Source organism: Macaca fascicularis, chromosome 20 (genome assembly GCF_037993035.2).
Source record: "Macaca fascicularis isolate 582-1 chromosome 20, T2T-MFA8v1.1".
In the NCBI taxonomy this organism is placed as follows: domain Eukaryota; kingdom Metazoa; phylum Chordata; class Mammalia; order Primates; family Cercopithecidae; genus Macaca; species Macaca fascicularis.
The window spans coordinates 14,603,413-14,675,501 of record NC_088394.1 but is presented as its reverse complement, the minus strand read 5'-3'; the positions used below and the strand labels follow the sequence as shown (position 1 = coordinate 14,675,501).

Below are 72,089 nucleotides of genomic sequence, written 5' to 3'. Positions count from 1 at the left end.
AGGACACAGTAATAGACAGACATCTATCCAACAAACTATTGAAATTCATTACGACATGATAGGGGCCAGGCACAGTGGCTCATGCCTGTAACCCCAGCACATTGGGAGGCCGAGGTGGGTGGATCACCTGAGGTCAGGAGTTTGAGACCAGCCTGGCCAACAGGGTGAGACCCTGTCTCTACTAAAAATACAAAAATTAGCCAGGCGTGGTGGCTGGTGCCTGTAACCCCAGCTACTCACTTGGGAGGCTGAGGCAGGAAAATCACTTGAACCCAGGAGGGGGAGGTTGCAGTGAGCTGAGATCGTGCCACTGCACTCTAGCCTCCAGACAGAGTGAGACTCTGCCTCAAAAACAAACAAACAAACAAACAAACAAAAAAAGATAGGAACAGAATGAAAAGCACAGAAACATATCTAAATGTAACATAAAATACAGTATAAGACAGAGGTGCGAATTAAAATCAGAAGGTAAATAAAATACTTTTCAACAAATGGTGCTAGATAACTAGCTCACCATTTTGAAAAAGGTTAGATACATACCACACATCACATATTGATATGAGTTTTCAGTGGAATAGAGATTTAAATGCAAAAAACAAAACAAGAATAAGAATACCAGAAGAAAATGTGGGTGTATTTTATATATTCTCAAATACACTCCATCTGATTTTTTAAATACCAAAAGATTTAACAACATATACATTTTTTAAAATCTGAAAGGCAAAAGCATAGAAAAAAAGACAATTAGAAAAAGGTTTACAACATTTATGTTGCAATTTACTACTCTCAGTGGATATAATTCTCAAAAATAAATGAGTGGCCAGGTGCAGTGGCTCATGCCTGTAATCCCAGCACTTTGAGAGTCCAAGACGGGTGGTTCATTTGAGGTCAGGAGTATGAGACCAGCCTGGCCAACATGGTGAAACCCTGTCCTACTAAAAATACAAAGATTAGCTGGGCGTGGTGGCGCACGCCTGTAGTCCCAGCTACTCAGGAGGCGGAGGCATGACAATCTCTTCCCGGGAGGCGGAGATTGCAGTGAGCCAAGATTGGGACACTGCACTCCAGCCTGAGCAACAGAGCGAGATTAAGTCTCAAAAAACAAAAAATAAAAATAAAAAAATAAATGAGAGGAAGAACATTTGATAAAAGGAGCAATTTACACACACATACCCTTCCCCTCCAACACACAAACAAATGGCCAAGCAACATATGAAAAATCTAATCTCAATAGTAATTGAAGAAATACAGGCAAGAGCGGTGGCTCATGCCTGTAATCCCAGCACTTTGGGAGGCCAAGGCGGAAGGATGGCTTGAGGCCAGGAGCTTGAGACCATTCTGGGCAACATAGTGGGACCCCATCTGTACAAAAAATGTAAAAAATAGCCGGGCGTGGTGGCACGCACCTGTAGCCCAGCTACTCGGGGGGCTGAGATGGGAGGATCGCTTGAGCTCAGGAGGTTGAGGCTGCAGTGAGCTATGATCACGTCACTTCACTCCAGCCTGGGTGACAGAACAAGACCTTGCCTCCAAAATAATTAATAACAATTTTAAAAAGAATGACAAATCAAAATAGTGAAATGGCACTTGCATTTAGCATATTGATGATAAAAGGCACAGTGACACTTTCCAAGTGAAGGTGTAGAAAAGTGGGGTCTCATATCCTGCTAAGGTGAACCCAAGTTGATAAAACCTTTCCAAAGAGCAATTTGGCTGCATATACCAAAAACTTAAAACATGGTCTCATCTTTAGGAATTCCCACTTGTTAAAATTTACCCTGAGAAAATGATCATGGACGTGCACAAAGTGTGAAAGATGACCATTTCATCATTGCTTCTATTGAGGAACAATCAGAAACACCATACGGGTCAGAAATGTAGCGATGGTTTCATACAATCCACAGCCGGTATGAGTGTATGGGAGCACTGGCCAGCATCCACTCTGATTGGTGGCTGTGATGCACATTTGACACAGACTTTAGACATCACTCACACAGTGAAATACTCTGTACCACTCAAAAATGATGATGCAGAACATTTATGACATTGACAAATTGTGTACAATGCTAGGCAAAAAACTTATACGTGGCATATATATAAGAATATTCCATTTTAAATAAAATATAATATCCATGCAGGTAAAGACAGAAAAATATCTAGGAGGCCAGGCGTGGTGGTTCATGCCTGTAATCCCATCACTTTGGGAGGCCTAGGCAAGACAGATTGCTTGAGGCCAGGAGTTTGAGACCAGCCTGGGCAACATGGTGAAACTCCCGTCTCTACTAAAAATACAAAAATTAGCCGGGTGTGGTGGCACAGGCCTGTAATCCCAGCTACTTGGGAGGCTGAGGTACAAGAATCGTTTGAACCTGAAAGGCAGAGATTGCAGTGAGCTGAGATTGCACCTCTGCACTCCAGTCTGGATGACAGAGTGAGATTCTGTCTTGAAAGAAAGAAAGAGAGAGAGGGAGGGAGGGAGAGAGAGAGAGAGAGAGAAAGAAAGAGAGAAAGAGAAAGAAAGAAAGAAAGAAAGAGAAAGAAAGAAAGAAAGAGAAAGAAAGAAAGAAAGAAAGAAAGAAAGAAACAAACAAACAAACAAAGAAAGAAAAGAAAGAAAGGAAGGAAGGAAGGAAGGAAGGGAAAAAAAAGGAAAGGAAAGGAAAAAAGTCTGGGATACACATTGAAGTGCTAGAAATAGCTCTAGCTGATAAAATTATCTATATATATTTTTTGCCTACCCAGATTTTTAAATAATTGCACAAAATTCAAACTTTACAAACTATAATTTCTTTTTTATTTTTTTTGAGATGGAGTCTCACTCTGTTGCCCAGGCTGGAGTGCAGTGGTGCGATCTTCAAGCTTTGCCCCTGGGTTCATGCCATTCTCCTGCCTCAGCCTCCCGAGTAGCTGGGAATACAGGCGCCCGCCACCACACCCAGCTAATTTTTTGTATTTTTAGTAGAGACGGGGTTTCACCATGTTAGCCAGGATGGTCTCGATATCCTGACCTCATGTTCTGCCCACCTTGGCCTCCCAAAGTGCTGGGATTACAGGTGTGAGCCACTGCACTCAGCCCAAACTATAATTTTTTTAACAGAAGTTCTTTTTTTTTTTTTTTAGGGTAATGGTCAGCACTGGGAAATGGTATTCCTGGATCAAGAAAGGTAGTGTCTGAATCATCTCCATGTCTAGGGTCAGGGACATTGGATAGTCACAGGCTACTGGTGGTCATATAGTTGGTTACAGGTTTTCTGGAGAATCAGTAATGTCTGAAGATTCTGGCATATTAATATGTACAGAAAAAAGTCTGAGTGATGAGATTACGGTTTTTCTTTTCTTTTCTATGTTCTTCTCCATAGTCCAAATTTGATGAGTTCGTGTTATGTTTATAATCAGGAAAAAACTCACAATACAACTAATCAGTGTGCGTGTGTACGTGTGTGTGTGTGTGATATGTGTGTGTGTATGTGAATATATTTATTTATTTATTTATTTTGAGATGGAGTCTCACTCTGTCACCCAGGCTGGAGTGCAGTGGCGCAATCTCGGCTCACTGCAACCTCCGTCTCCTGGGTTCAAGCGATTCTCCTGCCTCAGCCTCCTGAGTAGCTGGGATTAGAGGTGTCCACTACCACACCTGGCTAACTTCTGCATTTTTAGTAGAGATGTGGTTTCACTGCGTTGCCCAGGCTGATCTCAAACTACTAGGCTCAAGCGATCCACCCACCTCGGCCTCCGAAAGCGCTGGGATTACAGGAGTGAGCCACTGCCCTTGGCCCTAATCAGTATTATAAAAGCCTGCTATGGCTATAATTCCCACCAGGACCTGGGTCCTGCCGAACCTCTGTATTCTCTTTCCTCTCTGGGTTGTTTGGCCCCATTCCTGGGATTCTGTTGCTTCCTCCTTCCCACGTCTACTTTCACAGTTCCTTCTGCCAGCAGAGGATTCTTTTCTTTGAGCTCTGTATTAATCTGACACAAATTAATCTGTTGAAAGCCAATTTATTGAATTAGTTTTCCAGAATGAATCATTGGCCAAAATGTATCCAGTTTGCCTATTCTCTAAAGCCAAATGTTTTAATAGCTTTCACTAGAAAGTTTAACAACTTTACAGGAAATGTTGAGTTTTGGTTATTGGTCATAAGAATATATTTTTAGCCTTTCTCATAGAAAATTTTTGATTTACATTAACTTTTTTTCCTCCGACATATTTACAATTTTTAGACATACTGAAAAATTATACAGCAAATGCCCGCATACTCATTACCTACATTGTAAAACGGTTCACATTGATTTTTAAAAATAATTGCCAATTTTTGTTTTTGTTTTTTTTCTTTGAGACAGAGTCTCACTCTGTCACTCACGCTGGAGTGCAGTGGCACGATCTCGGCTCGCTGCAACCTCCACCCCCCAGGTTCAAGCGATTTTCTCATGCCTCAGCCTCCCGAGTAACTGGGATTTCAGGCACGTGCCACCACGCCCAGCTAATTTTCTTGTGTTTTTAGTAGAGACAGGATTTTGCCATGTTGGCCAGGCTGGTCTCGATCTCCTGGTCTCAAGGAATCCACCTGCCTCGGCCTCCAAAGTGCTGGGATTACAGGCGTGAGCCACCCCTCCCAGATAGTAATTGCTAATTTAATGTTCTGATCATGATCTTTGTTCACTCTTTTGGTGTTTATGCAATTTAAGAGGTCTTTAAGTTGATTTTATTGATTGCTTCTTTTAAAATTCCTATTTATGGTTAATGCATGTCAGATATAAAGTACTAATAATATGATTCATTATAATAATTCATTCTGGTGAAATTAATTTTCTCTCACTCATGTATTCCAAATTATCCTTGTTAGAAACCAGAATTTCAGCATTTTTCAGGAAAGGATTATTTCAGTTAGTCCTGATATTTTTAGTATGGTTTTAAATTTACAATTTTGGATTTCTTTGGGACATTTTGCATTAAAATTTAACATGTTTAACACTGAATTCCAACTAAATTCAATTTTAAATTTGATGCATTTAAATTTAAGCCTGATATGTCATTAAAGGAATTGGCAAAAGATTATTATAAATGTTTATAGTTTGAAGGATAGAAAAAGACATTCAAAAGTATCAAAAAAGAATTTAGAAGAAACTGAAGAAAATCTGACACGAAAGGCTAAAATTTTGCTTGGTAAATACAGCACTTCATATGAAAAAAAACCCTTCATTTTAGGTTTATTCCTACTTTGTCACATTTTTAAAAGGATCATTTTATAAGATCCTTTTGCCAGGTGGCATTATCAATCGTATTTAGTTAGTAGCTACGGAAGTATATCACAATCAGAAACCAACTTGAATATCACAGTGAAAGCTACTCAGTAACTTTGGCAAATTTAGTCTATGGGTCATTTGGCAAACTAGATTTCTGCATATTGATTTTCTGTGAGTTGATCAGGTGATGAATCCACCAAGAACTAAGTAAGTGCTCTACACAGATTATTTTATTTTGTTTTCCTAATAAACGTAGGTTCTCTGTCCTACTATCCCCATTTTACAAATGAGAACACACATGCTTTGGTTGGGTGGGGAATTTAAGATATGAACTGGGCTGGGTGTGGGGGCTCATGCCTGTAATCCCAGCACTTCGGGAGGCTGAGGCATGCAGATCACGAGGTCACGAGTTGGAGACCAGCCTGGCCAACATGGTGAAACCCTGTCCCTACTAAAACTACAAACATTTGCCGGGAGTGGTGGTGCGTGTCTGTAATCCCAGCTACTCGGGAGGCTGAGGCAGGATAATTGCTTGCAACCGGAAGGTGGAGGTTGCAGTGAGCCGAGATCGCACTACTGTACTCCAGCCTGGACGAAAGAGTGAAACTCCGTCTCAAAAAACAAAAAGACACTAACTTTTTGTTTAGGCTGTGTGAGCCCAGAGCTTGTACTCTTAACCTCAGAGCTAACTTGCTAGCTCCCCACCAGCAATATGGCTCTCTGCTGTTGATGGCAGTATAAACTGTTACATCAGGCATCGCTTCCTCCAGGGAGCCTCCCCTGACTTCCAAGACTAGGTTAGATAGTCCCCTCTCTGTTCTCAGTGAACTCTGATAATGATGTGTCCATGTTGCTTTGAAAGCATCAGTATGTTCCCCATAGTACTGAGGGCAGGACCATTAAATGTGTCATCTTGGGTAGCCCTGGCACCTAGCATAAGATTCTGGTGCAGAGGAGTTCTGATCAGTGAGGTTGTGCCAGACGCCACGGGATCACAGAGCTTATGCACTCTCGCATACTCAGACAGAGAACATCAGCCCTTTTCCCTCATGTTCCCGTAGCTTTGGTGTGGGGTCTGGACTGCTGGCTTTGGCAGACATACCCAGACAGTGATTTAACCAGTTGTGTGAGGCGTCTGTTCCCTGTGCCCCCGCCACCCCCAACTTGGTTTCTCAAAATGGAAGGGTAGACTGGTTGTAGGCTGCTGTATCACTTTCAGGAAGGCAAACAAGAATAAAAGAGGCCCGAGGAAAATGGCTTTCTCAGTTTTTCTTTCTCTTTTTCACCATCCTATTTCTTCACTGTACTTAAAACAATCTGTAATCTTATTTGTCTCCTTGTTCTCTCCCCTGATGAGAAGGTAACTCTAGGAAAGCAGAGATCTTGTCTGACTTATTCTGTACCATATTGTTAGGGTCTAACACAATACCTGGCACAAAGTTGGTTCTTGGTTAATATTCGTTGAATGAATAGGCTTTGGGTTCCTCAATGTTACCTCTAAAGCTTCTTCTAGCTCTAATATTGTGTAACCCTGGGAACTAACCCAACCATTCTGGTAACCTAACCCAAAGCATCTTATTAAGCTGCCCTACATATTAGGGAGAAAGTTATGAGGAGCAAATAAAAGTTGATTTAGTATCATTTGTTTGACATTACTACTGTGATTGTAACTGCTTATATTTTTAAATTATGTATACTTTATAAATATTTTCAGAATATTTTCTAATTTATTTAAATTTAAATAAATAAGCTCCAATCAAAAATTATCTTTAAACAAGCAAAATATAGAAAGAAATAAAGGAAACATGAGGTTATAAGTTATGAAGCATATAGAAAGCTAGGACTGGAATCACAGATCCAAAAAGATTGGAAGTATTCTTGTACAAATCAGAAAGCAGACAAGGGTGTTTACTATCATCTCATCCATCCAACATTGTATTGGAGGTTCTACAGTGTAATAAGACAAGAAAAATAAATTAGAGGCTTAGGAATTGGAAGGGAAGAAATAAAATGGTCATAACTTTCAGGTAACAGGATAATCATACAGAGAAGCCAAAAGAAGCCACAGTTAAGGCATTAGAAATGAGATTTAACTAGGTTCCTGGGTGTGACATTAAAGTGAAAAATTCCATTGCTTTTACTACACCAACAGCAGAGTAGAAGATATAATTAAAGACAATAATTTTTAATGGTACTAGAGAATATAAAATATCCTAGAATAAATCTAATAAAAGATATCTGTAATCCCTACATGGAAAATTATAAAATTTTATTAAGAGATAGTAAAGAAGGTGAAATACATGGAGAGAAATATGTTCATGGATAAATATTGGGAATAGGTCAATTCTCCCTAGATTGAGCTTTAAAGATAATTGCAGTTAAAAATCCCAACAGAGATTTTATGGAGCTTGGTAAGATAATTCTAAAATTTATTTGGAACAGTAACGGGCCAAGAATTAGTAGGACACTTCTGAAGAGAAAGAGTAGAGACAGGTCTGGCCCTACCATATATCAGAATTATTAATAAAGCTGTAGTAAGACAGTGTATTGGTGCAGAGAGAAATACATTCATCAAGAGAAGAGAATTAAGAGCATGAACAGACTGTATATAAAGTGGAAATTTTGTATATGATAGACATGGAAAAAGATAAAATTTTTAGATCTTCCATGACATCATAAATAAATAAAATCAACTTTAAAAACACTTAGTATAAGATACAGTTAAATATTTTAGATATTATAGTAGAAAGGACTTATTAAACAATTTCTCAAAAGATATCTCAAACAAAAAAGATTAATTATAAAAGAGTGATACATTTTGCTATATTAAGAACTTTTGTTCATCAAAAGATACCTTAAAGAAAGTGAAAAGAAATAAACAAAGGATCAGTATTGAGAACATATTCAGTACTCCTTTTAATAAGAAAAGCATATCAGTTCTAGGAGCTGAGAAATAAAGGAAAAAAAAAAAAAGAAAAGCACAAACAACTGTAGAAAAATGGACAAAAACCATAAACAGATACGTCTCAGAAAAAGAAAGGAGACATGTGGTCAATCCAGTAAAAGAGATGCTTGGCACTGAAGGTGAAAATGCAAATCAGGACCATAATGAGGTACTATATTATGCACAATTAATCAGCAAAAATTAAAAAGTCTGATAATATCAAGTGTTGGAGAGAATATGGCTCCATCAGTTCTCATAGACATTACTGACCTGAGTGTAAGGGCAAGCACTTCAGAAAACAGTTTGGCCCTCTACCCTGAAGTTGAACATACATAAACCATCCAACCCAGCAATTTTCTTTCTAGGTACATACTTAAGAGAAATGTTTGCACACACTTGTATAAGTCATAAGACTAGACACAAGAATGTTGATAAAAGCACTGTTTAGAGTAATACCGAAAACTTGTGGAGGAGAGGAGGCAGAGGAAGATGGCCAAACAGAAACCTCCACCAATTCTCCTGCCCACAGGAACACCAAATTGAACAACTATCCACACAAAACAGCATCTTCATAAGAACCAAAAATCAGGTGAGCAATCACAGTACCTGGTTTTAACATTACATTAAGGAAAGAAGCACTGAAGAAGGTAGGAAAGATAGTCTTGAGTTGCCAATGCTACCCTTCCTCCTTTCCCCAGCAGTGGCTGTGTGGCACAGAGAATCAGTGCACTTGGGGGTGGGACAGCACAGTGATTGTAGGACCTCGCATTGGAACCCAGTGCTGCCCTGTCATAGTGGAAAGCAACATGGGGGAGAAATCAGCCAGAGCCAATGGAGGCAGCATTTAGACCAGCCCTAGCCAGAGGGGAGTCATCCATCCCAGCAGTCAGAACCTGAATTCCAGCCAGCCTTGTCACCAGGGGCTACAGTGCTCCGGGGTCCTAAGTAAACTTAAAAGGCAGTCTAGGCCACAAGGATTGCAATTTCTGCATAAGTCCTGGTGCTGTGTTGGGCTTGGAACCAGTGGACTTGAAGGGCACACGACTTAGTGACACAACAGGTAGGGCAGCTAAGGGAGTGCTTGCACCAACCCTCCCCCAACCCCAGGCAGTGCAGCTTGCAGCTCTGGGAGAGACTCCCCCTTTCACTTGAGGAGAGGAGAGAGAAGAATAAAAAACAGGCTTTGTCTTGCAACTTGGATACCGGCTCAACTGCAGTAGGCCCGCATTCCAGGTCCTAGTTCCTGAACGACATTTCTAAACACACCGTGGGCCAGAAAGGGGACCCAGTTCTATGAAGGGAGGGACCCAGACCTGGCAGGATTTATCACTTCTAGACTAAGGAGCCCTTGGGTTCTGAATAACCAGCAGTGGTAGCCAGGCAGTACTCACTGTGGTCCTTGGGTAAGACTCAGAGACATGATGGCTTCAGGTGTGACCCAGCACATTCCCAGCTATTGTGGCTATGAGGAGAGACTCCTCCTGCTACAGAAAAGGAAAGGGAAGCATAAAGGGGACTTTGTCTTGCAGCTTAGGTACCAGCCTGGCCACAGTGGGGTGGAGAACCAGGTGGGCTTTTGGGGTCCCTGATTCCTGGTCTTGGCTCTTGGATGGCACTTCTGGACCTGCCCTGGGCCAGAGGGAAGCCCACTGCCCTGAAGGGTGAGTCCCAGGGTTGGCAACATTCACCACAAGCTGACTGGAGAACCCTTGGGCCTTGAGTGAACACTGGTGGTAGCCAGGCAGGACCCATCATTGGCCTGGGGTGGTGGTGGCCATGGGGAGAGACTCCTCTGCTTGAGGAAAGTAAGGAAAGAGTGGGAGAGACTTTGTTTCATGGCTTGGGTGCTAGCTCAGCTAAAGTAGAATAGAACACCAGGTAGATTCCTAAGGTTTCTGACTCCAGTCCTTGACTCCTGGCATCTCTGGAGCTGCGTGGGGCTTCAGGGGAGCTCATTGCCCTGAAGGGAAGAACACCAGCCTGGCTGGCTTTGTCACCTGCTGACTGTAGAACCCTAGGGCCTTGAGTGAACATAGGTGGTAGCCAGGCAGTGGTTACCATGGGCCTTGGGTGAAACTGAGCAGTGAGCTGACTTCAGGCCTGACTCAGCACAGTCCCAGTGGCAGTGGACACAGAGGTGCTTGTGTCATTCCTCTCCTAGTTTCAGATAGCGAGAGAGAGAGAGAGAGAGAGAGAGAGAGAGAGAGAGAGAGAGAGATTCCATTTGTTTGGAGAAAGTAAGGGAAAAGAATAAGAATCTATGCATGGTAATCCAGAGAATTCTGGATCTTATCCACGACCACCAAGGTGGTACCTCTACGAGTCCGCATGAGCCACAGTGTTACTGGGCTTGGAGTGTCCCCTAATGAAAATTTGTCAACAGCGAACAAAAACTTAGATTACAACACCCAAGTCCCTTTGAATACCTGGAAAGCCTTCCCAAGAAGGATAGGTACAGAGAAGCCCAGACTACAAAGGCTATAATAAATACCTAACTCTTTAATGTCCAGACACAAACAGACATCTACAAGCCTGAAGACCATCCAGGAAAACATAATCTCACCAAACAAACTAAATAAGGCACCAGGGACCAATCCTGAAGACATGGAGATATGTGACCTTTCAGACAGAGAATTCAAAATAGCTATTTTGAGGAAACTCAGCAAAATTCAAGACAACACAGATAAGCAATTCAGAATTCTACCAGATAAATTTAACAGAGATTTAAATACTTTAAAAGAATCAAGCAGAAATTCTGGAATTGAAGAATACAATTGACATATTGAAGAATGCATTGGGTGTCTTAACATCAGAATTGATTGAGCAGAAGAAAGAATTAGTGAGCTTGAAGATAGGCTATTTGAAAATACACAGTCAGCGGAGACAAAAGAAATAAGAATAAAAAACAATGAAGTACACCCACAGGATCTAGAAAACAGTTTCTAAAGGGCAAATCTGTTATTGGCCTTAAAGAAGAAGTAGAGAAAGATAATGGTAGAAAGTTTATCCAAAGGGATAATAACGAAGAGCTTCCCAAACCTGAAAGACATCAATATTCAATTACAAGAAGATTATAGGACAACAAGGAGATTTAACCCTAATAAAACTACCTCAAGACATTTAATAATCAAACCTCCAAAGGTCAAGGATAAAGAAAGGATCCTGGAAGCAGCAAGAGAAAAATGTCTGGCAGCAGACTTTTCAATGGAAACCTTACAGGCCAGGAGAGAATGGCATAACATATTTAAAGTGCTGAAGGGAAATAACTTTTATCCCAGGATAGGAAAATATCCTTCAAACATGAAAAAGAAATGCAGAGTTTCCTAGTCAAACAAAAGCTGAGGGATTTCATCAACACCAGACCTGTCCTACAAGAAATGCTAAAGGGAGTTCTTCAATCTGAAAGAAAAGGACATTAATGAGCAATAAGAAATCATCTGAAGGTACAAAACTCACTGGTAAGTACAAAGAAAACACAGGATATTATAATACTGTAATCATGGTGTGTAAACTATTCATGTCTTGAGTAGAAAGGCTAAAAGATGAGCCAATAAAAATAATAAAAACTTTTCCAGATATAGACAGTATAATAAGATATAAATAGAAACAACAAAAAGTTTTAAAATGGGGGAATGAAGTTGAAGTGTAGATTTTTTATTAGTTTTCTCTTTGCTTCTTAGTTTGTTTATGCAATCAGTGTTATCATCAGTTTAAAATAGTGAATTATAAGACATTATTTGCAAGCCTCATGGTAACCTCAAAACAAAGAACATACAACTGATACACAAAAAATAAAAACAAAGAAATTTAAACATACCACCAGAGAAAAGCACTTTCACTAAAAGGAAGACAGGAAGGAAGGAAAGAAGGAAGGAAGAGACGACCACCAGACAATCAGAAAAACAAATAACAAAATGGCAGGATAAATCCTTAATAATAGTATTTAATATAAATGAACTAAACTCTCCAATCAAAAGACATAGAATGGCTGAAGGAATTTTTTTAAAAAGACTGAAAGATCTGTTGCCTTCAAGAAACCCACTTCATCTATAAAGACACACATAGACTGAAAATAAAAAGATAGGAAAAGATGTTCCTTGAAAACGGAAACCCAAAAAGAGCAGGAGTAACTATACCTATATCAGACAAAATTGGTTTCAAGAGAAAAACTATAAAAGGAGACAAAGATGGTCACTATATAATGATAAAAGGGTCAATTCAGCAAGAGGATATAACAATTTTAAGTATATATGCACCCAGCAGTGGAGCACCCAGATATATAAAGCAAATATTATTAGAGATAAAGAGAGAGATAAGTCCCAGTACAATAATAACTGGAGACTTCAACATCCCACTTTCAGCATTGGACAGATCATCCCAGCAGAAAACTGACAAAGAAACATCAGACTTATCTGTACAATTGGCCAAATGGACCTAATAGATATTTACAGAACATTTCATCCGAGAACTACAGAATACACGTTCTTCTCCTCAGCACATGGATCACTCTCAAGGACAGGCCATATGTTAGGCCATAAAACAAATCCTAAAAGTTTTTTAAAAGTTGAAATTGTAGCAGGTATCTTCTATGACCACAATGGAATAAAGCTAGAAATCAATAACAAGAATTTTGGAAACTATACAAATTCATGGAAATTAAAACAATATGCTCCTGAATGACCAGTGGGTCAGTGAAGCAATTAAGAAGGAAATTTAAAATGTTCTGGAGAAAAATGATAATGGAAACGACATACCAAAACTTATGGGCTACTGTGAAAGCAGCACCAAGGGGAAAGTTTATAGCTCTAAGCATCTACATCAAAAAAAGAGAAAAACTTCAAATAACCTAACAATTCATCTTAAAGAACTAGAAAAGTAAGAGTAAACCAAACCGAAAATTAGTGGATGAGAAGAAATGATAAAGATCAGAGCAGAAATAAATACAATTGAAATGAAGAAAACATTGCAGAAGCTCAAGGAAATGAAAAGTTGGTTTTTTGAGAAGATAAAAAAAATCAACACTCTCTTAGCCAGACTAAGAAAAAAAGAGAGAGAAGAAAAAAAGAAAGAAAAAAAGAAAGAAGACCCAAATAAATAAAATTAGAAATGAAAAAGGAGATATTACAACCAATACTCCAGAAATTCAAAGAATCATTAGAGGTTACTATGAGCAACTATATGCCAATAAATTGGAAAACCTAGAAGAAATGGATAAATTTCTAGACACATACAACCCACCAAGATTGAACCACAAATAAATCCAAAACCCGAACAGATCAATAACAAGTAATGCAATCAAAGCAATAATAAAAAGCCTCCCAGCTAAGAAAAGCCCAAGATGCAGTGGCTTCCCTGCTGAATTTTACCAAACATTTGAAGAACTATACCAATTCTACTAGTCCTACTCAAACTCTTCTGAAAAATAGAGGAGGAGGGAATACTTCCAAACTCATTCTATAAGGCCAGTATTACCCTGATACCAAAACCAGACAAAGAAACATCAAAAAATGAAAACTATATGCCAAAACCCCTGACGAACATTGATACAAAAATCCTCAAAAAAATACTAACAAAATGAATTCAACAATACATTAAAAAGATCATTCATCGTGACCAAGTGGGATTTATACCAGCATGCAAGAATGGTTCAACATACAGAGATCAATCAGTGTGATACATCATATTAACAGAATGAAGGACAAAAATCACACGACCATTTCAATTAATGCTGAAAAAGAATTTAATAAAATTCAGCATCCCTTCATGATAAAAACCCTCAGAAAACTGGGTATAGGAGGAACATATTTCAACACAACAAAAGCCATATATGACAGACCCACAGCTAGTATCATACTGAATGGGGAAAAACTGAAAGCTTTTCCTCTAAGATCTGGAACATGACAGGGATGCCTACTTTCACCACTGTTATTCAGCATAGTACCTGGAAGTCCTAGCTAGAGCAATCAGACAAGAGAAAGAAAGAAAGAGTATCCAAACTGGAAAGGAAGAAGTCAAATTATCCTTGTTTGCAGATGATATGATCTTATACGTTTTTCCAACTAAAGACCCTGCCAAAAAACTATTAGAACTGATGAACAAATTGAGTACAAAGTTGCAGGATACAAAATCAACATAGAGAAATCAGTAGCATTTCTATATGTCAACAGTGAACAATCTGAAAAAGAAATCCAAGAAAGTAATCTTATTTATAATAGCTACAAATAAAATAAAATATCTAGGAATTAACCAGAGAAGTGAAAGAGCTCTACAGTAAAAACTGTAACATGCTTATGAAAGAAATGGAATAGCATGCCAAAAATGGAAAGATATTCCATGTTCATGAATTGGAAGAATCAATATTGTTAAAATGTCTATACTACCTAAAGCAATCTACAGATTTAATGTAATCTCTGTTGAAATACCAATGACATTCTTCACAAAAACAGAAAAAAAAAAAATCCTGAAATTTATACAGAACCACAAAAGGCCCAGAATAGACAATGCTATCCTGAGCAAAAAGAATGAAACTGGAGGAATCACATTACTTAACTTCAAATTATACTACAGAGCTTTGGTAACCAAAACAGCATGTACTGGCACAAAAATATAGACACATAAACTAATGGAACAGAATAGAGAACCCAGAAACGAATTCATATATCTCCAGTCAACTCATTTTCAACACAGGTGCCAAGAACATACATTGGGAAAGGACAATCTCTTCAATAAATAGTGCCGGGAAAACTGGGTATCCATATGAAGAAGAATGAAACTAGACCCCTATCTCTCATTACATACAAAAATCAAATCAAAATGGATTAAAGACTTAAATCTAAGACCTCAAACTATGAAACTACAAGAAAACACTGGGGAAACTCTCCAGGACATCGGACTGCGCAAAGATTTCTTCAGTAATATCCCACAAGCACAGGGAACCAAAGAAAAATGGACAAATGGAATCACATCAAGTTAGAAAGCTTCTGCACAGCAAAGGATACAATCAACAAAATGCAGAAACAACCCACAGAATGGGAAAAAATATTTGCAAACTACCCATCTGACAAGGGATTAATAACCAGAATATTTAAGGAGTTCAAACAACTTCACAGGAAAAAAAATCTAATAATCCAATAAAAAAATAGGCAAAATACCCGAATAGACATTTCTCAAAAGAAGACATACAAGTGGCAAACAGGCATATGAAAAAGTGCTCAACAGCACTGATTATCAGAGAAATACAAATCAAAACTATGATGGAATATCACCTCACACCACTTAAGATGGCTTTTTTTTTTTTTTTTTTTTTGAGATGGAATTTTACTCTTGTCACTCAGGCTGGAGTGCAATGGCGCGATCTTGGCTCACTGCAACCTGCACCTCCTGGGCTCAAGTGATTCTCCTGCCTCAGCCTCCCAAGTAGCTGGAATTAGAGGTGCCCACCACCACTTCTGGCTAATTTTTTGTATTTTTAGTAGAGATGGGGTTTCACTATGTTGGCCAGGCTGGTCTTGAACTCCTGACCTTGTGATCCACCTGCGTTGGCCTCCCAAAGTGCTGGGATTACAGGCATGAGTCACTGTACTTGGCCTAAAATGGCTTTTATCCAAAAGACAGGTAACAAATGCTGGCGAGGATGTGGAGAAAAGGTAACCCTTGTACACTGATGGTGGGAATGTAGATTAGTACAATCACTGTTGAGAACACTTTGGAGGTTCCTCAAAAAACTAAAAATGTAGCTACCTTATAATCCAGCAGTTGCCCTGCTAAGTATATACCCAAAAGAAAGGAAATCAGTTTACCAAAGTGACATCTGCATTCCCATGTTTACTGCAGCACTATTCACAATAGCCAACATTTGGAAGCAACTTAAGTGTCTAGCAACAGGCAAATGGATAGAGAAAATGTGGTACTTATACACAATGGAGTACTATTCAGCCATAAAAAAGAATGAGATCCCATCATTTGCAACAACATGGATGAAATTGGAGGTCATTATGTGAAGCGAAATAAGCCAGGCACAGAAATACAAACTTCATGTGTTCTCACTTATTTGTGGGAGCTAAACATCAAAACAATTGAACTCATGGAAATAGAGAGTAGAACGACGGTTATGAGAGGCTGACAAGGGTAGTGTGGGATGGGAGTGGGGCTGGGGAATGGGTACAAAAATATTATTATATAGAATGAATGAGAACTAGTATTTGATAGCACAACAGGGTGACTACAGTCAACAGTAACTTATTACACATTTAAAAATAACTAAACATGGTAGAGCATGGTGGCTCATGCCTGTAATCCCAGCACTTTGAGAGGCCAAGGCAGGGGGATCACCCGAGGTCAGGAGTTTGAGACCAGCCTGCCCAACATAGTGAAACCCCATCTCTACTAAAAATACAAACTTAGCCGAGGGTGGTGGTGCACGCCTGTAATCCCGGCTACTCAGGAGGCTGAGGCAGGAGAATCACTTGAACCCGGGAGGCGGAGGTTGCAGTGAGCTCAGATCGCACCATTGCACTCTAGCCTGGGTGACAAGAGTGAAACTCTGTCTAAAAAAAAAAAAAAAACCAAAAAAGAAAACACCAACCTAAACGAGTATAATTGGAATGTTTGTAACTCAAAAGATAAATACTTGAGGTAATGGATACCCCATTTACTTTGATGTGATTATTACACATTGTATGCCTGTATTAAAATATCTCAGGTGCTCCATAAATATATATACCTACTATGTACCCACAACAATTAAAAATGTTTTAAAAAAGGACCTGTGAGCAACCCAAGTGACCAGTCAGGAGAAGGCTGCTGATCCACTGTGGTATGTTCATCTAATGACATATTACAGAGGCGTCCAAACGAGTGAAGAACAGCGGCGTGTAACAACAGGAGAAATCTTACCAATAAAAGTGAGTCCTAAAAAACTACACTTTTTATAAACTTATGAACATACGCACACACTTTTTGGACTGAACATAATACATACAAGAATTAATAAGACTGTATGAAAAAGAAAGCCAGGGAATAGCAAACCACATACATCAGAAGGAGGATTCACTGTGGCTCGGGAGAGGTAGGGAAATAGGGTGGAGTGTGGGTCTGGATCATTAGATGAAAGTTACAATCTTATTGTCAAGGTCCTGTTTGGGTTGTGGGGAGTGGTCACTTCATTACTTTCTGCATTATTAAAAATAACAAACTTAATGAATCAGAGCAGGTCATGCATGGATACATGATGTGTTTAATAAACCAATAATTATGATTATTCTCATTCTATGCACTAGTGACCCCAATAAAAACAAAAACACCTATCTTAAACAAACAGTAGTGTATGAGAAAAAGAAAGAAGATGGGCTGGGCATGGTGGCTCACGCCTATAATCCTAGCACTTTGGAAGGCCAAGATGGGCAGATCCCGAGGTCAGGAGCTCGAGACCATCCTGGCCAACATGGTGAAACCCTGTCTCTACTAAAAATGCAAAAATTAGCCGGGCATGGTGGCAGCTGCCTGTAATCCCAGCTACTCAGGAGGCTGAGGCATGAGAATGGCTTGAACCCGGGAGGCGGAGATTGCAGTGAGCTGAGATCATGCCACTGCACTCCAGCCTGGGCGACAGAGCAAGACTCTGTCTCAAATAAATAAATAAATAAATAAATAAATAAAATAAAATAAAAAAATACAAAATAAAAATGACAAACTAAATGAATCAGAGCAGGTCATGCATGGGTCCATGATGTGTTTGATAAACCAATAATTATGATTATTCTGATTCTATGCACTAGTGGCCCGATTAAAAACAAAAACACCTATCTTAAACCGTAGTGTATGAGAAAAGAAACAAGATGATAAACTCAAGGAAATGCAGGAAGCTCCAATCTGGACTACAGATGGAAGACTCAGTTTGAAGGGATACATCAAAGGCTTGGAGCCCCAGTGAAACACCATATCACAAAAGCTTCTCCAGCACAGCTCTAAGGAATACAGTATAAAGATCTACCTGGAACACGTCCTTCCTTTTATAAACCTTCTCTCTCATTTCAAAACTGCCCTCTGACACCACTCCTCGAAACCGGCGAACAGCCTGAAGATCCGAACAGCTGAGGACATGGGTTCTTCGCTTTTCAAGACGACTGAACTTTCTCATCTGTTCAACTTGGGCTATCTTTTTCCTACGAGGCATTAAATGTGAAATAAGCCCTTGCTTGGCAGTCTGCCATGGAGAAGTATACTTTTACAGCTCCTGTAACCTATGCTCTTAGCACCCAGAACTCTGTAATACGGATCACAGTGCTGTGAAGCTTTGCTCATTTCCAGGCAATGAGTGTTATTTTCAAAAAAATGTATATCTAAGGAGCACTTCACTGTAATTCCATCATTACAAATACAAAAGCTGGCTTTGCTTTTTGCACTCTTTAAGACTTGGAGAAAACTACAACTTTAACTCCAAACTATGGGCTGGGCTTGACTGTTCTGGCACGCAGAAGACGCTTTCTGAATGTCTGTGGAATAAATTGACATTTTTTTCCAAACAATAATTTTTTAGACCCCGAATGTCAAGAGAAAATACTTGTTGAATGAAGCATTCTTCTGATAGATCATATTTACATAGCAGAAAATGACCTACAAACTATGAATGTATATTTATGGAGGTATGTCAAAAAAATTGTGAAAATTTGGGACTGTCTTTAGAAATTAAGGACACGGACAGATATATGTGAGATCAGCCACTGTGGCAAGGACACGCCTTCAAAATAGGTACAGAATCCAGAGGGTCAAAAAATACACACACACACACACACACACACACACACACACATTGCACATACAGATTTAGTGACAGTGACTGAGAGGTTAGGAGATTCAGAAAAAGACTGCCAACATTAATGACCCTCTTGTTTGTTTGCTTGTTTGTTTGGAGACTGAGTGTCTCTCTGTTGCCCAGGCTGGAGTGCAGTGGCACGATCTCAGCTCACTGCAACCTCCGCCTCCCGGGTTCAAGCCATTCTCATGCCTTAGCCTCCTGAGTAGCTGGGACTACAGGCAGTTGCCACCATGCCCGGCTAATTTTTGCAGTTTTAGTAGAGCCGGGGTTTCAGCATGTTGGCCAGGCTGGTCTCAAACTCCTGACCTCAACTGATCCGCCTGCCTCAGCCTCCCAAAGTGCTGGGATTACAGGCGTGAGCCACCGGGCCCAGCTGACCCTCCTGTTAAGATGGCAAGTTCTCCAAATTACTTGTGTATGTTGAATTTGTTTGCCAAAAGATGGCAGCATGAAAATGCTGGCCTTACCAGAGACTGAAGGGGAAATGAAAGAAATAAGTAATTCCTTTTGGATGAAGTTAGCAGTCGAAATGAAAGACCTTTCCCATAAGGTTAGCAGTCAGAAGTAGGTATCCCCAAGAGAATACCTATAGCAAGAGGAAGGCAAAGCCTCCTTTTCCATCATGAAGGGCATTTATCTGAAAGAGAGAGGGATCATGTACTTTTCTGAAGATCATAAGCAAGTCCATGCATGGATACATGTTCATATTTTCCCAATTGAAGTTATTTACATTTAAAAACAAATCCAGGCCACTCCACCCTCATGGTTGCTTGCTCTTTGATTAACCTGGCTTGCACAAACCTTTCTTTTGTGCCATCTAAGAATGCATGTGTTCATTTCTCCCTAAATTAATTTGCTCCCTGGTGTGCTGTTTTCCAAGTGTTAAGTCATTTCACGTGTGCGTGTTTTGTGGCCCCAGCCCAATGGCACAGACCTTGCATGCCGTCATGCTGTTGGCTTGACTCAACTTGCATTTGCTGAAATCTGAAGGCGTAAACAGCCTTCTCCTGTCCTGTGGCCGCCTGGGGTGGGGTACCTTGAAGGTGCTTCTTTTTCCTTTGTTACTAGGTTGTTGTAAAAGTAATTGTGGGCCAGGCATGGTGGCTCATGCCTGTAATCCCAGCACTTTGGGAGGCTGAGGTGGGTGGATCACCTGAGGTCAGGAGTTCGAGACCAGACTGACCAACATGGCAAAACCCCGTCTCTACTAGAAATATAAAATTAGTCGGCTGTGGTGGCGCATGCCTGTAATCCCAGCTACTCGGGAAGCTGAGGCAGGGGAATCACTTGAACCTGGAAGGCAGAGGTTGCAGTGAGCCAAGGTCATACCATTGCACTCTGGCCTGGGCAACAAGAGGGAAACGCCATCTCAAAAAAAAGAAAAAAAAAAAAGTAATTGCGGTTTTTGCCATTAAAAGTAACAGCAATAACTGCAATTACTTTTTTAAAAATGTTTTATTTTCTTTTTTCTTTTTCTTTTTGAGACAGAGGCTTGCTCTGTCACCCAGGCTGGAGTGCGGTGGTGCAATCTCAGATCACTGCAACCTCCTCCTCCTGGGTTCAAGTGATTTTCCTGCCTCAGCCTTCTGAGTAGCTGGCATTACAGGCACTGGCCACCACGCCCGGCTAATTTTTGTATTTTTAGTAGAGACGGGTTTCACCATGTTGGCCAGGCTGGTCTCAAACTCCTGACCTCAAGTGATCCTCCTGCCTCAGCCTCTGGGCATTACAGTACTGGGATTACCGAGTAAGATTACAAAGTACTGGGATTACAGGCATGAGCCACCACTCCTGGCATAATAACCACAATTATTTTTGCACCAACCTAATATCCAACATCTCCCCCTCCCTCCTCCAAATTTGTCACCAACCTGGGTTTCACCTATCCTGACTGCCTTCATTCTCTTTTGCCTACTGAAATAGGGAGTTGAGTAAAAATAAATGTCACCTACTAACACACACTCTGGGAGTTTGAGATCAGCATTAGATGCTGTGACCTCATGGTCCCTTCAGGCAGGTACTTTGTGTGTGTTTGCACCCAAATACAAGCGATAAATCGGTATGGATGGGGAAGGGAGGAGGGAACGCTGAGCTTCATGATAAATCACAGTAATAGTTAAACACCACATGGGATGACCAGCAGTGTCTTCATTGTTGCGTCAAAGGCCACCAGGCCACCAGCGCTCATACTCCTCAACTCCTGATATTGTGGGTCACTCCCTTGAAATTCCCTCCTGTTTTCATTCTGGTTGCTGGAGGACTCAGTTTCTTCTTCTAATATTCTGTCTCTGTCTTCCCATCTCCTAAGTGTAGGCATTTTATTTTATTTTTTTGCGATGGAATTTCGCTCTTGTTGCCCACGCTGGAGTGCAATGGCACAATCTCGGCTCACCGCAACCTCCACCTCCCAGGTTCAAGCAGTTCTCCTGCCTCAGCCTCCCAAGTAGCTGGTATTACAGGCATGTGCCACCACACCCAGCTCATTTTGTATTTTTAGCAGAGACAGGGTTTCTCCATGTTGAGGCTGGTCTCAAACTGCTGACCTCAGGTGATCCGCCTACCTTGGCCTCCCAAAGTGCTGGGATTACAGGCATGAGCCACCGTGCCCGGCCAAGTGTAGGCATTTTTAGTGTTCTGTTAGTCGTTTCGGGTTTCTTTACCTTAACCACTTATTTATTCAACCAGTGTCTTCAGTTCTCAATTCAATGCAGGTGTCTACTACATCTTTTTTTTCCCTGCTAAACTATGTTTCTTTTAAAAAATATTTGAAGTATAATTTATATACAATAAACTGCACATATTAAGAGTGTATGCTTTTACGATTTTGACATCTATATATTGCAAAACCATCACCGGTAAAATTACAAACATTTCTATCAATTCCAAATGAGTTTCTTTGTGGGCCCAGCCAGTTTTTATCCTTACGCTGGAAGCTCTTTTGGTTTTGAAGGGATGTGACCTCAGGCAGAAGCCCAGGGCTTAACATGGGGTCACCGATAGTATTCAAGAAATCAACAGAACTCTACTGAAAAATCCACCTCTTTCTCAGGGGGAAAATTCCCAACAAGACTTGGGACTTCAACTCTGACTCACGCTCTGTCCTGGGGCACAGACTCGGGCTCTGATAAGAGGAAGTCAATCTGTCCTCTATTTGTTTATAATGAGTCATGCTGGAAGTCAGGCATCTACTTTTTGTCTCTCCTCTGTCATGGTTAGGCAAGAATAGGAGGCAGATACACCCCAATTCGGAGGGCAGTCATCCTTAAAGTGTTCGGGGGCGCCAGTGTAGTTTAGGACGTGTGACTCAATGGGGACCCCTACCGATGGAGGCCGGGAGTGCCAAGTCTTAGAGTTGAGGTCTTCCTCCCATAATCCCAAGGGCAGATCTTAGTGAGTTACGGATTTATTTGCAAGAGGAATGGGAAAAGGCAGCTGAGTTTTCAGGGCGTCCTTGAGTCCTGTCCACCCCACCCCCAACCCCCATCTATTAGTGACAGAGGGCGGCATGAGTCACATCTCTCAGCCCAAGCCCACACTGGAGCCATTAACCACATAATTGCTTCAGTGATGAACCATTCCCCAGCTGCAAGCCGCCCCCGGGGCAGAGCTCTAGGCTGTGAGCCAACAGCCTTCAGTTGTATGAATTGTGAAGGCCGGGGTTTAAAAAGCCGAAGTTGCAATTCTTTTAGCCAATGCCTTCTTGGCCCCAATTTAAAATTCCTATACACCAGTCCTGATGGGAGCATGGAGGATGTTTCAACCAGAATTAATGTCACGATCAAGTCAACATGAAGTAGATTTATCTGCTGTTTCAATGCATTGAAGCAAAGTGCTCTGTTTTGAGAACAAATTACCATAGCAACTCAGCCGCCCCAGTTACAGTAAGTAAGCTCAGTATGACCAAAATAAAAATCCTTACCAAGTTGTAGGATTGGCGAGTGAGAGTTGCTGAACATCGACTTTCAGTTTCCAGATGACATTAGCCAGCATATATTTTGGTTTTAAAAAATCGCTGAAAGGGAGGCTTTAAATAATAACAAAACTATAAAGTCAGGTTACAAACAGAGAGGGGTTCTAGGCTGTTCCAACGCGAGCTTAAACACAAGCAAACTTCCATGCCAAACAGCAGCGTTTTGTTAAAACAGAAGGCTGCCGAAAAGGCTCATTACTACTTATTGTGGCGTGCCTGTTCCATTTCACGTGGGGGGAGCAGGCTCATGTAAATGCTGGTCTTTAAGAAGAGGCAATTCAATACAAAAACAGGTTTTCTGTAGGTGTGAAAGGAAGAAAAGCAAAACCAAGTTCGGTTTTTTCCCTCCACCCCCATCCCCCACAATACTAAATTTTGGTTCTACCTAATTCTCTGTTCTCTCTCTAGGGTCTTCCTTCTCCCACTTTGCTCTGCTTCCTCATCCTGATCACCAACGAGCAAAATCGCCCCTCTGTTCAGCCTGCCTCATCCTCATTTTCTTCATCCTCACCATCCCCCATGGCTTCCTCAGACCCTCAGGCGGGCACATGCCCCTAGGTCTCCTGGACGCACCACACAGGATGACCAGCGCTGTCTTCACTGTTGCTTCCAAGGCCACCAGGCCACCAGCGCTCACACTGCTCAACTCCTGATGTTGTGGGTCACTCCCTTGAAATTCCCTCCTCTTTTCATTCTGGTTGCTGGATGACTCAGTTTCTTCTTCTCATATTCTGTCTCTATCTTGCCACCTCCTAAGTGTAGGCATTTTTAGCGTTCTGTTAGTCGTTTCAGGTTTCTTTACCTTAACCACTTATTTATTCAACCAATGTTTTCAGCTCTCACTTCAATGCAGATGCCCACTATATCTTTTTTTTCTTTTTTTTCCCCTTTTTTGAGGCAATCTCTCTCTGTCACTCAGGCTGGAGTGCAGTGGTGCAATCTTGGCTCACTGCAACCTCAGCCTCCCAGGCTCAAGAGAGTCTCACGCCTCATCGTCCCGAGTAGCTGGGACTACAGGTGTGCACCACCACGCCCCGCTAATTTTTGTATTTTTAGTGGAGATGGGTGTTTCACCATGTTGACCAGACTGGTCTCGAACTCCTGGCCTTAAGTGATCCGCCCACCTCAGCCTCCTAAAGTGCTGGGATTACAGGCATGAGCCACCACGCCCAACCCCTACTACATCTTGTATTAAGACTGTCCCCTGACTCTCTGCTTTTTCAAAATCAACCTAATTAAAACTGTACTTCTCCTTTCCCAAATCAAGTCCTTCTCCAGACTTTAACTTTTCTCTTCAACAGTCTCATCTCCTGAGCCCAGGCTTAAAAGCTAGGCATTATTTAGTCTCTTCCCAGGCATACATTTCATTTGCCACCTTCCAAAGATTGTCTTTCCTTCCATTTCCAAAGCTGTCATCCTAGTTCTGGCTTTCGTTGTCTGTTGCTTAGATTGTTACAACAGCTTCTGAGGTGGACTTTTCACCTCCAATCCTCCCTTCTAGCCAGCAATGGCTGGCAGAAAGATGACAGGTTTTGGAGTCTGAATCTGCAATGTCCTTCCACTGTGGCTTTAATTTCTTAATCTCTCAGTATCTGTCTCTTTGTCTGTAAAGGTAGCATCCATAACCCACATGACACACTGTCAATTAATATTAGTTCCTTTCCATTTCAAAATCTCTACTGCCAGACCAAAATTTTAAAAGGCTTCTGTTTCATTTTTTCCTTAATTGAACATTCACTTTTCTACTGAAATAAGAACAAACTCCTCATCCTAGCCCTTAAGAGACTCCTACAATATGGCCCTCCTATTTCTCCTACTTAGCGTTCACAACTCCCTCTTGAAACATCATTATCCTATTTCCCATCTGTTTCTTCACAAAGCGGTAGACCAGGGCTGAAGTGGAGTGCCCTGCATCTGTCTGCTGAAATCCTAGCTGTTTTTTAAGACCCATCTCGAATTCTACCTCCTCTCTGAGGCTATTCCTGTTCCCTGCAGGGATATGACTTCTTCCTCTGACCTCAGGAACACTTATCTCTCTCTCTTGTGGCATTTTTATTCTTCCACCTGCTCATTTTCTACCTTTGACTTCTCTTCACTGCAAGACTGAATGTCTCTTGATGGCGTGGACTGTTTGTTATAGCATCAAACCCAGAGAGCGCCCTCTGCCTTATGCAATAATGCCTGACGCTGAAAATAAACCTGCCCGGTCACGCTTCTCTTGGTCTACTAAACTGTCTTCTCTCCTAAGCTTCTGTTGGGTGTCACCCTTCCCAGAAATAAAGCTGCACGGGGAGGTACATCTTTTACTCAGTGAAGAGCACTCTTTAAATGATGCCAAGTTCTGGAGCTCATAATTATAGGAAAGGGTCCCTAAATATTATCATCTCAAATATGCCATGCTACCATTTCATTAGACGTGGTTTATTTGCTATTGTCATGAAACCAGAAAACCCTTTTATTTAAAATCTTGAGTTGATTTTGTTTACCTTTCAGGCCTCAGAGAGCTGTGTTCTTCTCACGTAGAAATATCTTAGTCACACAAATAGATCCTTGGGAGTATCTAAAATTCCTTTTATTTCTCATTCATGAATCAGCCTCTTTAACACTGATAGTCAACGGCTACACAGAAAAGGAACTCAGACTAAATATGCAGCGGAGCTTTTGTAAACAGAATGAGGATGAGTCCACTGAAAAATGCCAGCATCTTAAAATTTGTAGTTCTTAAAATTAATATCTAATCAGTTTATAGTTTTCAACATATTAATGTATTAGTACCAGTTATACTTCTTGCATATTTAAGAAATATATATTTCTTAATTATATATATACACACATATATAAATTATATATATACAATTTTTTATATATACCCTCTTCTATTTTATAACTTTAGGAGGCATGAGGCTGGAAACAGGGTTTTATCTTTATATGGGAGCTTCAGGAGCTCATGCTGGCAATACCATTCCAAAGGACAATTTTCAAAAAGTTAAAACCATAGGCTGGGCACGGTGGTTCATGCCTGTAATCCCAGCACTTTGGTAAGCCAAGACGAGCAGATCACTTGAGGTCAGAAGTTCGAGAACAGCCTGGCCAACATGGCAAAATCCGGTCTCTACTAAAAATACAAAAAATTAGCCAGGCGTGGTGGTGTGTGCATGTAATCCCAGCTACTTGGGAGTCTCAGGTAGGAGAATCACTGGAACCTGGGAGGCGGAGGTTGCAGTGAGCCGAGATTGTGCCATTGCACTCCAGCCTGGGTGGTAGAACAAGACTCCATCTCAAAAAACAAAAAAAAAGTTAAAACCATGACTCTCATACAAAAAGAACAAAACAGAAGTCAAAGATTTTATTTGACTCAATCAATGAGGAAATCAGGAAGATATTAAGACTGGTTCAGAAGAAAGTCAAAGACCTGGAGATTTGGAGTTTGTTGGTCAAAGGAGTGCAGAAATACATTTCTGAAAAAATGCAAAACTGGTTAATGCTACACTAGGCAATGGCTTTTGCAATGCAACGGACAAGAATCATTTGCATGGCCAATAGTTTTATTTAAATTAACCTCTATTCTTATGAGGTTGCAAAATAGCCCTCCTAATGAGTGACCAAGAGGCATATGGCCCTAGAAAATCACAGACAGCCTAGGCTACTGCTGAATATCTAGCTCTACACAGAGAGGAGACTCAGTATTATCTAAGTTTTATATACTTGCTTTTGACACTTTAAGAGAGATAAAAAAACAAACCAATTTGCAAGCCGGGCGCGGTGGCTCACACCTGTAATCCCAGCACTTTGGGAGGCCGAGGCGGGCGGATCACAAGGTCAGGAGATCAAGACCATCCTGGCCAACATGGTGAAACACCATCTCTACTAAAAATACAAGAAATTAGCTGGGTGTGGTGGCGGGCGCCTGTAATCCCAGCTACTTGGGAGGCTGAGGCAGGAGAATAGCTTGAACACGGGAGTCGGAGGTTGCAGTGAGCCAAGATCGCACCACTGCACTCCAGCCTGGTGACAGAGCGAGACTCCGTCTCAAAAGACAAAATAAAAAACCAATTTGCTTTTTCTATGACATATTTGTAATCAGATACATAAAAGCGTACAGAAATGTTTCCCACTACTCCCCACAGCCCCCAATGTTTCATTATGGGCTGTACATTAACGTTTCAAATCATGGTTCCACCATTTACTACTAGGTGACCTTGAGCAAATTACTTAGCATCTCTGTGTCAGTTTCATCACTGTAAAACAAGATTAAATAATAGTACTTTCATGGCTTTGTTATGAGGATTAAATGAGATAATGCCTAAGTGATTTTTAAAAAATGTGAGTTGCAGCGCTGCTGCTAAGAAGGGGTTAGTCTGCCAAAGTTTTATTCAGACACTAAAACATGTTGAGAAATAACCTGTCTCACACCTTGTTAAAAAGGGATACAGATCTACATTTTGAAGCAGAAGCAAATGTAATTAAATCATTGAGTCAATCAATAACCAATAATTAAGCTTGTTTGAAAGATTACAATAAATTCCAGAGGTGTTGAAAGGATAATTCATTTCTTCCAACTCTGACATTAAAAGAACAAAAATGTACGAGGCAGGAGTGTCCAGGAATTCACCTTTGTTGAGCTAAGATATCCCAGGCATTGTGCTCACTGCACACTCATCACAAACTGACAGATGAATATTTTCCGAAGAATAGTTTTTTTGTTTTGTCTTGTTTTCCTCCTTAAGGAGACATGATACAGAATGAAAAGCAGAAAGGAAAAGTAACCAGTATTTTCAAGTCTTAGAAAGTAGGTTACCAAATGAATTAAACAGCAAAAGCAGCGGTTCAAAGAGCATTTCTCCTTTAATCGTTTATTCATAACAAAAACGAAAAAAATGAAACATTTTCAGGATTTTAAATTATCAGTGCTGGTAATAGATGCCCTTTCACTATACATTGTTATTTTTACTTTGCCCATAAAATGCTGAGGAAAATACTGAATAAATATATATTTTATTAAACACACACACATACAACCCCATTAAAATTCATATAAATCAGTTATGTCTCACTCCCATCCAAATTTTGGCTTATGCATCTTTAAATTAAAAAACAACAGCACAGTGGTTTAGGCCACCAAAAACGTGGTTGATAAGGATGATTAAGTGCTGAAGTTCAGAACTGAGCCAGAAATAGCTATAAACCAAAATAGAAAACAAAATAATAAAGAAAAGTGATAATTCATGTCAAAGCCTGGCTTAATTTTAATATACTCCATCCTGAAAAAAGAACTTTCCTAAATGTTGGTTTTTAAGAGGATATTTCCAGGTTAAACTGAACACAAAACAGAATTTCCCCAAAGAAGTTTTGTGAGCCAAAGGAAAATCAAATTATGCTTGCAAAACAAAAGGAAAGACCGGTAATGCCTGTCTCCCATGACCCACTTTTTCGGATTTGCTTCAGTGTAGGTTTTCCTGCTGAAGGCCATTTATTAATTCTATATTGTGGGATTTCAACGCGACCAAATCTAGACTTAACCCTTCACATCCTAGTGGGTTGATGAATGAGACTATTTTCAGTTCCTCATGAGCTGGGAAACTGTAACCAGGATGTACTCAAACATATATAGACATATTGTCTACTGAGCTTCAGGCTGAAGAAGTAATAACTTACTACCAAAAGGATAATATTTATGACCACTACTAAAAATGTTTTCTTCTTGCATAATTTTAAGAAAGTATCAAAAGAGGCACTATGATTTAAATGAAACAAAATGATTTCTCACAATATCTCATATGTTCACATTTTTATACAAACAACTTGTAAAATAGAATAACGCTGATTTAGCTTTTAGAAAAGGTTTTTTTTTTTTTTTTTTTTTTGAGACGGAGTCTCGCTCTGTCGCCCAGGCTGGAGTGCAGTGGCCGGGTCTCAGCTCACTGCAAGCTCCGCCTCCCAGGTTCACGCCATTCTCCTGCCTCAGCCTCCGGAGTAGCTGGGACTACAGGCGCCCGCCACCTCGCCCGGCTAGTTTTTTTTTTTTTGTATTTTTAGTAGAGACGGGGTTTCACCATGTTAGCCAGGATGGTCTCGATCTCCTGACCTTGTGATCCGCCCGTCTCGGCCTCCCAAAGTGCTGGGATTACAGGCTTGAGCCACCGCGCCCGGCCTAGAAAAGGTTTTAAAAGAGCTAAACATGAGTTCATAAGTACACTGGATATTTACTATCTTGAGAGAAAAAAAATGAAGTTAATAAAATTCTGCTGGAAAATAAATACATTAATTTTGCAACTGCATGCATCTCTAGTTCCTTTACCAAAGATTCTTAGATTGTAAAAATATTTGTACAAAAATCTAAGTAAACACTTGATGGATGTATTGAAAATTTTCCAAAACTGGAAATACATTGAAATATATTTATATAGTTGGAAGAGGAAGTGGCAGCGAGAGGCTTTCACTTACAATGACAATTTTAGAATTCATTAGAAATTAATGTTCATAATTCAAATACATACGAGACAGTGCACCTGTCTTCAAGCGTCCAGCAGATACAAGAGCAATGAACAGATTTGGAGAGCCACGGGGCACCGGCATTAAGTGCAATTAAGACTGTTATTTATGTTGCACTAGATAACAAGGACTGTTGAAAATGGTAGCTTTAAGACCTTATTTTTGAAAACTCAACTTGGAATGAAACCCCTTTCATAGGATATGCTATGTGAAGATGTTCCTTTTACATAATGAAACAACAATAAAAGGCAAGTGGAATTATACAAGAAAAAAACAGAAACCACATACTGCAAGAAGTGCTAGAACAGGGTGAAGAGACATTATAATAATCATCATTTGAAGTGGTAGGTCTATTTTAATACACTCTGAACTATACTCAATAAAATAAATACAAAATTGAATGTTAACAATAATGTTGTAATCATTCAAATTTTTGTTTTCCATTCTAGCGGGTATATTGTGAATCCTGGGAAAAAAATAGCAGCCCAAATCTTTATTCCATCTTAAACTAATTTTTATTTCTTGTACTTCTCCTTACTCTCCACATCATCTTACAGGGTTCTACTATAACCAATCTGGTTCTGATACCCCTCAATTCATTCTGGTAGTATCCTTGTGTAGAGTTCAAAATCCATATATACTGTTAAGTACCAATAAATCAAGATGCCAATGTGAGAGGTTCAGTTCAGAAAGGACAGTTAAAAATAATTTTGTTGGCTGGGTGCAGTGGCTCACGCCTGTTATCCCAGCACTTTGGGAGGCTGAGGTAGGTGGATCACCTGAGGTCAGTAGTTTGAGACCAGCCTGGCCAACATGGTGAAACCCCCGTCTCTACTAAAAACACAAAAATTAGCCGGGCGTGGTGGTGCACGCCTATAATTCCAGCTACTTGGGAGGGAGAACTGCTTGAACCTGGGAGGCGGAGGTTGCAGTGAGCTGAGATCGTGCCATTGCACTCCGGCCTGGGCAGCAGAGGGAGACTCTGCCTCAAAATAATAATAATAATAATGATAATTTTGTTAAAGTCGAAGACAGTTTTGTGTTACATGATCCACTATTAGTTCAAATACTGTAAAAAACAAAAAAATAGCTGTTGATGAAACATTAACATGTGTGATATGGCTAGCAGAACTGATGTTTGTATCAGCTCCTGAGGTAGAAAATTTCCTACTCATTACTCAACGTGTGAACAACAGGTAAGTTAATAATGTTTAAATATAAAAGTTTAAAAACTGTACAAAGATGCTGTGAATATCCTATTTGTATACTTACGTAAAAAGTCAACTTAATCAGGAAGTTTGGAATGAGATTTTTTTCTTTATGGATTTTTAAATGTATTTCTTTTGAATTTTTTTTTTTTTTTTTTTTTTTGAGACTGAGTCTGGCTCTGTCACCCAGGCTGGAGTGCAGTGGCCGGATCTCGGCTCACTGCAAGCTCCGCCTCCCGGGTTCCCGCCATTCTCCTGCCTCAGCCTCCGGAGTAGCTGGGACTACAGGCGCCCGCCACCTCGCCCGGCTAGTTTTTTGTATTTTTTTTAGTAGAGACGGGGTTTCACCGTGTTAGCCAGGATGGTCTCGATCTCCTGACCTTGTGATCCGCCCGTCTCAGCCTCCCAAAGTGCTGGGATTACAGGCTTGACCCACCGCGCCCGGCTTCTTTTGAATTTTTATATATTCCATACATTGATCTTTCATTTACCGACAATCCTTTTTATCTCAAGGCAGAAAAACCAAATCTTAAGAGCTTAGCGGGCCACTCATTGGCTTGCATTTGAGTCCTCACACAGAGAAGAAAGGGGCCACGCTGGCACAGGATTGTGAGAAATACGAATCACAGGAAGGTGAGCTTAGGCTGTGTTTCTTTTTCTTTCTTTTTTTTTTTTTTTAATAGAGACGAAGTCTCGCTCTGTTGCCCAGGCCGGGGTGCAGTGGCGCGATCTCGGCTCACTGCCAATTAGGTCATATTTCTAGAAGATCTGATGCTGGTGTCTTAGGATATAAGAGCTGGGAAACGAGGAAGTCTGAAAAAATTCTGTAACTAGCCATTTGGACTTAGAGATCTCGGATATTAGGAGACTGAATATGTGCAAAAATTGAGAATTCTAAGAGCTTCTTCATCATTAACTTTTGCAAATAGGTAATTCATTTTGTTTTAAAAATACTAATTTTGAACAATGAAGTTATAGTATATGCTACATATGTTCGGGTCATTAGAAGACTAGTCAGCCAGTTTTAGAGGAGACTGTCTTGAATTAGACTACCTTAAAGGCTCCATGAAATTTCCTTAGAGCAGACAGGCAGAAGAAGTATGGAGCTGAAGAAAATGGTAGAGAGAACTGGTCAGGAATGGCAGAGAGATGTTCCTTCTCAGTGTTCCAGAAGGCTCCTTCATAGACAAAGGGTCAGAACATGATTCCTACACAAACATCAGTTCAAACGTCCAGTAGACGCAACAGCAAAGAACAGATTTGGAGAGCCACGGGGCACTGGTATTAAGTGCAATTTAGACTGTTATTTATGTTGCACCAGATAACAAGGACTGTTAAAAATGGTAGCTTTCTTGTGCCCGCTCTTGTCCCTCATAGAAAGCATGTTCCTTTCTAAATGAGATCTGTCAGGATCAGGTAAAATTTCTACCTTCTGTAAACACTTGTAGGAACTTTACCTGATCCTGCAAACCGGAACATGCTAAGCCTGGCATGGATGGTGCAGGGAGGGACAAGAGCAGGCACAGGCAAGTTAAAGTGATGCCTAACTGCAGAGTTAAGAGAGGAATCCTGGCTTCTGGTCCCCCGCACAACCATTGAGAGCATTGGAAAAGAATGAAATACCAACCTAATAATTAATGACGACCTATGATGTCTGGCAAGGAGCAGCTGAAAAGCACAGGTGTGGGATAAGAAAACAGCCATCACTGTTCACTTTTTCCCTTTTCCTTTCGATACGACTTCTGCGTAAGAGGTGTGAATGAAATCATAAAGCTGCTTGGCATTTGCGGCATTCCCCAGAATACTCGTGAGCTTGTCTTGCGACAGGGTTGCTAATTCTGCGATGTTCTTAACGTGGTGCATCAAGGAGCGGCAGTTTTTGGCATTCACCCCTGGCATTTTTAACAAGAAGTCTTGGGGACCAGCATTGTACTTTTCTGACTCGGGAAGGGTTTCGGAATCTGCTGTAATGGCCAGTGCTGTCGCCGCATCAGGCTGTGGCTTATTTTGTTTCAGCTCCTCAAATAACTCCGCCGTTGCATGAGGAGAGGGGCACCAGAGAATCCGTAGTCTGGGGAAGTGGAGTGTAAGAAGAGTGAGTTTGGAACTAATGTCATTGCTGGAGATCTCCTGGAACAAGGCACCGCGGGCAGTGAGAGAGAAAGGCTTGCTGGGGTCAAACTCGATCAGAAGCACAGGACGCTTGTAGTAGCGGGACATGGAGACGCACTGGCTGTAGAGGCGGCCGTTATTTAAAGAGCCGATTAAATCACTGATACTCTTGCGCTCCACACACATTTCTGGAGTGAGGATGTAATCTCCAACCTCTAAAGTCACGGGTTCAATGTCAATGCCCCGACGATGGATCAGAGATGGGAGCTCACTTCGAAATTCACGCATATCCACAACTACGCTTTGCTGTGTACCATTCTGTTCCTGGCCACCTGTAGAGAAAAAGTAAGTAATGTCACTGGGGAAGAACTATCAAAGAAGGAATATAACAAAATCTAAAAATCGATGTTTCTGTTGTTAACGCTGATGGATGGTTACATAATTCTATACAGTAATATTCCATATAATTTCTATATTTTCAAACAGATTTGTTTATAAAGTAGAAGCAATTTCCCTTGAACGAAACTGAGCTAATAGGAAAGTCAGACTCTGTCAGTAGTTCCTTACTTGCAACGATTTGTAAATCCACACATATCTGCTAAGGTCTCCCCTGCGTAGTTTCCTCATAGCCCGTTATTATTGCACTGACCACATTTTGTTGGTCAATGTATGCCCAATTTCTAGGACAAAGCCTGAGGGCAGATGCTTAAAATAGCAGACACGGTAGATGCTTCAAAATGCTCACTGAGTAAATCTAGTGATTTAGGAACTATTGTGTTTACATCAAAGAGTCCAGAGATGGAGAAAGGGAAGGAGCTGGGAAAAACACGAACATCTTAGACCACAGTTTCTCACATTCTAACATTAAAAAGCAGATTCGGGCCGGGCGGGGTGGCTCACACCTGTATTCCCAGCACTTTGGAGGCTGAGGCAGGTGGATCACTTGAGGAAAGGAGTCCGAGACCAGCCTGGCCAACATAGTGAAACCCCGTCTCTACTAAAAATACAAAAAATCATCTGGGCATGGTGGCGGGCACCTGTAATCCCAGCTACTTGTGAGGCTGAGGCAGGAGAATCACTTGATCCCAGGAGGCGGAGGTTGCAGTGAGCCGAGACTGCGCCAGTGCACGCCAGCGTGGGCGACAAGAGTGAAACTCTGTCTCAAAAAAAAAAAAAGCAGATTCTGTATTTAGTAGGTCTGGGATCTAAAGGGTCTAAGAATCTGGATTTATAACAAAATCCCAGGTGATGTTAATGCTGCTTGTTTAAGGATTACATTTTTAAGTATCAAGGGCTGCTGCAGGCAGAATAATGGTACCCCGTAAAGATGTCCACATCCAAATCCCTGCAACCTATCAATACGGTCATGTGCTGTACACAACGTTTTGGTCAATGACAAAGTGCCTGTAAGACAGTCATCCCATAAGATCACAATACTGTATTCTTATCATACCTTTCTATGTTTAGATGTGTTTAGATACACAAATACTTACCATTGTGTTACACTTGCCCAGAGTATTCAGTACGGTAACATGCTATGCAGGTTTGTGGCCCAGGAGCCATAGACCACACCACATAGCCTAGATGTGCAGCAGGGCAGACCGTCTAGCTTTGTGTAAGCACGTTCTGTGATGTTCATGTAATGACGAAATCACCTAATGACACAGTTCTCAGAATGTATCTCTGTTAAGTATTTTGAGATTGGGAGATTATCTGGGTTATCTAGGTAGGCCGAAGGGTTCTCAGAAGTGAAAGATGGAGGCAGGATGATCAGAGAAGACAGGATGCTATGCTACTGGCTTTGAAGATGGAGGAAGGGGCTATAAGCTAAGGAATTCAGGTGACCTGTAGAGGCTGAAAAAGGCCAGGAAAGGGTTTCTCTCCTAGAGCCTCCAGGAGGAATGCAGCCATGCCAATATCTTGCCTCATAAAACCCATTTGGACTTTGAACCTGCAGAACTGTAACATAATAAAACATATGCTGTTTTGAGCCACTAAGTCTGTGGTATTCATTATAGCAGCCATAGGCAACTAATATGAAGGCATGAGAACTGACCTCTAGGGACAGACTTCTACGAACAGCTACCCATACACTCCAATCTGTCTTCCTTCATACTGCCTTACATTCTGTCATTCTTCGTGAAATGTCAACCAACTGGTTGATTTTTCAAAGAATCTTCTTTGAACAAGACACAGAGGCTCTGAGGCAGTGTTTCCCAAAGTATGGTCCAAAAACCACTTCCATGAGAAGCCCCCGAGATGCTGGCTCCATTTCACATCCACTGAGTCAGAATTTCTATGAATTGAGGGCTATGAATCTACAGTTTTAACAAGCATCTGAGGTTATTCTAAAGTCTACTAAATTCTGACACCCACTGCTCTAACTGTATTTGGCCTCACCAAAGGTTAAACCAACTCAATCGTATTGCTCTTCTCATGCCGCCTGGCTGGAATCAGCTGCTGGCATGGGAAACTAGGAACTTGGGGAATGGGAAAATGGGGACTTCTGGATCACAGTGCACTTGGAATTCAGCAGGTCTTGGTGGCATGCCCCAGTTCGGACACTGCACAGCAATGTGTACCAGACACCGGAGATCTGGGGAGCTACCAAGAAGACATGAATACAAAAGGAGAGGGGGAGTGTATGTAGCCCACCTATGTGTACAGCTAAGGGGAGAGGCAGAGGAGGGAAGGAGAAACTTCCTTCAACGACTCTGGGTTAAACTGGCTTTTTAGGTTGAGATAAGAACCTAACCACCATTTACCAAAGTTTATTTGCAAAAGTACATTCTGAGTCTCAACCAACCAAATATAAAGGCAAAGCTGGAACATAACCCATTCTAAGCTGGGGTGCCTAGAACTCAACCTCACATGATTTGCAGATGACACAGTGCCTTCGCTCTGAGGAGGACACATGGTGAGTAAATGGTAGAGCTGAGATTAGAGTAGGGAAGTACACATCCTCTCCTTGGCCTAAACCCCGTTTTTAAGAGTTTGTTGATACAGACCAAGCCTTGGCAGAGTAACTCTGGAACTTCACGGCCCCCTTTTCAGGCAATGGAGGTGCTTGACAAAGTGCAGGACTCACCGGCTTTCCGAGTGTCAGTGGAAACATCTGTAGACGCTGTGCCTCTTACTAGGTCTAGGTTTGTTTCATCTCTGCCTTCTCTTTCTTCAGGGACAACCATGCTCGCTTTTTCCCTGCGGGAGAAAACATGGTCAACATTTTTGAAATGAATTTCAAAATTCTAGATTTTATCGTTTGTAAATTGTAGTATTGAAAATTATCTACATGATGATGGCAGTAAGAGAAAAAAAAAATAACAACAAGGAATATATTAGAAGTAAATATGCCAAGACCAGTGATAGGTAAAGGAAGTAGAAAAAATTAAGGTAAAAAGTATCTTGGTCGGGTACTACTTCTTGATTTTCCAGAGTAAAAAAAGCAGTTGCTTATTTTGATTTTATATTCAAATATTTAAGAAACAACATAAGCATGTAAAAAAAAAATGCCACATGTAAAAAATGCCACCAAGAGATTCCTGAGACTGTTTATAAGGTTAAAGTGTTAATGATGTTAAAATGTAAATCATTTATATTCAAACATTTTCAGGGTAATCATAAGTAGGGGTTAAAAATCATTAAGAAACTAAAAAACATATATGATACAATTTTGATTTTTAAAAACTCCAGGTGGGAGGCCCCATTAAACACCCTGAGTTTTAAAGAAAAATCAAGATCAAGACTTTGAAATAGATACAAGAAATCAAATTTCTATCAGAGATTAAAACAAAAAATCAACAGCTCAGGTTCTGCCTTGGGAGCAGCATTCATTACTCACTCATGCATTTATTGAAAAACATTTGTGGAGTGTTCCTGTGTGGTGCTCTAGGTACTTTGGATATAATTGTGATCCAGCAAGAATTCCTGTCTTCGAGGTGGCTCATATCTTATACGGTAGATCTAGAGGACAGTACAATCATAACTAAGATTCGCAATTTGGAACCATATCATGACAAGATCCTTAATAATCACAGAAAGAGTAAGCCAGGTTTGCAGTAGCCTTGTTTTTCAAAACTGGTAAAATATGTTATACTTAATTCTGCCAGGTATGACAGAAAAGATATATAAGCTGAGTCTCTTCCCTCCTTGGGTTCGCAACTGAGTCGAGGGAACAAAGCAAACATGAGAAGAAAAAAAAAAAACTGGAACTGAGGAACTGCAATAAAAAAGACTAAGGTGACGGGAATAGAAGAGGAACCATCAATATTAGTTAATTTCAACAAGGGTTAAAACAATCAAGATTTTCCCATTGATATGGTCTGGCTGGGTCTCCACCCAACTCTCATCTTGAATTAATAGTTTCGATAATCCCCATGTGTCCTGGAAGGGACCTGGTGGGAAGTGACTGAATCATGGGGGTGGTTTACCCCATGCTAGTCTCGTGATAGTGAGTGAGTTCTCACGAGATCTGATGGTTTCATAAGTGTCTGGCATTTCTCCTGCTGGCACTCATTCTCTCTCCCGCTGCCATGTGAAGAAGGACAAGTTTGCTTCCCCTTCTGCCATGATTATAAGTTTCCCAAGGCCTCCCCAGTCATGTGAAACCTGTGAATCAACTAAACTTCTTTTCTTCACAAATTACCAAGTCTGGGGTATTTCTTCATAGCAGTATGAAAATGGACTAATACACCCATTAGAGGAAATGAAATCAGAGGGTCCAATTCTTCAACCACTCTGGAGAAATATTTTAGAGCAGGGTATCACTAAAAGATACTACTAAAGAACAGAAATTGTAATTTTAAATTTTATACTATTTGAAACAACCTATAAATGCAAATATATTATTAGTACAAATTTCATAACTAGATCACAACAGGGCAGGCAGTGGTTCCAGTTCCATGTGTTTTCCCATTATTCTCAATACCAGACTCAAGCGCTACCTGCTGAAAAGCCCTTTGCAATGGCAATGGCTCTGGCTGCCTCTCGTTACCACTCCATTCTGTCTATTGCACTCTGGTTAGGACAAAGGGCAAACCATTCAAAAGAATTATCGCTCTTCTATTTTTCCTTAACATTCATTTGGTATTATTAGGTTCATTGTGCCCCCCACTTTGTTGCTACTTGTTACACTGGCTAAGCTGTGTATCACACATGGGATCATCCCAATTTCCTGGTTAATTTGTAGTCTGTATAATCTTAGGAGGTTAGAGTCCAGATTCCGGTTCCAAAGTGTGTGGATTTGAAACCATTTACTGGCCACATGACCTCAGGCAAGTCATTTCATGGCTCTGTACTTCAATTTCTTTATCGGTAAAATGAGGATAATAATTTAAAAACCTACCTCAAAAGACTGTTACGAGGATTACATAATATATGCAAGGTGCTCAGAACAATGTCTGGCACCTAGTAAGCACTATATAAATGTTAGGTGTTATTATTATGTACTTTTCTTATAACATGGTAATCTCTGTCTAATTATCCACGATTATACTAAAAAACTGAAGATTTGCTTTCGAATAATTCCACAATTGTTTCCACTAATAGCTACAGAAAACAGCTAGTTTACCACTAAATGTTACAACTTAACTACAAGTCGAATCTGAGAAAAAATATATTCCAGAGATGAAACCTGGACTATGAAGAAAATAAGCCTTCCTAACCAGTAATTCAATTTAACAGAAATTTATCACAATTATAAACAGCCAGTCTCTTGCTTTCAACATGTGGCATAATTACCCAAGTTCCCCTATGTGCCAGACACAAAACCAAAATAAAAAAATTCAGATTTCTATTTCTGCTTAAAGCACCAAGCTTTCCTATGTTTGCTTTAGTATCTTCAATGGTATTTTTATCAAAATTTATTTATTGTAATTTTTAAACAAATTGAGATGGGTTCTCACATGTTGCCCAGGCTGGTCTTGAGCTCCTGGGCTCAAGTGATCCTCTCACCTTGGCCTTCGAAGGTGCTGGGATTACAAGCGTGAGCTACTGCACCCAGTCTTCAATGGTATTTGAATAGCGTGTACAACATACTCCTATGCCAACATAGGAAAGTGGCACTGAACTAGAAGTCTCTTCCAATGGGCATTTACTTAAGCCCTCATGCTAGCCCATTTTGTGATATTTTCAAACTGCAAAATTTCAAATCATCCTACCCCTTCCTTTGAAAAGCACTGACCTCCTCAAAGCTATGTATACTGAGGATGTTATTACTAAGTTTTCTACCCAGGGAGCTAAAGTGCTCCCTGGGTAGAAATAAAATTATGATTGATATTTAGCAATGTAATCTTTTCCTCTTTACCTGTTATCTGTAATCTACAGATCTTTAATCCAGCTACACAATCCTTTCACTGTCAGTTCACCTGACTTGTTCCTTTCCGGGTTATTTTAAAGAGCCACAATTGCTTTTGTTCTTACAATATCACCCAAGGAGGTCTTGGTAAAAGCACACTGTCTTATCTTCATATTAAATTTTTCTCTAAGTACAGCAACAGTGCAAATGTTTTTTGAACAATGCACCTCAAATCTGTTTCTGCTTTGCAAAAGAAGCACCTCTCAAATTTCCCAAGTTTCCTGGGAAAGTAAGTATCTTAAGATTCTAAATAGTGCAACCATCTGATTGACTGCTGGGTAAAATGGGAAGATATTATTTACGACAAGTGGACAATCACCATGGAAAGCATTAAAAAATTATGCCAGATAAAAGATAAAATTATGTTAAAACCTGGTGCAGAAATTATTGTATGGACTGAAATGTGGGAGAGAGTCCATGTTCCAGGCTCTGCTGAGTGACGTTTTCCAGTAATGTATAAGGTTAATCCACAGCTTGTCACTGAGTCCTCTGATGTGTAGAAGCAGGTGCATAAATCAGGAATGGCATGGGATGCGATACCTTACTACTATCTACTAAAAGTGCTCTTTTCTAGATTAGATTCCCTGATGCACTGGAGAAGAGGCAGTTGCATGAAGACAGGCGAAGCATGAAACTCACCTACTCAGGTGGTGTCTTCCTCCCATTCTGTTAGGCTCCTCTGGCTCTAACATTGTGCAGGAAAGGATTAACTCGGCAGGCCTGGACTGCTCAAACTCTGCATGTTTCCAAGAAAGGCTTCTCTCCTCAACACTGGCTCTTGATCGGCTCCTGGGAGATGAGCTCTGAGCCGGTATAGTATTCTCCCTGATAAGAAGGCTCTTATATGCCTGAGGCCCTGGGTCACAATGTGCCAGTTGGATCAGACAGTTTATGCTGACGATGTGATTTATGGTAAATGTCTGTTGTTGCTTTGCGGGCTGGAGTCTGAGGAGCTGTAGCCAGCCACGGAGGTACTCTGTGTCTATGTGGCTCAGCTCAGTACAAATGTGGGGCCTCGAGGCTCAGGTGAGTTTCCGTGTTGACAACGCTTTGCATGTGTGGTCACACACTGTTGCTGGGAGGATTCAGCACATCCATGTGACTCCACTATGAGAGGATACCTGGAAGCTTAGGCCTGGTTTTTCCTGGACTTTGCTCCATGTACCTTTTCCCTTTGCTGATTTTAATCTGTATCTTTTTTTTTTTTTTTTTGAGAAGGGGTCTCACTCTGTTGCCCAGGCTGGAATGCAGTTGCATGATCTAAGCTCACTGCAACCTCCACCTCCTGGGGTTTGAGTGATTCTCCCACCTTAGCCTCCCAGGTAGCTGGGATGACAGGCATGCGCCACCACTCCTGTCTAATTTTTGCATTTTTAGTAGAGACAGCGTTTCACCATGTTGGCCAGGCTGGTCGTGAACGCCTCCTGACTTCAAGCTATCTGCGTGCCTTGGCTTCCCAAAAGTGCTGGGATTACACGCATGAGCCACTGCATCCAGTCTTAATCCGTATCCTTTTGCTGGAAGAAACTGTACTGCGAGTATAACACCTTTTCTGACTCATGTGAGTTCTTCTAGTGAATCATCGAGCCTGAGGATGATCTTGGGGAACCCTGACATGAATACTGAAAACCCAATCTGAGTATTTTAGCTCTATGCGCTCATTTCTATCTAGGTGACAATTATTTTAATGAGCAAAAACTTGGGCAAAGGCTGTTTTAAAAAGAGTGAAGGATGGTCAGGATGTACTGGCTCACATCCAGTATCACCAATTCTTTGATTCTATCTCCCAAATCTCTCTCAAATCTGTCTTCTTTCCTCCATTAACCTAATCTTGGCTACCACCTTCTCATCAGACTGCAATAGCATTCTGACTGGTTTCCACACTCACTCACTCCTCAGTCTGATGCCAGAGAGAGCCTTTACAAACATACTTAAGTCACTTTCCTACTTAGAATGCTTCAGTGCAGTCTTACTGCCCATGAAGTCCTAAATCCTTCACAGGGCCTCTTGTACCTCGGAGGCTTCATACACGCCTTTGTTCAACATAACCCCCTTTCCACCCCATCTGCCTAGTATCAGCTTGAATATCCCTTCCTCAGGGAAGCGGCTCCTGATCAGCTTATGGTCTGGGTGAGGTCTTCAATGTACTCTCCTATTACACCCTCTTCTTTTACCTTTGCAGCCAGCGGCACTCTGTATCCTTCTAATTATTACAATATTTATAATCATTGACTGTCTCTTTTCCACTACAGGGTAAGTTCCAGGAGGGCAGATACTTTTTCTGCACCACTTGTAACCTCAGTACTTTAATATTAGCACAGGGCCTGGCACATACCAGATGCTTAATAAATATCTGTTTACTATTTGAGCCTTGTGGCGTGAAGGTCTAGAAGACAAAGAGTAAGACAGAGAAGAGCACAGAGCCTGGAACAAGAAGAGGCAGCTGGTATAATGCTTGGTCTGTTATAACATGATTTCTGAACTGTGTTTTTGAAAAATATATACACCCACATATACAACATAAACAATACCATAAAGCACATTGGTAGAAAACATATTTTCACAGGCTGAGAGGACTGAGCAATACTTGTATGACTAGTAGCTGGATGAATCCATGGCCAAGGCATACCACCAATAGAAAGGATGTGAAGGGAAAAGAGGGGACTGCCCATGCACCATGTTGACCCCCATCGTGGGGCTCCATGCCACTGATTCAGCAAATACTCCGATTTCCAAGAATTCTTCTCCTGGACTATCCGGGTTATATGTATATTTTGCACGTACACGGAAAACCCACAGACACGACTGTAGAATGGTTATCCATTTGGAAATCTGGCCTAGGGTCCTGGCAGGTTGACTACTGCTAAAAATAATTTCTGCCCTCCATTGCCAATGTCTGAGGTTTGGAAGATTGGTCTGGCCCAGCCCACTCCGTCCAGGCCATGGTCTCTGCTGGTCTAACTTTCTCTGGCTCAGCTCCGTGATGCCCCATCCAGCCCTTACCCTGGCTTCTGAGGCCCTTAGAGATCACCTGGCCCATCTTCCCACACCAGGCTGCAATCTCCTTGACAATACCCCTGGTGGGTGGTTATCAGATTTCTCGAATGCCTTCAGGGCAAGAAGTAGCCATCCAGTTTGTGAGTATTTCAACATTTTCCTTTTGTAAAATGGAAAGGCATTTTCTACTTGGATTTGGAATAGTACCAGATACTCATTCTTAAAAACACACACATGTGTATGTCCAGACAAACAACACACTTCCTAAGAAATATTTTCCCAGAGTGATTCTATTGGTGATCCTAACTGGCTGTGCTGTAAAAGCATTTCCCAATAAATGGTAAGGCAGTCACCCACCCACAGACAATGGAAATTTTACAAGGAAAAAAAAATCATTCAAAGGAGGGGAGAATCTTGTGCATAAGGCAGGGAGGAGGGAGATTTACCAACATATTTCTTAGAAAAGCAGTATTTTCGCTATATTTCTGGTGTTTTGTCATACTGCTTCATAAACAGAAAAGCAGTTGTCTTTGTTACATTTCTAATATTCTATTAAACAAACCACTGAAAAGCAACTGGAGATAAAGGAAGAGGGGGGAAGAGAAAAAGGAAGTATGTGCCGAGGTCTACACTGGAGGACAATTCAGACTACACGTTTATCTCAATGTGATCCTCTCCAACTTCTTCCTTGCCCCATCCTTCCTGAGCAGGGCTATCTGATACTCCCCCATCCAGAGAAGCCTCCAGACCGTGAAAGGTTTCCAGTGTAGTTGGGGCTTTCATACTGATTTTCTATGTATTACCTTATGAGTTTTTCAAAAGCTTCCTTTTCTTTCCGCAAAGCAGTGAGATAGCGTTGTTCCTCAGTTGAACCTCCGTATATAAGAAAGTAAACCCTGCATGTTAAGACAGAACTTTTAGATTGGAAAAACAGCATTTTTAATCCCTGAAAGGAACAGCAGAACATTTGAAATCAGCAGCCTAGAGTGTTCAAATAATAAATATTTGACTAAGAATCAACGGTTTCATTTATCACACACTAGCTCAAATTAAGCTGCCTAAACCCCACCTGTTAAAGGTCTTGTTACCACACAGGGCTTTTTAAATTTTCTTTTGCCAAAAGGAAGAAAAGAGTTTAGGTAAACATTGAAATATAACTAGAGGGATAGAATAGTTCTTTTCTCATAACTATAAACAAATTAAAAAAACACAAATTTTAGAGGCTTCTCCAATTCTTCCTTGGCACCTCTGCCAAACAATCATTGAAAAAGTTGGGTAGTATGTTATGAAAGTTATGAAAACCAGCCTATGAATGTTTTTTTTTTTATTCATGTCTTAAGAGAACACAGCGGCCACACATTTTACATAAATACACGGGCATAGAAGACATATGGATTATATCAGGCATCTCAAAGAATAATTTGATCTACTTTCTCTTAGAAAAGGCCTGCTTTTTAGGCTGGGCACGGTGGCTCACACCTGTAATCCCAGCACTTTGGGAGGCTGAGGTGGGAGGATCACTTGAGCCCAGAAGATCAGCCTGGGTAATATAGTGAGACCCCATCTCTACAGAAAAAAAAAAAAAAAAAAGAATGAGTTGAGCATGGTGGCACATGCCTGTAGTCCGAGCCACCTGGGGCTGATGTGGGAGGATCAGGTGAGTCAGGGAAAGGGGGAGGTGTTGAGGCTGCAGCGAGCCGTGATTGCAACACTGCACTCCAGTCTGGGCATCTGGGCAAAACTCTGTCTCAAAAAAAAAAAAAAAAAAAGGAAAAAAGAAAAAAAAGAGAAAAGTCCTGCTTTTCCATCTTGTTTGTTGAGCCAGAGAGCTGAATTAAGCACCTCCTCTGTCCCTTAGGTTCACCTTCAGTCAAAGCTATTTTCCTTTTTGAGCCTTGGTTTTTCTTTTAGCTGTTATCTTCCTAGATGATAATTCTTTGAAGTGTAAACAGAGATCATTGGGTAATGAGTCCAGAGACTCAGTTCTCCCACGGATGTGTCATGTGGCCAAGGCCAAGTCACCATTTCTGGGCCTCAGTTTCCCGTTGACAGAGTAAGTGGTTGCACTCCCAGGTCCCTTCTGATTCTAACAATTTGCTCCCAAATATCACACTAATCTGTTCTCAGGCAAGAAAGAAGCTTGGTGTACATAAGCTATCTACAAAGTTGATCAGCAGCAAAGTACAAAAAATTTACCAGCCTATAATTATTTTACCAGCCTCATCTAATCTCTTCATCCTGCATTATTTCTGATCCAGCTCCTCCATTCATCTCTACTCTGAAAGGCTGTGTTAGTTAAAATGCTAGGGGAAGGTTTCTTTTGGCTCCGTTTTTGGTTCAGACTGAGTTCAGGATATTAATTTTGCTGTTTATTTCCCCTCAGATAATTGGAAAGCCAGAACACTATCTTCTTTGGGAGGCATCATTTTCTCATCTGATATTTCTGTAGATGTTTTATCTGATATTTCTTGAAACTCAAGTAAACCTGGTACAGTAATTCCCCCAACACTTCAGTTTTATGTGGATGTAATTTAGAGTCATTTCTTAAAATTTATAGGAAAGACATTTTAGAAGATTAAAATTACTTAGCCAAGTCACAGTTATATTAATTTTTGGTAGAAATTAGAATATTATGCATTTCTTAGACTTTTTCAGATACAGCACCCCATATGCTGCAAATCAATGCCCAAAGAATAAAGGACAGCAGCAGCACGTAATGAGAACGTGAGCAGTCCCCTTGGTTTGTTGTCCTGCTATGACACTTGACATCCTTCCTATCCAGCTTCCCAGATTCATCAGGAAGCAAAATAAGGTTTCATAAACATAAGCAGCATCGTAACGGATATTAAAGAAAACTAACATGCAACTGGTATAGTTTCTGGGTTAAATCCTAAAGAACTGTGCAACTGAAAGCTTTGATTCTTTATAACTTGCCTCAGAGGTTTCCCAGGCCTACTTGCCCTGTAAATTTCAAGCTGCCGAACAAAGGTTAGCTCTGCGTCATAAAGAACCACGTATCTTGGTTCCACTTCATGGAGTACCCTTGTCAGAGCATAGGGGTCGCTACAGCCCAGAAGCGGATGGATGATAGTGAGGGGTTCTTTCAGGATTCCATAAGCAGCATCCGATGACAAATTTACATCAAATTCTTCATGCTTAATTTCTTCCAGGCAGCTTTCTGGGCTACTGCTTATTTCTCGACAATATCCTTCCTCGACATCTCCTTCCTCTCGCAGTTCCTCAGGTTTTCCTACCATTTGAGTTAAGGTCAACTTCCGCTTTTTTTTTTTGAGGGTCCTTTCTTTGGCAGAAGCCCGTTCTTTGTTTTGGGGGTCTTTGGGTCTTTTGTGAGATTTCCTAATTCTCTTGGAACTGTCTTCCTTCCTAAATTTCATCCAGACTTCTTCAGCTTTGCTATCCTTCTCAAAGGTTTTCCTGTAGAGCCTCAATAAGAAGGCCTCCGCTCCAAGAGTGATATAGTCTCTCAGCTGGGAACATGTTCGGTCATCACTTGCACATATCAGTACTTGACCTGAAAATAGAAAACAACATTATGTTACTATTACCTCACTTGTCCTCCTAGTTTCCCTGTGTCCCCTTATTCCTTCACCTGAAGGGAAGACATCTTACCCGTTGGTATTAAAGATCCACAATTTACAAACTATTTAAAAAGGGTCTTAGGTATTGATCAAATGCTTTCTCCTCTCTGGCAAGATTACTTAGATCTTTTCAGTAAAGTTGAAGCCGGACTACTCAATCTTATGAAAGTACAACTGTGGTATAATGGTGGCTTTAAAGAAGTTCTTTTTAATTAATATATTTTTTTCAGAGGGTCTTATATATGCCTAAATTAATTCCAAATGGATTTTTCCTCTTTTGTGAATTGTCTGAGTCTCCTTTGCCAATTTAGACAATGTCTTCAGTTTGTATCGGCTCATTACATATTAAAGTAATAAAGAGTTGAGGCTTCTTTGGAAAGACACTTGGCTGAGGATATAAAACAGGAGACCCATTAGTTTATTCCTTTGAGATTCCAGATTTAAAGCTTGGTGAGTATGTGTAGAGATTAGCTCAATCTTTAAATAGAAGTTCTAAGAACCCAACTAGTGAAAAAGCCTTCATGAAAAGCTTTCATGAATATACAATGATTCAACCTGGAGAAAATTACATCAAATGAACAGAAATGAGGTTGCCACTAGGATCCCAGTGTTCATTTGCCATTTATTTGTCTACATTTTATAGATAAAATAGCAGGGTTTTCAAATTGAGACAGGGTTTCACCATTTTGGTCAGGCTAGTCTTGAACTACTTTTAAAGAGCTAATTAAATCAGGACTCATTTGATAGATTTTGAAAGCAAGTGTTTTCATCTCCTTTTTTCCTACCTGGACCACCAAGAGCTTCACTCTCCTTATTTTCTGCCTCAATTTCTTTTAATACTTCAGTCAGTGCCTCCCACTTTGGGTTGCTTTCTAGGACCAGTTCCTTTTTTGCTTCTGTAGAGAAATAAAAATATCCCATTCTATGTGATAACATTTACCCATGAAGTCTTCCAAAGGCTTTTAAAACAACAGATAACACAAGCATCAGTACATATGCCCATTTATTTAAGCTTTCTTTATAATGATAGATGGACTCTGCTTTCCTGAAAAAGATCTACTAAATGAAAGATACTTCAAACCATTAACATGGCTTTCAAAATGCCTTAGTAGAAAGTTACATGCATGGTCACTAATGAGAGACCATTCTGTGTTAGTTGTTTCTGTTGACACTGTATATAAGCAGCTATACAAAATAAAGGCATTGGTACAGAATGACAGTATTTATTATTCTAAAATCTCCACGACTTTCATAATCCTGAACATGGATAAAAGGAGACAATAATTAAATTTTTTGTTTCTATAAGCATTCCAACACAAACATATCAATAATATATTTAATTATGTTTTCTTTAAAAAGATTTTTTTTTTTTTAAGACGAAGTTTCACTTTTGCTGCCCAGGCTGGAGGCAATGGCGTGATCTTGGCTCATTGCAACCTCCGCCTCCTGGGTTCAAGCGATTCTCCTGCCTCAGACTCCCAAGTAGCTGGGATTACAGGCATGTGCCACCACTCCTGGCTAATTTTGTATTTTCAGTAGAGACAGGGTTTCACCATGTTGGTCAGGCTAGTCTTGAACTCCTGACCTCAGGTGATCCGCCTGCCTTGGCTTCCCAAAGTTCTGGGATTACAGGCATAAGCCACTGCGCCTGGCCACAATTAAGTTTTGAAACACACCTTTAAACTAGGCAGAAAGCAGGCATTAACCCTATCCCATGCCTTAAAAACCTAGTGATATTTATGATATCACTAGATAGATGCTGGAATAAAACCCATATTTGCCTCATTCTAGTATATTTATGTTGCTTAAACATTAAAAAGGATATTCAAATATTCTACCCTGACTTTATTTATTAGTTTTGAGACACAGTCGTACTCTGTCACCAAGGCTGGAATACAGTGGTGTGATGGTATCTTGGTGTAACTCTGAACTCCTGGGCTCACCTTAGCCTCTCAGGTACCTGAGATGGTAAGTGCACATCACCTTGCCAGGCTACTTTCAAAGTTTTTTTTTTTTTGAGACGGAGTCTCACTCTGTTGCCCAGGTTGGAGTGCAGTGGTGCGATCTCAGCTCACTGCAACCTCTGCCTCCTGGGTTCAAGTGATTCTCCTGTCTCGGCCTCCCAAGTAGCTGGGATTACACGTGCCCGCCACCACACCTGGCTGATTTTTGGTATTTTTAATAAGAGGCCAGGTTTCACCATGTTGGCCGGGCTGGTCTCAAACTCCTGACCTCAGGTGATCTGCCTGCCTCGGCCTCCCAAAGTCCTGGAATTATAGACATGAGTCACTGTGCCTGGTCTTAAAATTTTTTTTGTAGAGATGGAGTCTTGCTTTGTTGCCCAGGATGGTGTTGAATTCCTGGGCTCAAGCAATCCTCCTGCCTCAGCCTCCCAAAGGGCTGGTATTATAGGTGTGTGCCACCATGCCCCAACCTCACCCTAACTCAGAAATAATAATTACTTTGAAGTTTAAAAAAAAATCAGTAAATAGTTCTTTATGTAGCATACTTTTGATCGATATTTGGCATTCGTTATTTGCAACCCCTGGGAAATAGATTTCAAGACTTGTCATGCTGTATACTTCGACATACATTACACATATACTTCACACATATACTTTTGACATACATTACATGTTACATATAACAAACATACATACATTTTTCATCAAGGAACACACTTTTCACATGGCCAAAGGAGACTTTAAATTGCGCTTTAAATATCTATACCAAATACTGAAATAAAAAACACATTTAAAGACTTAACCCTACAAGATACCTTGCCCTTCTTTAATTTCCATTTTTTCAGATATTTTGCCTTTTTTACTCATTTTGGCATCTGGAAGATGATAAACCCTTGCTCGAGCATTTATAAACATCGAGGTGCTGGAGTCAAGAAACAGCCAACCTAATATGAAAAGTTAAAAGAAAAAGTGCCATCAATTTACGGTTAATTTAATATAGTCTCTGATGGTCACATGACCTACATATGTAACCGGCTACCATCCTGTTTTCCTACCAATCACACCTCCTCCCACTATTGTGATCTCTCACTGTTCGGCTAGACCAGTGGTTTTCTGGGTGTGGTCCATGAACTCCCGGGGGTCCCCAAGATGTTCTCAGGGCTGTGTGATGTCAAAACTTTTCTCATAACAATACTATGACATTATTTGACTTTTTTCACTGTGTTGACATTTCCAGTGATGGTGTAAAAGCAATGCTGGGTAATACTGCTGGTGCCGTAGCACGAACCAAGGCAGTGCCATGAAAGTGTACTGGCATTCAATGCATTCTTTACTGTCATGCTTCTGCAGTTCATCACTTAAGAATGTCCCTAAAGAAGCATCAAAATTATTAACTGTATTAAATCTTGACCCCAGGGTTCACAGACCACACTTTGGAAACCGCTGGTCTGGTCAAACAGTGGCAGAGGCCAAAGCAGTGATAGCAAAACAAGATGGTGTCCAGCTGTATATGTATATTCCCCTACAAATCTCTTCTGCTCTTCAGTTGTTGGCACTCTGGCTGATGGAAACCCCATACTCCCTTGCTTTTGCTTTGAGGGAAATGAATTTTAAGTTCTTAACAACTAAACTTCCAGAACACAACCTATTTCTAAGTTGAGGACTGCCTGTACTACACACAGTCTTTTCTAGAAATAAAATTGCCCGGAACGGATATGAATATTTATTATTACACAGAACAGACGTTAAGTAGGCGGAAACATTAGCTATCAATAAAACCTACATCTTTGTGCTATGAACATAAAACATAATTTGAAATCTCAGTATAACATATAGTTGAATATAGCACTTTTCACACCTGATTCCCCCTAAAACCTAACACTTTATTCAAATCAGCTCTTAGAATATTATTAGTATTTTAATCTCTCACCTGAATTCTGACCAAAAGCTTTTTCCGTTGCTCTCAGAGATTCCAGGAGATTAAGAAATGTGACACAATCATACTGAGAGAGATACTGCAGCAAAGTTCGTAATATCTTCAAATCCTGAACTAAGGATTTAGTCTTGGCTCCAAGCTGGTGCCACAAAGGATCCAGATAGTGGCGGATTGTCTAAAACAAGAATAAAATTGGGTATTGCTAAAATATGTTAAGTATAGTTATTCTTAATACAAATCATATTTTCAAAAGGATTGTTTCCTGTATAACTAAAAATGGTTAAAATGGTAAATTTTATGTCATATATGTTTTACTACAATAGAAAACCCCAAACATTATTCAAGGAAGTGGCTAGAACATTTCAGTTAATAAAATTCTAATAATAATGTTTAAATTTCCAAATATAGAAGAATGTCTTACTGCTAGAATCTTTATGATCAGATAGAGTCAATCTATCATTATCCAAATATATATTACTGTTAAGAAAGAAAAGACCTGATAAACATCAGATAATCAATTATTTGTTTTTATGAACAGACTCTAAGCATGTAGCTCAGATATGTTCAATTCCTGCCATGTTTGACTCTGACTATCCTGGATGGATAAAGACATGGGATCCAAATGGACCAAGCAGAGGGCATAAACCAAGCACGATGACTTACTAACAAATTAAGGTACATTGTTATTTAATTTGTACATGAGTATCAAGTTTTTTGACCTTTAAAATAAGGTATAACCAAGAAATGAAAAATTTAGTTTGATGCTCATGTATAAATTAAATAACAATTACCAAATCAAATAACAACGTACCTTAATTTGTTGATGTAAAAATTTCTTTAGTGTTTTTTCTAAAGTGGATTCATGATAGGAAAATATTTGTTAAATTAACAATGGACTAAGTTTGATTATTATTATTAGTAGTAGTATTTTGAGATGAAGTCTCGCTCTGTCACCAGGCTGGAGTGCAGCGGCACAATCTCGGCTCACTGCAACCTCCACCTCCCAGGTTCAAGCGATTCTGCCTCACCCTCCCAAGTAGCTGGGACTACAGGCATTGACACCACGCCCAGTTAATTTTTTGTATTTTTAGTAGAGACGAGATTTCACCGTGTTAGCCAGGATGGTCTCCATCTCCTGACCTCATGATCTGCCCTCCTTGGCATCCCAGAGTGCTGGGATTACAGGCGTGAGCCACCGCGCCCGGCTGATTATTTTTTAAGATTCCAAAATGCTATCTAAAACAAAGAACAGCTTTATGTATATACTATGTACATACCTACATATCCACAGCTATGTATATGTATGTTTCCTTCACAGACTGATTCTGTAACTTTTTAGATAAGAATTATCCGATTTTCTTATCAGAGATTTGTAGCCTGATATAAAAGCAGTACCATTGCATGGAATCTTATCTAACAAATTTAATAATGAGCAGGAGTAGTATCTGGATGACCATATAGTTTATTGTCTAAACCAGGACACTTGTGGAAAAAGAAATGATACACTCTTTATAATCACTCCAGGACAACAGGTAGATACTGGGACTGTCCTGAACAAACTGGGATATTTAACTACATGCCTCTTTTGTAAAATTATCTACAAAACTTTAAATATTTTAACAAGACACATGTGATATCTATATTTAGATATGGTTACTAAAAGAATATCTAAAACAATGAAGTGACTGTTACTAACCAGGGGGATAATCAACAGAAATTTAGTGTGAAACATGTTAGGCTACAATTTTATTTTTCTAGGGCTATATACATTCTATTAAAAGATTGTGTGGGATTTAAAAAAAATCACCAAGGACTAAATTATAAAAAACTTTAAGCATAGAGGAAAACAGAATATATAAAATTAGTTTTATGTATCAATATTTCATAGTCAACTGACTTTTTTGAAGAATCAGAGAAATAAGAAGTTAAATTTTTCCTTTTTTATAATCGCCATGCATTATTTCCAGTGACAGAGAGATCGATTCACAGTTTAAAAGACAGGAACTTTTTCTACCAGAATATGACAAAAAAGCTGCCAAGAATTTCTAAAAGGTCAGCATTTTCTAGATCTCCAGTTCAATACTAGACATTTATGTATTTGTAATAATATTAATCTATAATGAAAAAGTAGACATTTATATATCTGCAATATTAATCTATAATAGAAAAATTAGTTAGAATAAAAATTCCTGGAACTGATGTCTTACCATTTCCTCAATTCAGAACGTAATTTTAAGACAGAGCAAGTTTCACACTCCTCAGTAATGAAAACTCATCCAAATTATTTTTTATTCCGTAAGAGATCATAAATTCATGTACAATTATGGAGCATTCTTATGTAAAACTCTTCTACCTGTAGATATCCAAATGTTGTCACTTCAAAGTAAAAAAGTTATTTATTTTCTTCTTGATTATAGTTATAATAAGAGATAATTACTATATAACTGCAAAAGTCAGAGTGATGCTTATATGCCACTCCTATTTTACTATAAATTATTACTTTCCAGTAAACCAAATAACCTATGTTTTAAATGACCTCCAATCTTATTCTTAAACAACAGCAAATTCCTATTAACAACATTGCAAATATTAAAATAACTTGCATTCTTTAAAATTACAACATAATAAACTGTGCTTAAAAGGAAAAACAGTACCTTGTCAAAAGGCTTTCCAATAGCATTTTCTAAAGATAAATCTTCCACTTCAAGCGATGGGTTATGGCATTTTAGTTCCTTTAGACACGCATTTAAAATGTCCAGTATAGCAGTCTGTATAGCAAGCATGGCAGGTGTCATAGAAACATGGATTTCTACAACTTCGGGTTTGTGCTGTTCTAAAAATGAGTTTACTGCTACATGGAACCTAAAGAGACAAATATTTTTCAACAATTTTCTACAGTTTCAGCAGCTATATATTTCTGGTCTTGGTTTAACACTCCATTTTTATAAATGCTACAAACAACACGAAAAGCAAAATAACAAACAAATGAAAAGCAAAACAACAACGTTTTCAAAAACACTTTGAACCTCAATGAATAGAAGTATTATATTATTCAGATAAGGCAAGGGTCAGCAAACTACGGTCTGGGCCAAATCCTGTACCTGTTTTTAAAGTCTCATTTGAATGCAGTCACACCCATTACTTATGTAAGCAGTCTATACTTGGTTTTGGGCAATAACAGAGTTGAGTAATTGTGACAGTCTATATGGCCTGCAAAGCCCAAAACATTTACTACCTGGCCATTTACAGGAAGAGTTTGTTGACTCCCAAAACAAAGGTATAATCAAGAAAGTAAAAAATACTATAACTACCCTTTTTCTGCTTGTTTGTTTTGTTTTTGAGACAGAGTTTCGTTCGTTGCCTAGCCTGGAATGCAATGGCGCAATCTCGGCTCACTGCAACCTCTGCCTCCTGGGTTCAAGTGATTTTCCTGCCTCAGCCTCCCTAAGTAGCTGGGATTATAGGCATGCGCCAACGCGCCCAGCTAATTTTTGTATTTTTAGTAGAGACGGGGTTTCACCATGTTGACCAGGCTGGTCTCGAACTCCTGACCTCAGGTGATCTGCCTGCCTTGGCCTCCCAAAGTGCTGGGACTACAGGTGTGAGCCACTGCACCCGGTGTACAACTACTCTTAAAATAACATATAACCAAAATACATGGTAGCATAGGTTGCAAAAATGTTTGAAAACTGACACCTTAATGTTATTCCTAGAAATTAACAAAACTTCTTCAAAATCTTTGTGCTTTATTTCCCCGTTGAGTAATTTTCAAAGCAGAAGTGGTACTCTTAGCCAATAAATCTGCAGCACACCTAAAGCTGTTGTATATGTGGGTCTCTAGATCCCTGGGAGTTTCACTAAATATATAAGAAAGAATAAAGTGGCTGTCTTGGATGGATTTGATAGAGCAGCAGAAAAGTAATCGTCAAATTGCTCGCGACTTAAATAAAATCACAAACTTGGTGCATACATATTTATAGCTGGATATGTTTGTTACAAACCTGACTAGGTTCTATCAAACAAGATTACAATGAATTTTACATTACATTACATCAAAGTGCAACTAAGTTACAGTAGGTCTCACAAAAAAAGATGACAAATAACGTCATCATTATTTGTCACACAATGTTCTTTACCTTGGCCACAGATACAGTTTCCTCACAAAAAGATTTCTCATCACTCTTTCCACATGACAAAAACCAGTATCAAAGGCAACAGCATTGTCTGTGAAAGCTTTAATAAAACCACGTTTGTTTTTCTGGCGAAAGAGGCGCAAGATGAATGCTTCTTGACAAGACTCGATTATTCTGTGGGCTCTATACACCAAGATGCCTGAGAGGGAGAAACGTAATTTAAATTACAGAACGAGTAGGTAATTTTTATGCTCATTTCCATTCATTCATCACATTTTTCTTAAGGACCTACATGAGAATGAACAAGCACCATTCTAGACTGGGCATATAGCCACGCACAGAACAGACATAAATCCCTGTCCTCAAGGAATTGACTATAAACAGTATAAATAAGTAAAATATTTAGTATGTTACAAGTGCTGACAAGAAAAAATGAGAGAAGGAGGAGAGGGAGTATGTATGAGGGGTGGTTTCACCAATGTGATACCCGAATAAAGGCTGGATGGAGCCTTGTGACCATCTGGGCCAAGAGAGTTCCAGACTGCCAGGCTGAGGGGACAATGAGGGTGCAGGCCCTGGGGTGGGGTGTTTCTGGCATGTTAGGGGAAGAATTTCTGAAAGCAAAGTAAGTCAGGAATTTTTTAAAAAAAATATATGAATCAGATGTGGACTATACAAAATAGCCGCAGTTTAGAAGTCTGGACAACATCTATATCACCTATTAGATGAATTCAATTTTCAGAATCAGAAGATAGTCAATTCAGAGGTCAACTGGTCCATTTAAAACAAAAGCCTTCAATCGACATACTTAACGTGTCTCGGGGGTGTGTGTGTGATGATAACACCTCTGAATCTCAAAAATAAGAACAATTATACATGCTTCATTGTTTACGAAATGAGACTACTGACCCAGATCTTTCACACATATTGTGTCATCTGATGCAGTGATTAGTGCTAAGTTAGGGAGAAACATGAGATGACATAAAGGCATACAGACATCCTTTCTAGATCAAAACCTCAGTTACTCCATGATGAGTCTGTCTTTTAGACCTAAATCAAGTTGGTAACCTTACATATATTTGGGATTATGTGCTTGCATGCTTTTGATCCAGTTCTCCTGTCTGGAAGGGTCTGGACAATGATACTAACAGTGATTTACGACCCTTCTAAGAGTTCAATAAACTCAGATTTTACTATTTTAATGTTTAAGTTTTGGATAGAGGTAGACGGAGCTAAAATTTACTCTAGCTCAGCTAATTATCTTTCAAATATGGTAAAAATTAATAGTGTTATTTAGGAATTTATAGACAAAGGATTTTCAATAACCCCCCAATACATGTACATAACTAATTTACTACTCAGAAGAGATTCTGTACCTAGTGGGTGGGCTTTCCCAAAGACTCTAAGAGGCCACATTTTGTTAGCCTGGAGTGAAATATTACATAAAGTCAAGAATAATAAAAATGAACTTCTAAAGAAAAGGAGCAACTCAATTTAAGAAAATGTTGTGCTCCAAAAAGTTGTCTTCATTTTGGTTGGAACCCAGGAGGAAGAAGAGAACTAATACTACATCCCAGGTAACTGGGTTAGGTGTTTCTATAGATTTTTATTTCATTTAATTCTCATGATAATTCCATGCAGTAGGTATCATGACGAGACCAAGGAAGGGAAGCAACTTGACCAAGGTAATCCAGCAAGTAAGAGGGAGGCTGAAGGTTCCAAATCACATGTAAAATCATGGTATTCTATTTAGTCACACCAACTCAAGACACACTTTTTCGAAAAATAAAAATAAAAATAATAGAAGCAGGTTGGGTTTTTGGAAGGAGTTTTGGTCCCACAAAAGCCTACTGTAGATTTTTTTGTTCCTGTAACATTTTGTATCTCATACTGTACTATAATTACTTCTTTACTTATCTGTCTCCTCCACTAAACTGCCCGAGAACAGGAACATCGTAACACCACCAGGCAGAGATCATAGAGATCATAGAATGCTGACTATGTGCCATGATACCAAGTATTTTACATACGGCATTTCATTTCACCCTGACAGTCCTAGGAGGAAGGTACTATGTTTATCACCAATGTGCGGGTGAATAAGCTGAGGCATAGAGACATTAAGAAACTTGCCTAAAAATACACAGCTGGTGCGAGATGAAGAGAACTCAAACCCAGAAGCAGTCTAACTCACCAGGTCACCATACTGTCCCATTCATCCGTCTATCTTCAGCACCCTTCCTGCCACGCAAGGGACCCTCAGTGAGTTAAACATTTGTTGAATGAACGTAAGGTGGGGGCACAGCACTGGGAACACAAATCTAAAGTGTAACCGAAAAACACATATATATTCCCCAGAAAGTGTGTTCCTAGTTCCGTCTGGAGATGTCACGGTCATTCTGGTAATGAAAGCATCCTCCTGTCCTGTTCTTTTCCAAGTACAATCTCAGCAGGTATTTACACAGTTCTCCCACGTGTTAGGAGTTCCGGTTAGTAGGGACTCCCAGGGTGGGGTGTGGTGGGACTAATGGGTAGTGACAGGTGAAGAAGCTGGGGCTGGGGGATTCAGCCTTTCCAGAGGGTCACCTGCACTTCATGGACTGCCCTTTGGTCAGTCCTGGGGGATGATTCCAGGGAATGAAAGAACTAGAAAGAAGTCATTTTTGGCATTCATTTACATTCCACTCAGCCAAGCATCAGTAACAGCTTCAGCTTCATTATTGGTTGGGCTTTGATCAGAAAGGAAGAGGAAATCTGGCATTTTTCATTAGGAGCTACATATAAGCCAGACTTCAACATTGCATAGATTCACATTGCTCTCTGCCTGATTAGGTTGCACTGTAACTGAAAGTCACAGAGTATTACTGACACCTAGTGGTAGTTTCAAACACAACACAAAATTTTTTTTAATCAATTTAAAAAATAAAGTAAAACCAGCTTATAAGAAAGCAACAAACGGTAAAAGACTGGTGTATCAAGATTTCTGGTTATAAAAGGCCAATTTTATTTGGTATCAATTACTAAGAGTTTGTTGTGTACCAGGCACTAGACTAAGCAATTATTTTATTAACTTAATCCTTACAATAACTTTAGGAAACAGTTTTCTTAATGAGAAAACTGGGGTGAATGAAAGTTAAGAAGCTTGCTTCGTAAGCAGGGTGTTAGCATTCAAAATCAGGTGAGCCTATGATACTGTTTATAACAATTATAAAAGTTATAAAAGAGTAACCAAACTTCTTCAATCGGTTTACCACTGAAGCATTCATTCACACATTTATCAAATTTTTCTTGAGGGTCATCTAGGTTCAGGGTAATATGACAGATATGGTGGGAAGTAAGTTTATGAATTTCAGAGTCTCTCGCCTCCAGAAGTTCACCAATGATCACAGTACTATATACGTCCATCATTTACCCAACAAATATGTCTTTAGTACCTACCATGTGCCAGTTACTTACCCTGGGATAAACAACTTGTTCCTTGTGCTTAAGCTTATCTTGTGAGTGATAGACAGACAAACACACAAATACAATGTAGTATTGTGAGCACTATGAGTGGGGAGAAATACAGAGTAATATGAGGGCACAGAGGCACAGCCCCTACATTAGCTTTGGGGACATCAGAAAAGGTTTTGGAAAGGATAATGAAAATGAATTTCTTTTCTATTTAATTCTAGCTAAAAAACTTTTTCCTCGAAATAAGCAGGTAACTACTTGATTTAATTTCCAATAATGCCAAAAAAATCTTAAAGAGGAAAACTAAATATTTTACGAAATACACAAATATTATTTATAAACATTTCAAATCTGATTACGTTCTAAAAGCAAATGCTAATGAATTGCAAGTATTTACTGAATAAGAGCTTAGAAAACAAGGAAAAGTTAATCTTACATTTAGTTACCTATTCAGGTCACAGATAGTTATTGAGCATCTACAATGTGTCAGGTATCAGGCTGAAAGCTGGAAGTACAATGTTGAGCAAAAGGTTCCAGTAGTGCCCACTAGAAGGTTCTAACAGAGCGTTTAGCAGAGGGGACAGACAAAAATAAAAATGTACAAATTGCTCTCTCCGGTCTGTGCCTCCAAGATGACAAAGAAAAGAAGGAACAATGGTCGTGCCAAAATGGGCTGCGGCCATGTACAGCCTACTCGATGCATGAACTGTGCCTGAGGCGTGCCCAAGGACAAGGCCATTAAGAAATCTGTCATTCGAAACATAGTGGAGGCTGCGGCAGTCAGGGATATTTCTGAAGAGAGCGTCTTCGACGCTTATGTGCTTCCCAAGCTGTACGTGAAGCTACATTACTGTGTGAGTTGTGCAATTCACAACAAAGTAGTCAGGAATCGATCTTGTGAAGCCTGCAAGAACCAAACACCCCACCCCGATTTAGACCTGCGGGTGCTGCTCCACGACCCCCACCAAAGCCCATGTAGGGAGTTGAGTCCTTCCAGATTGAAGACAGACTATTCTCTGGAGAAAAATAAAATAGAAATTGTACTTTAAAAAAAAGAAAGTACAAATTCATATACAAATAAGAATCCAAATTCTTACCAGTAATTAAATCTGAAGGTATCCTATCAGTCAAGAAGTCAACCACAAGTATCCTACTTGTTGCAAATATAACACCACCTTGTGTGTAAACTTCATAGCGACTGTTGCTTGTGATTTCATTTGTTACACGGCGAGGGAGGTGTTCAACTCCTTCTATCTTCAGCTGATTGATAAAATACTCCTAAATCAAATCAAACTTGATTAGTAGGCAACCTAATACAGGGCAGTTTTTATTAGGTTGCAGATATTTAAAATAATGTGCTGTCTTTCTCTGAGATAATGAACTTAATAATGAATATACAAACTAAGTTACTTCTTTATAGTAACTTCAACCAAACAGTCTACATTTAATGAGGTTTTTCTTGTTTTGGGGTTTACACTAAGGAATAATTGAACTTCAGTCATTATCAGCACTCAACTACAATAACATATGCACACACACACAAAACCTCAAACTTTTAAAAGCGTGGAGTAAAAGATTTCTGCTACCTAAAAAATACTTCCCATCAAAGCCAGGTTTGTAGCCAAGCGCATTCTATGAGAAGATAACAAGGGAATCCTTTTCCCAGACAATGTTTTAGATTATCAGTTCTGTGCTGATCCATCCTAGAGGGACTTCATGTCACTGGATCCCTTGGCTTGGTTTATTTACATCCCCAGTTTAAAACCACTTTTACTAGGCACTATGTGTTGCCTTAGGCCCCTATGCCAAGTACTGGGGATACCTAGATGAATCAAACAGGGTCCCTGCCTCAAAGAGACTGTGCTCACTCTTCTCAGCTGACATTTTTGTCCTGGCCACCTGATCTATCTAGGGGATCATCAGACTTGTCAGACCAAGCTGTGTCCCCTCTCAACATCCCCCAGCCCCAAGTGTTGCGCCTTTCCATCTTTCTCAGTGTTCTTTATTCTCCTTAACTGTCGTTAACCTTTGCTAACATCCTCAGCTTCCAGATCCAATCCCTTTCTGACCCGATGGCCCTCTTAACACAGCCTTAGTGAATGCCCTATTTCCTGGTCCCTTCTTTTCCCTATTGGGGTTTTCCAGCCTCACCATCTCCTTTCATGTCTCCCCATCACCCTCAGAGACCCTTCCATCTTCACCACTGTTCCTTTTCAGGGACCATCCTTCTGCCCCCAGAAACTCCCTTAATGGCCAACTTCAGGACTCTCCCGTTATTCCTATGCAGATCCTGCTTTCGACATCTTCCCTTTCCCTTGCAGGGATCTCTGATCCTCTCCTACCACTCAGAGCCCCTTCACCTTTCAATGCCCTTGCACCCATGTCAGGGACCTGCATCCTTCTGGGGACCCCTCCCATCCCTCTTAGTGCTGTCAGGGAATTGCATCCTTCTCGGGAACCCTTCCATCAGTCTCATTGTGCCTGCACAGTGTCAGGGACCTGCATCCCCCGGGGACCCCTCCCATTTCTCTTAATGTTTTTGAACTCTGGTCAAAGACTTGCATCCTTCTCGGGACCCCTCCCTGTCCTCCCAGAGTCCCCGCACAGTGTCAGGGACTTGCATTCCTCTTAGTGTTCTTTAACTCCTGCCAGGGACCTGCAGCCTTCTCCGGGCCCCTCCAATTCTTCTCAGTGTCCCCGCACAGTGTGAGCGACCGGTATCCTCCTCGCGACCCCTCCCATACGTCTGTGTCCGCGCAGTGTGAGGCACCTGCATCCCCCTGGGGACCCCTGACATCCTTCTCTGTGTCACTGCGTAGTGTCAGGGGCCTGAATCCCCCTCAGAGCCCCTCCATCCCTGTCAGAGGCCTCGCATCCGCTCAGGAGTCCCCCAACACTCCCTCACTCCCGTGCCGGCGCGGCCGCACCTCCTCGGCCGGCTGCGTGTTGAGCACCAGCACCAGGCAGGCTGGGTGGCAGTGCAGCCGGAGAAAGTGGTAGAGGAGCCGGTCCGCGCCGAGCCCGCGCGCGCACACTACCAGCCCGTCAGTGTCGAGCAGTTCCAGCACCAGCTGCCGCTCGTACTCCAACAGTGGCGCCATAGCCGTCCGTCGAGCCGGCAGCTCCGGCTCCATCGAAGTTCTTCCGGGTCGCAGCCGAACGCAGACGAAGGGAGCCGACTCAGAGACGAGAGTGAAGGGCAGCCGACTCAGAGACGAGAGTAGGCCGAACTCAACTGAAGAGAGCCGAGTCCGAGAGGACGAAAGCCAGCCGAATGTAGCCGAGGAGAGCCGAGACTGAGGCGGTCGTGGGTCGAACGCAGCCGAAGAGGAGCCGAGGCCAGGACGAGAGTGCGCTCAGAAAGCCGAAGAGAGCCGAGCCTGAGAAGGCAAGCGTCGACCGAACTCAGCCGAAGAAGAGCCGAGTGGAGCCGAAGATTCAGAGTCACTTGGAGGGGCTGGCGCTCCGTATAGGTGTAGCTCGCAGGCAAAAGGCTTCATCCACGTCTTTTTTGAGGGTCCACATTCCGTGGTACCATAGACGCAAGCTGCCAGAAAGCAAGGGGAGGGGAAGTAAGCCTAAGGAGCTTAATCCCCAGACGTCGACAACTGAAAAAGTTACTGGTCAATATTCCAAATGCTCCTAGAGTTAGTAGCACCTGTTTCCTACGGTGGTTTTTGGCCCTTCCTTTTGCGATTGGTCTCCATCCCTCTTTTAATTTTTTTTTTTTTTTTCCAAGACAGGGTGTTGACATGTTGCCCAGGCTGGAGTGCAGTGGTTGTGGAATAAGCAGAATCCTTTACTAACATCAGACCCCTGTTTGCCTCCAAAAGACTTCAATACAATAAACTATTTTTAAAAATCCCTCCTTCCACTAGAGGGACACATCCTGCAGTATTTGTTCTATACCTAGAAATGCCTGATAATTGAACTAGCAGAGGAATTGTTTTGTATAGAAACTCCCCACCTTTATTATTAGAAGATAGAAAATACGAGTAAGCAAAAATGAAAATCACTCGTTTCTATTACGTGGAAATAACCACTGTTAACATCATGAGATCTATTTTATTTACTCCTTTTTTTTTTTTCTATCTATACACACTTTCTCTCATCACACAAGAGTTGTTTTTTTTTTTTTTTCCGATATGAGATAATTAATATCTCTGATTTAAATCCCCAACTTTGTCATCAACATTTGGCAAACCTCTGAACATGATGTTTCATATTCTTTTACAAAGTCCTTTTATATGGCCGATCAGATTTCCATAATGTGGGTGTACTTACCTAATTGCTTATTAGAGGACATTTAGTCTGTTTCTGCTTCTTCCCCCTCCAGTAATATAAATAATACTTCACTAAACATCTTTGTATGTAAATTCAACCATGGCCTTCAGATACACATCTGGAAATGAATAATTACTGGGATAAAGAGAAAAAAAATTGTAAGGCTTTTCATTACATTCACATTGCCACATTGCCCTTTAGAAAGCCTCTACCAATTTGCATTCACACCAGCCGTTTCTAAGAGGATCTGTTCCTCTACCTCTTTACTGCTTAATCCGGTATTTTGCTTACATTTTGTCAAGATGAAAATAGCATATAATTCCTGAATGCTGTTTAAGTGGAAGGGGTTGCCTGCAAACACTTTACATACAGCGTTTCCTGCGAGGCAGATATTAATTTAGTCAGTTCTGCCAATGAGAAAAATGGAGGTACAGGGAGGTTATATAACTTGGGCGAGGCCACGGGAGCTAGTTAGTGAATTTCTTAGATCTATTTCAGGACGTGATATGAGGGTACTCAACACGTATTTAGGAAATGAAGCTTGAAATGACAAGGCTGAAATTCAAACCTGATTCTCAAGCGGTGATAGGCAGAATATTGGCTTCCCAAGATGTTCACATCCTAATCCCTGGAGCCTGCATGTTACCTTATGTGGCAAAGGGGGATTTGCAGATGTGATTATGTTAAAGTTCTTGAGATGGGGGGGATTATGTGGATTATCCAGGTGGACTCAATGTATCACAAATGTGCTTATAAGAGAAAGAGAGGTAGGAGGATCAGATTCAGAGATGTGACAGGAAGCCAAGTTCAGAGTGATGTGGAAGGAGCACTGCATCAAGCAATGCGGCCCTTCCAAGCTGAAAAAGGCAAGGAGATGGATTCTCTCCTAGGGCTCCCAGGAGGACTGCAGCTCTACCCACCCATTTTGGACTTCTGACCCCCAGAACTGGAAGATAATGAATTTGTATTGTGTTAAGCCCGTTTAATCAGATGACATTCCTAGCTGATCGAAACAAAACAACATTGAAAAACTATAGATAGGGCCAAGCGTGGTGGCTCACACCTGTAATCCCAGCACTTTGGGAGGCGGAGGTGGGCAGATCACCTGAGGTCGGGAGTTCGTGACCAGCCTGACCAACATGGTGGAACCCCATCTGTACTAAAAATTCAAAAATTAGCCAGGCGTGGTGGTGCATGCCTGTAATCCCAGCTAAGGCTGAGGCAGGAGAATCGCTTGAACCCAGGAGGCAGAGGTTGTGGTGAGTCGAGATGGTGCCATTGCACTCCAGCCTGGACAACAAAAGCAAAACTGCGACTCAAAATAACCAACCAACCAACCAAACAAAAAAACTATACATAGGAGTATACAGTGAAATAATCTTTTTGGAAGGCGATTGGTCAATCTACATAGAAATTTTAAATACATGTATAGATACATATACACATAGTCATCTGGTGAGAGTTTATGGGGCACCCAATGTGTCAGGCACTGCTCTAAGTGCTGGGAATTTACTAGTGGGCAAAGCAGGCATAGAACTTATATTCTAGTGAGGAGCTTGTATATGAAGATGTGTATTTGTTATATCATTGTGTGGACTATATATTTCTCCTAAATGTCCAAGAATAGGAGAGTAGTTAAAATTTCTTCATGCGTCTCTGATAAGTAGAATATTAGCCATGAAAACCTGTATATGGAAAGATACCCAATATGCATTATTGCATACTGAAAAAAGCAGTTGCAAAACAGTAATGTATAGTATGGTCCCATTTGTATAAAAACAAAACGGTAAATGGTACTTGCATGTGATTGCGTAGAAAAGTTCTAGAACAAACAGATTTTTTTTTTTTTTTTGAGATAGAGTCTCACTCAGTCGCCCAGGGAGGAGTGCAGTGGCGAGATCTCGGCTCACTGCAAGCTCCGCCTCCCGGGTTCACACCATTCTCCTGCCTCAGCCTCCCAAGTAGCTGGGACTACAGGTGCCCGCCACCATGCCCGGCTAATTTTTTCTATTTTTAGTAGAGATGGGGTTTCACCATGTTAGCCAGGATGGTCTCGATCTCCTGACCTCGTGATCCGCCTGCCTTGGCCTCCCAAAGTGCTGGAATTACAGGCGTGAGCCACCGCGCCCAGCTGAACAAACAGATCTTAACCGCAGCAATTTACTTCTGGGGAGTTGAAATGAGTAGTGGGTTTCAGGATCAGACCTTTGTACTTCAGTATATGCCTTTCTGCTCTGTTTGACTTTCTTATCATGAACTTATATTGCTTTTATAATAAAAATGAAAGAAGAAAACTTCCCAGCTACTGTATAAATACTTCATCAGTACTAAAAAATATCACCTGTGAATCCTAGATTTAAATGTATGTGGTGGGCAGCATTTCATGTCAAATGTTAGTATCTGGGAAAATAGACTTTTATAAGTTGTGACAGGTTGTGTCTACACATTTTACTTTTGTCCCTGGGTAAAAGCTTTCAATTTAAGGTGAAGTTATTTTTTATTTATTTATTTATTTTTTGAGACAGGGTCCTGCCCTGTTGCCCAGGCTGGAGTACAGTGGCATGATCTCAGCTCACTGCAACCTCAGCCTCCTGGGTTCAAGCAATTCTCGTGCCTCAGCCTCCTGAGTAGCTGGGATTACAGGCGCACACCACTATGCCCAGCTAATTTTGTATTATTAGTAGACATGGGGCTTTGCCATGTTGGCCAGGCTGGTCCTGACTCCTAACCTCAAGTAATCTGCCTGCCTCGGCCTCCCAAAGTGCTGGGATTACAAGCGTGAGCCACTGCACCCGGCCTAAAGTTTGTTCTTTATATCACACGTAGTTTTTGATGTTCTTTCTGCTTTAAATTATCTCCAGTGTGGATTTTAATTATTCTATTAGAATTTAAATTTTCTTGAAATCTTTTCTTGTTTAATTTGGCTTTTTGTTCTGCATTTTTGCCTTTACCTCTATAGCTCCCTACTTTTGTTTCATAGAAACTTCTTGATTTTATATTTATATTTATTAAACTATCTATATCTACATAGATTTAGATATATGCAGATTATCTATATATCTACCTAGATATATTTAGATATAAATATACATTATCTATATCTAAACCACAGATATAGATAGATAGAAACTTACGGTTGGCCCTCTGTGGGTTCTGCATCTGTGGATCCAACCAACTGTGGTTTGAAAATATAGAAAACAAAAACCAATAAAAAATAACAATACAACAACAAAATAATTTCAGAGTGAATAAAATGTGAAAAAAATTATCGATAAAAGTACAAATAAAAAATCAATGCAGTATAACAACTATTTACATAAAGTTTACATTGTATTGTGTATTATAAGCAATGTAGAGATGCTTTCAAGGGTATGGGAGGATGTGCATAGGTTATATTCAAATACTACAGCATTTTATGTAAGGCACTTGAGCATCAGGGAATTTGGTATTAATATATAGGGATTGGGGGAGTCCTGGAACCACCAACAAGTAATTTTAAATAGTTTTGTCCGTAGTTTTTAGAAAGTCAGTGTGTTTAGTGAAGAGCTCTCAAGCAAAGCAATGCTTAGTCACAGTTGTCCTGCCTCTCCCTACTTTTCTCTGGAACAGAGAATTTTAAGGACATCAGCACCAGAACTTTATAGACATACAAATATCTATGCTCCTACATCAGGCTTAGCAAGACTCTTGTAAAAGTGGAATGGCTTCACATAAGATGTACGCAGCTTTCCAAATGTTGTTTGTTTCTAAGTGTTCCTATATAGAAATATGAGAAGTGCCTATTTTTACAGTCTTAGAAGGCACACACATTTCAGGCGCCGGGAGCAAGAAACACCTGCTGGTGTAGGAAGAGCCAGAGATACTCTATTTAGATATCAGACCAGCTATCAATATTCCACAAGAGTGCTTGTGCTGAGAATTAGTGAGTTTCTGCCCTCAGACTCCCTGCTGAATGATTCTCAGCAATGGTCACTCCCTCTTGTTGCTGGCATGCAGGCTGCGCATGTTGAATTTAATGAATTTAAGTACTAAATATAATATTTGCACATCTGGAGGAATTCTGTCAATATGCATTAGATGACTGTGAACCAGAGGTCCCTCTGAATCCACTGCTTTGGCATGGCTCGGTATCTACAGTGGCCATGTGCTCTAGGGGACAGAACATGGCCTTTAGTCATGCAGACCTGGACTGAGGTCCAGCATTGCCCAAATAACCACTTGGCCTTGGTAAGTCACAAAGCCCATCATTTATTAAACAATATGTCTTAGGTTGCCGGGTGCTCATGCCCGTAATCCTAGCACTTGGGGAGGCCAAGGTGGGCGAATCACTTGAAGTCAGGACTTTAAGACCAGCCTGGCCAACATAGTGAAACCCTGTCTCTACCCCAAAGTACAAGAATTAGCCCGGTATGGTGGCATGCACCTGTAGTCCCAGCTACTCGGGAGGCTGAGGCAGGTGAATTGCTTGACCCCTGGTGGGGCAGAGGTTGCAGTGAGCTGAGATTGTACCACTGCACTTCAGCCTGGGTGACAGAGTGAGATCCTAACTCAAACAAACAAACAAAAAAACAAAAACCCAACTGTCTTAGGTCATATTTCCCAGAAGGAGAATCTGAGGATTCCTGTGTGTATCAGCCAGGGTTCAATCAGAGAAACAGATCTACAAGGAGTAATATGGAATAAGAGATTGGTTATAGGGTTGTGGCCAAACACAGTGATGGGAGATGGTTGAATTGTTTACGGTCATCGCTTCTGTGTTTGGTGCTGGGCTTGAAGTCAGCAGGGCAGGCAGACAGGAAGGAAAGATAGGTGTAGAAGAGAGGAGGGGAGGAAGAACTGAATCCTATGGGGATAAGCTGGAACGCATGTTGGTTTGTTAACCACTTGCATGCCTCCGACTTCCATGATGTGGAGTCTCTTGTAGGGGAAGGTGGTGCCTGTCATCATGGGTTTAGACACTCACCTTGGCCAGGAAGCAGAGATGCAGAAGGAGGAGAAACTAAAAGGGGAAAGACTGGATGGGGAGGGCTGTCAGGAGATGGAGTAGCTGTGGACCTGCTCACCACCCCTCACCAGCCAGGTAAGCCTGGGAACCAATGACAATATAGATGAGTTGCAACACTATGTGACCCTCATCTGCTGTCGGATGCTGCTTCACTCTTGCCCTCCCCATTGAATGCTAAATTCTGTGGCCAAACCTATTCCAGAACTGTATAGGGAAGGGAATTCTAGGTTATGTGGTTCCAGCTTAGCTAAACGGACATGTGAGGTAAGAGGCGAGACTCAACTCAGGAGGTGGGACTCAACTCTGTAGGTGGGGCTCAGACACAGGACCAAATTGAGAACTCGCTAAAACAGGCATGGGGTGGAAGCAGCTTTCCATAAGATATATCCACCAGTGTGCCATGTCAGCTTACCATTGCCATGGCAACACCCAGAAGTTACTGCCCTTTTCCATGGCAACAACCCGGTAATCTGGAATTACCACCGTTGTCTAGAAATTTCTGCATAAACTGCCCCTTAATTTTCATATAATGAAAAGTGGATATAACTATGACTGCAGAACTAGGTATTCTGGGCACATTGCCTTTAGGATAGCCCTGCTCAGCAAGGAGCAGTCCCTCTTCTGCTGCTGTGGACTGCCGCTTTAATAAAAACTGCTGTCTAATACCACCAGCTCGCCCTTGAACTCCTTCCTGGGTGAAGCCAAGAACCCTCCTGGGATAAGCCCCAATGGTGGGGCTTGCTTGTCTTGCGTCAACAGTGCAAATCACTGTGCTGTGCAAGTGATTTAGGGAGGGAGGGATCTCAGGAGAAACTGGTAAGGAAGTGGGGGAAGGAGAATAGGAAAGGGAAAGAAGCCAAGCAAGGTGTGATTTCAGGCAAAGCCTAGGTTTATCCTACAGGAGTACAAGGAGTTGAAGTTACCCCTCAGAGCTATCCTGCCCTGAGGCAAGGGAGCTGGGCTTTCATAAACTTGCACTATCAATTATTTTCTATTGGCCGAGGGGAGGGGAGTAAACTCCCAGGCACATTTTGTTGTCTGCAAATACAGGCACAGCAGCTTCTGTGGAAGAGTGGCAGGGGCAGGTTATAGGAAGCAAAAGCGAGCTGCAGCCAAGCTAGCTAAGTGTCATGGACGCTGGATTGATTTCATACCTTGGCTATTGTGAATAGCACCACAGTGAACATGGGAATGCAGATGTCTCTTTGACAAAATAATCTCAGATCTTTTGGGTAAATATCCAGAAGTGGGATTGCTGAATCATATGGCGCTTTTATTTTCAGTTGTTTGAAGAACCTCCTTACAGTTTTCCATATGGCTATACTAATTTACATTCCTACCAATAGTGTACAAGGGTTCTCTTTTACCCACATGCTTGCTAACACTTGTTACCTTTTGTCATTTTGGTAATAGCCATTCTGACAGGTGTGAGATTATCTCATTGTGGTTTTAATTTGCATTTCTCTAGCGATTAGTGATGTTGAGCATTTTTTATTTTTCATGTATCTGTTGGCCATTTGTATGTCTTCTTTTGAGAAATGCCTGTTTTGGTTACTTACCCATTATTTATTTAGTTTTAGTTTTAGTTTTAGGGACAGGGTCTTGCTCTGTCAGCCAGGCTGGAGTGGAGTGGTGTGATCACGGCTCACTACAGCCTCAACCTCCTGGGCTCAACAGAGCCTCCCACCTCAGTCTCCCAGGTAGCTGGGACTGCAGGTGCATGCCACCATGCCCAACTAATTTTTGTATTTTCTTGTAGAGGTGGGGTTTCACAATGTTGCCCAGGCTGGCCTTCAACTCCTGGGTTCAAGTGATCTGCCCACCTTGGCCTCCCAAAGTGTTGGGATTATAGGTGTGCGTCACTGTGTCCAGCCTTGCTCATTTTTCAGTTTTGTTTGCTTGTTTTGTTGCCATTGACTTGTTCAAGCATCTTCTATATTTTAGATATTAACTTCTTATTGGATATATGGCTGGCAGACGTTTCCTTTTAATACATAGGTTGTCTCTACATATTATTTTTGCTTTGCTGTGAAGAAACGTTTTGGTTTGATGTAATTCCATTTGTCTATTTTTGCTTTTGTTGCCTGTGGGGTCAAATAAAAAAAGTCATTGCCTATACCAATGCTATATAGTTTTTCTCCTATATTTCTTCTAGTAGTTTTACAGTTTCTGGTCTTATGTTTAAGTCCAATCTATTTTGAGTTGATTTTTATGTATGGATATGAGATAAGGGTCCAATTTTATTTTTTTTATATGTGGATATCCTATTTTCCCAACACCATTTATTAAAGAAACAGTCCTTTCCCCATTGTGTATTCATGGCACCTTTGTTGAAAATTAATTGACTATACATGCATAGCATCATTTCTGGGCTCTCTCTTCTGTTCCACTGGTTGGTGTATCTGTTTTTGTAGCATCGTTCGAAATCATATAGTGTGATAACTTCAGCTTTGTTCTTTTTGCTCACGATTGCCTTGGCTGTGGAGGGATTTTTTTTTTTTTTTTTTTTGTGGTTCATCATGGAATTATATTAATGTAATCCATGTAGAACATTCAGTACAGTTCCTGACAAGACTAAGTACTCAACAAATGGTGGCTCTATCTAACTGTAATATTGGAAATTGAGGCTCATAACTGAGGTTTATGTAAGCTGATAATCTTTACCCAGTAAGTGAGGACTCAAAACTCCTAGTCCAGGGCTCTTTCTAAAATTGTTCTGCCTCCCTAGATATTCTCCAACTATTTATTTACTATCCTTTTACTACACTGCTACTTTTGACTTGCTAATGTTTTATGAAGGGTTTTTACATTTGTTTTCCTAAGTGAAGCAGGGTTTGAGTTTTCTTGCTATGTTTATTTGAATTAGACGTCAAGATTGCAATAATTTTGAAATAGGAGTCAGGTAGTTTTTTATTTTTACTGTTGAAGAGGGAATCTATTGTTTAAGGATTTGGGAGAACTTGTCTGTCAAACTCTATGGGCCTGGCGCCTTTTTCTCTTTCTCTTGTGATAGACCTTTGACTACTATTGAAATTTCTTTTATGGTAATTAGTTTCTAAGTTTTTTATTTGGTCTTTGGCCACATTCAATAAATACAACTGGAAACTGCATTTCATTCAGGATTTAAAATTTAATAGTACATAAAGTCCATTAGAATCTCTTTTGATTTTTAAATCATGGCAACGCCCATTGGTATGCCATCCTTTACATTGCTAATATTGTTTACTTGTCACTTCTTTGTTTTTCTGAATCAAAATTGCTGAAATTTATCTATTTTATGTGTCTTTTCAAAGACCCAGCTTGTGTCTTTGTAGATCAATTCTAGCACTTTTTCTATTTAATTTCTATTTAATTTCTATTTTTATTTTTTTCTCAAGGATCTCTGGCTCTATTTTGTTGTTCTTTTTCTAAGCTCTTCAGTTCACTCTTTTCTCAATTTTTAAATTTGCATTTCTAGTATATTAATGTACATGGTTATAAACATCCATCCAAATACCACTTTGTCTACATTGCACATAGCGCTTTCACTGTCATTTGGTTCCAAATATTTTGTAGTTGCTACTTGGATTTCTTGTTTAACCCATTAAATAAAAAGCATTTTTAGGTCTTATTTTTTTTTTTTTTTTAGACGAAGTCTTTCTCTGTCACCCAGGCTGGAGTGCAGTGGCACGATTTCGGCTCCTAAGTTTGCACCATTGCACTCCAGCCTGGATGACAGAGCAACCTCTGCCTCCTGGGTTCAAACAATTTTTACCTGCTTCAACCCCCTGAGTAGCTGGGATTATAGGCATGCCCCACCACACTCAGAGAATTTTTGTATTTTTAGTACAGATGGGGTTTTACCATGTTGCCCAGGCTGGTGTTGAACTCCTGACCTCAAGTGATCCGCCCGCCTCAGCCTCCCAAAGTGCTGGGATTACAGGCGTGAACCACCATGCCCAGCTAGTATTTTTAGGTTTCTAAATGTATAGAGGTTGAATAATAAATTTTTTGAGTAGATTTATAATTTTATTACACTGTCATCAATATGAGATCAATTTTTATGAAATTTATTGAGGCTTCCTTTGTGGCTTAAACACAAGGGCATTTTTGTGGGTACATATTTTATGTGTATTTGAAAAGAATATATAAACTGTTGGACTTTGAAAATCTTTTATGCCTTGACAAGAGTTTTCAGTTTTTGAGCTTAGTGTGTTACAATCTGTTTTGACTATGGCTGAAAGTACAGATAAGCAGAGTCAACAGTTCTACAAAAATATTTGAATGGCAAAACCCCAATGATTCCTCACTTAAGAAGAATGTGAAAGACTTGGACTTTTGTACTGGTGGTTGTGGCACTGCCAGGTGGCTCGATTCTGCACAATGACATTTCCTTGGCTGAGAAACCCATGCATTATCCAGAGAGAAGGGCATGTACATGCCAGCCAGACACAAGCTGATTTGATGGAGGCATTTGGACAGTCAACCACTATTTCTTTTACTTCCAAGAACAGGCTTTTGGTGATGGTTTCAAAATGTACACATATGTCAAAATGTATCAAATTGTACACTTTAAATAAAAATAGTAAAATATTAGTATTTTAACATTATTATTTAAAATTTTTTAAAAATCCACTTAGTAATGAACATGGCAATAGTAAACTGCAGAGCCTGATTTAAGAACATGAATACAACCCCAGCATATTGGAATTTTTACAAATTTTATTTTATTTTATTTTATTTTATTTTTGAGATGGAGTCTGGCTCTGTTGCCCGCCCCCCCCCCCCCCCCCCAGGCTAGAGTGCAGTGGCACAATCTTGGCTCACTGCAACCCCTGCCTCCCAGGTTCAAGGAATTCTCCTGCCTCAGCCTCTCAAATCACTTGAACCTGGGGGACTACAGGCACCCATGACCATGTCCGGCTAATGTTTTTGAATTTTTAGTACAGACAGGGTTTCATCATGTTGACCAGGCTGGTCCTGAACTCCTGGCCTCAAGTTATCCACCCGCCTCAGCCTCTCAAAGTGCTGGGATTACAGACGTGAGCCACCAAGCCTGACCCACAAATTATATCTTAAAGTATGCACAAAGGTAACAATACTTGCAAATGTTCAATGGATTGGACTTTAGCAAGCACAGATTTTGGAGAGGAAAAAAGACAAATCATTGCTGGAATAGAAGTGGGAAGCAGATTGGTCCCAAAATTCATAGCAATGAGTGAGTACCCAGAAAAATACCCAGGAAAGACTGCCAATAGACAAGACTATAAATGGAAGTCTGCCACCAGAGGTTTCATTTACCCACAGAAGAGTGAGCAGAGCAAACCGAAATTGACGGTTCTCTAGTTAACTGGATCCAAGCAAGAAGCCAAGCCCACTTATCTGGATATTTTTAAAAGTAAATTGTTGATTACTACTCATTTGTTCTTAAGGCATTTGTGGTGCATCTGCTGAACACTTGTATCTGGTAAAAAAAAAAAAAAAAAAAAAAAAAACATGAAAGATGGCAGGTATGTGCCTGCATTTTGGGATGTCTTGGAGACATGCAAAGGACTTTGGGTTTTATTCTGAAGATGACAGCTGCAGCCTCACATTCTC

General features: G+C 40.5%; 1 protein-coding gene, 1 long non-coding RNA gene and 1 pseudogene across 3 annotated transcripts; 2 read left to right on the top strand and 1 right to left on the bottom strand.

The window, feature by feature from the left end:
• Positions 1-27,655: 27,655 nt before the first annotated feature.
• On the top strand, positions 27,656-30,462 carry LOC141409337 (uncharacterized). The gene is made up of 2 exons (XR_012429491.1): positions 27,656-28,818; positions 29,138-30,462. It is a non-coding gene; the product is annotated as an uncharacterized lncRNA (long non-coding RNA).
• A 664-nt stretch (positions 30,463-31,126) lies between these two features.
• ERCC4 (ERCC excision repair 4, endonuclease catalytic subunit) lies at positions 31,127-60,362 on the bottom strand. Of its 2 annotated transcripts, XM_005591287.4 has the most exons (11): positions 60,151-60,362; positions 58,321-58,501; positions 53,777-53,972; positions 52,295-52,502; positions 49,635-49,815; positions 48,520-48,648; positions 46,526-46,636; positions 45,076-45,673; positions 42,945-43,037; positions 35,878-35,990; positions 31,127-33,121 (listed from the first exon to the last, which is right to left on the bottom strand). In XM_005591287.4, exons 1-11 carry the CDS (start codon positions 60,355-60,357, stop codon positions 32,388-32,390), a joined length of 2,751 nt encoding a protein of 916 aa, XP_005591344.3. In that variant the 5' UTR covers positions 60,358-60,362; the 3' UTR covers positions 31,127-32,387. The 2 variants fall into 2 exon arrangements, with proteins under 2 accessions (XP_005591344.3, XP_073884348.1); XM_074028247.1 differs by lacking the exons at positions 52,295-52,502; positions 53,777-53,972; positions 58,321-58,501; positions 60,151-60,362 and adding an exon at positions 51,848-51,993.
• LOC107128360 (small ribosomal subunit protein eS26 pseudogene) lies at positions 57,856-58,314 on the top strand (annotated as a pseudogene).
• Positions 60,363-72,089: the final 11,727 nt, after the last annotated feature.

What these genes read in the sequence shown, in the direction of transcription:
- ERCC4 (XM_005591287.4), bottom strand. Translation starts at nt 60,357, where the DNA reads ATGGAGCCGGAGCTGCCGGCTCGACGGACGGCTATGGCGCCACTGTTG. An exon ending in ACACGCAGCCGGCCGAGGAG is followed by an intron (nt 58,502 to 60,150) that starts GTGCGGCCGCGC and finishes GATTTGATTTAG; the next exon opens with GAGTATTTTATCAATCAGCT. An exon ending in AGGCCTGGGAAACCTCTGAG is followed by an intron (nt 43,038 to 45,075) that starts GCAAGTTATAAA and finishes CTTAACATGCAG; the next exon opens with GGTTTACTTTCTTATATACG.